Source organism: Taurulus bubalis (assembly GCF_910589615.1).
Source record: "Taurulus bubalis genome assembly, chromosome: 4".
Taxonomy (NCBI): Eukaryota; Metazoa; Chordata; class Actinopteri; order Perciformes; family Cottidae; genus Taurulus; species Taurulus bubalis.
The window spans coordinates 29,298,956-29,369,067 of record NC_136592.1 but is presented as its reverse complement, the minus strand read 5'-3'; the positions used below and the strand labels follow the sequence as shown (position 1 = coordinate 29,369,067).

Below are 70,112 nucleotides of genomic sequence, written 5' to 3'. Positions count from 1 at the left end.
GCTACATGGACAGACATGCCAACTAGGCACCAAAAACCTGCACACCTTTTTAATTCTCCTACCACACACGATAAACCACCCCACCTCTCGTCAGCCGTTAGGAATGGCGGCGAGAGATAAGACTGCATGTCCCCAACTCGTCACGCCTGCACTTGTCTGGCAAGCCTCAACGATGGGATGTCGAGACCTGTGCCTTTACTGACATCATAGGATAACGGCCTCAGCCTCTCGGCTCACACGGCAGCCTAATCTCACACCAGGGAAGCGCCTAATAAAAGACGCATCAACCGCCTTATCGAGTGATTGACAGTCAATGTCACGCAGCACACGGAGAAGTGAACACTTCCTCACGTGCGTGAACACGGTATTCAAATCCTACTTCCCCTCACGCAACAAAAACAATTCACCTACTTCTGTATGAATAAAACCTGCTGCCTTCCTGCTCCATACGTTATGGTGGAGTATGTGTTGGTAGAGGTGTTTACCTGAGAGAGATTGGGCTTTTCGCTCAGCCTTCTCCAGCAGTTTGGAAACGTTGCCTTTGCTCTTCTCTGAGCTCTGGAGCTTCTGTTTTTCCTTCGCCTTCGCCTGCAGGGCTTTAAAACCTAGCTGCAACTGGCTGGTGTACTTCTCATGCTGCACAAAGAGACAGGGAGGGGAGCAGGATGTGATAAGACCTTTGCCAACAATCATTACAGATGTATCTGTCCTCAGACATACACAGTAAGAGTGTGACTATCCACCATGACGTCTGCTCAGTGTTAGTATTTGTTATTGTTAACAATGGATACCACACACATTTACAAACATTTGCATGTTTTATCTGGCAGAAAACAGTGACTACATGCTAAAGCTACAATTTTAAATACATTAAAATGCCAGATAAATAGGTGATAATTCACAATAAGTATAAGCATGTTTATGATTATGTGTGTAGATGACTAAACTATGGAATTGGCTATTAAGGTGAGGTTAGAGGATGCACATGGAAGAGTTATACAGAAGACAGCCAGTTCTACAATTTGTTTCAACGCACAGAGCTCATTAAGATGACTGACGACTGTTGGAACAGGATTCTGACCATCTACTGTCACACGTACATTACATCACATGGGTACCTCTAAAAAGGAAAAGCTGCATATTGTTCGGTTTAGTACATTTGTTTGTAATCCTGTCTGATATTTCATTGGTTATGGGGAAATTGGGGGGGGGGAATAAACAGATTATTTATGAAAATAATAGCACTTCACTTTAATCATTAAATGACCCAGAGTATGCATATCAGTACTGTTAGCCTGAAAAGGTACACATTGTGCATACTACTTACTTTAAGAGCTTCCTCTGGGACCTTGTGTTGACTTCGCTCCAGGATATATACATGCACATGTGCAGGAGGAGTTAAAGTACTCACACATATGTACATTTTTGTAAAACAGATAGTAAATGGTTCTCCAGAAAGAAGTTCGTTTGTAAAGGGAGCTGAAGAAAAACATACAAACTACAAATCTGCAGCAGTTAGTGTAGTTCTCTTTTACTGAACTTCCTTCCATGCTTTATTTTCCCCCTGGCCCCCCAAGGAGGTCAAAAGTACGTTATACTGCTGCATGCAAGGAGGAACACAGATAAGCAGTACAGACCTGCTGCACTTCAAAAAGCTTCTTTGGTGAACCACTCCTTGAAACGTGCAACATCACATGTCACCCAATGGTCACAAACATTCCTATATGTCTCTGTACTCTAAACCCACCACCACCATGTTATCTTACCTAAGTTTCACCATTCATGTCTTTTCTGTACTAGGGGTCAAAGGGTGCAGGAGATTTTCTGTTCACAGTTGACTATAATCTAAAACCCCTGACTGAAAAACCACAGGAGATTAACATGCCGATGGAAGCGAAAATAAAATGTCAAAAATGTGTAGCGGACACAGCTGCCGACCACTAGCTCATTTCAGTGTGGGCCATTTATCACCAACTTAAACTGCGCCAACTGGAGAACAGAAACTCTGTATTACATACACCACACAGGTCCCACAGTTAAACCAAACACAAGACTTAAAATGTGAATGACTAATACAAAAAAAGGATATCGTAGCCAAAACGAATGACATCAGAGAGCTTGAGGGTGATGTACGTCTGGTCTGGGATTCTTAGGTCATTCACAAACGTCTGAAAATAAAGAAAAGGAAAACATCAAACTCAAATAACTTTCACTGGTCATTAATGAAGTAAACGTGTTGACTCACAGGTCACAGGCTCTCTAATTCCTGGTGGCACGCTCCCAGATACTGTAAGGTGCTTTGTCATTGGCCCTTTTCCCATTGGAAGTTAATCCACAGGGCACATTAAAACTCTGATGAGATTATGTAGTTATGCAATGCAATGGCTGTCTCAGATTGTGTAGAATGTTTCATGGACAGGTGGAAATACACACAATAGTGTTTGGTTGTTGATCAAAAAGGTGAGACAGTGATTCAAGAGCTCATCATCAGAAACTGTAAAGAATGATAATTCTAGACAGATAAGAGAATCTATGAATATACAGCATATATCTTCTCCTGGATAGACCAAATTAAGCTTATTGGGGGGGTGGGAAACACAGCAAAGTTGGATTTCAGTTACAGGTCCTTGCGCTGTTCCGCTCTGATTCCTTTGGCTGCAGTTACCAAAGGCCAAAAGAAACGCTCTCTTGAGAACAATGAACGGTTTCTCCCACAGCTCAACTCTGGATTTCATTGGGATAATGGTGCAGTGAAGTGGCAGCAGAGCGGTGAAGGGAGAGAGAGGGGCTGGAGAGCGTGAGATCGAAAGAATGGGGAGGAAAAAAAAAGGGGGCCTAGGCCGGCAAGAAAATCCAGCCTCCCGATTACCACAGTTCTACCAACCGTCCCCCGTCCCCGGCGCACAAAGAGAGGTATTCTGTGCTCCGGTGATGGTCTTCGGGGAGCTCAGGGCCGGCTCCTTCATCACAGGTAGTCTGACACAAGAGATGGACTCACTCACCCCGTTCAAGCTGCCCAGGTCCTTCACCATGTGCTCGTCTGTGTTCTCGTCATAGTTGAGCACAGCGTGCTGCTTGTCGACGCTACGAGACTGCAACAAAAGCAAAAGGTCGTGAGATGAAATGAAATGATTAGTCGATCCATGTGTAATCGTATCGGGAACATTTTAAGCATAGACACCAAGCGTACTGTGTTCCTTCCAATGTAGGAAATCACTTCTTTACTTGAGACCAAACAAGGCGTCTGAAGGTAGAACTTTGGGAAACTGTGTGATCGTTTTGACATTCCATTACCTAGCCGAGCAAATAATTGGTAGATTAATCCATAAAGGAAAATAATCATTATCATTGCTACAGAGTCAGATCCCTTGAACACACTACAAACCAGCCTTTGCAGTAGATTACACTAATAGCTAGCTGGTCCTCATCACCAAACACAAGGTTTCTAATAGCTAAAGTCCGTGACGTGTGCACATGATCTATCAGAGGAAACATGTGCTGTAAAAGTGATTCAGACCTGACTCTCTTCTCTAAATCATCAGGGACTCTGGGCCTCCTTGTCATCAAAGATTGAGGGTGACTGGCAAACTCATTCACAAAATTAGCGCCGTCCTTCAATGGGCCGCTTGTCGGGCTGAAATAATAAACTCTTCCACACCAACTACTAACTGGAATAATCAGCATTCACAGGTCGTATGAACCGTCTGTGTGGCCTCTTGACTCAGTGGACTTTGCAAACAACTCAAAGTTACTTTCAGTAAATACTGTGCTGCATATAAATATGATTTTATCCATCTACAGCGGCACTAAGAATTCCACATTTCTACTTCGATGACCCTTTGCCTCTCTCATCACAGAGGAAATGTTTGCTCTGGCGCTAGGAAACCAGAACTACATCACTGGACCAGGCTAAATGCAGTCACTACTATTATAGGAGGCATACGGTCTAACTACCGGTCATGGAGATACAGACATTGATCCGACACCAGTTGTTATGGAAAATTCAAAACATCAAGTCGCGGCCCTCGGCTACGCTATGCGATACGACTTCACCTACACTCTGGCTTTCACGTCAAACAGGATGTCTCATGTTACAGACACTCAACTGTGATTTTAATAAAGTAAAAGAATGCATTGATCTTTAAAAACAGAGAAACAAAAGGGGTTTGAAGACAATTTGGAGCCGGAATTGGCTGCGTGTTAAGGCAGGAAACAGTCCTGAACACTTAAGCTGAGCGACAGAAAAGTCTTCATCATCTCAGACTGGGAGACAGAGGTTTGTTTTTTTTTCCGATCCGGCGACGCCTAAATGTGGACAACTTTTCAAATCTCGCAAACATCTGTGGTTAGCCGGGTTTTTCTGAGCATAACTCACTGACTGAGTAAAGTATAAACAACTGCTTCTGAGGCAGCATTCCTCTTTCACTGGAATAGATGCAGAGCGAGGAGAAAACGGGAGAGAGCGCATTTGACAACAACCACAGAGAAATTCTGTTTATAACAAACAGTGGAATGCTTTAGCTGCTGCATTTTAAGTCATTGTTCGGGGGGGGGCAACTTTGTGTGGAGGCACCAGGTTACACAATGCACACACACACGAAGCGTGTAAGGAGCCTCCCACTGGTGTTTCACATGTTTCTGTGACTAGCTGACCTGTCAGTGAAAATTATACAGCTAGAACTACAACAGACTATAATAAGAATTAGTTGAAAGTTAATTTGACAAGCTGCTGGTGTTTGAAACACAGACTTCTCAACAACGTCATCTCCAGAACGAGCACGCACACACACACACACACACACACACACACTCCTAAACATACAAAGACACACACACACCTGCAGCATTAGCTCGCAGTCATCCCTGCCAACAAAGATCATCTCTCGTGGTAACCGATGGCGAGAGCCAGAGCTGCTGACCAGGAACCATGACGTCACACTCATGTTGGGGCCGCGGGTCAGGATCGTCTTAGCATCCTGGGAAGAGACAGACACAAAGAAATAGTCAAAAGACTAAATGACAACATGTCAGTCAAAAGGAACCTGTGGGGTTTGTTGAATGACACGCAGGAGGCGTGATCAAAGAAGATCAAAGAGTATTAAATGACTAGTCAATCAGTGGAGAGATTACCTGGGAGTCATCCTCTTCACCTGAGTTAGACCTGTTTGGCCAACACTTTCCGGTCTAGCTGTGCTACTACGGTTAAAACGCAATTAAATAACCGCTGTGAACATAATGTGTAGCTTGACTGTAGCTTGCCTTCAAAACCAGTGTGTGTCCCAAGGAGCATGCTGGGAAACCTGTTACAAAGAGGCGCCCATGAGTAACGTCAGCGAACTACTCAAACTTCAGGTGATCGTTTTTTTTTTTTTCTTCTTCTACTTCCTGTAATCTTCGCCAACGAAACACTACTGCCAGATCAATATTAACCCGAAGTAGCATTTGCATTTAGATGACACTCTATTCACGTCTCGTGACGTGTTGTCTTAACGCACCTGGGCTGGTTGAGCCCGTCGGTGACGGTTGTTTAGCAGCTAACGCTCGTGAGCATTTTCCACGGCTTTTCCACCGATTTTGATCCCACAAGGACGTCACTTTACCTTTAACGCCCTGTCCGTTTTACTCCAAAGTGAAGCCAGCGTTTAGTGTCCGACCGCAGATGAAGCTCGACGACCGACATGTACGACGAGCGCACCAGGTAAGACTGGACAGGTATTGCTCGAGCACACCCTCTTCTTCCTCTGGGAATGACAATCAGGCGAAACTCTCCTCCTCCGCCTCTTCTGCCGACACGGTGACGTCATTCACGAGCCCGTCAGACGCGCAGGAGTCTGAGCCGAGAGGTGGAGGAAGAGCGCGCTCACTCTGCTTGTTTTCCGGGTGCAGGAAACACTCAATGCTCAGCATAATTAAATGTTCGTATTATTTAGTATAAGTATTATTTATTGTATTTATCTATCTATAATGTACAATTGTTGTTTTTATGTTGTGTGACAATATATCTATTTATTTATTTATTTTCGTATGTTTTGGGAATTTGTGGTTTAGGTGTGTAGAAAGTAATAAAATAAGTATATATATCCTTGACCTTTATGGAATAAAAGTAGCAATGCCACACTATGAAAGTACTCGACGTTTTTACGTAAGTATACTAAATAAATAATAATAATAAAAAAGTATTATAATCTAACTGTACTGTAAAAAAATAAAATAAAAAAGAGTAAGCAGTCGGTATACATGGGTTATTTCAGAGGGATATATAATAAACACGATTTTACTGAATTATTCTCATTAATGGATTAACATGTAATCATCATTTTAATGTTGAAGAAGAAGAGGTTTAGCTTAATTAATAGCACTGCTCCTTGAAATACTAAGGATGGGTCAAATGCAGAGAATATATTTCCCCACTGTAGGACTAATAAGGGATTATTCTAATAAATGAACCAGGCATGTAACTGTGTGACTATATATGTCTGCAGAAATGCCAAATAATGTAATGTAGAAACTGTTGCTCCATAACATTGTTTGTTCACCTGAGAGACAACTTTATATTTCAACTGTAAATGGTATGTAGCTTGGTCACAAATACATATTTTGTATATATATATATTATATTATAATATATGTATTTATATATTTTTTAAATAACTAACGACTGAAATATTTATCAAATATTTATTGCCCAAATATGGGTATCAATCTAGAAATCCAGTATCTTTGTGTGTATACTTGATAGACTTTTCAATAGTTTTCCATTTGTTATTGGTTCAGCAGTTGCTTTGAAAGAAAATCTACACCTGCAAAACAATTAGCTGAAAATGCTGAGAGCCGCTGTGGGTTAATAGTAGAGGTGCAATGTGTAAATGAAATCTAAACATTCAAAGCTCAAGAATATCAAAAGTGTACTACGCCTACAGGGATTGAGAAGATGTGAGTAGATCAAAGCCTACTGATGTAATAAAGTAAACTGTATGTCATACGACAAGTCAACGCCTAGGCATCTGTCCAATATCGTATACATCTTTATTAATTAATAATGCATTATAATACCTGTTGAGGATATTTTAAGTGCAACTGACAGCATCTTTTCTAGCGAGATAGGTTTTAAAATTTATGCTGTCATATTTCGAAATCCGTGCATGGGAAGCTGCTTCCTATGAGATCCAGTATGAATGAATGGAATTACTTTGAAAAAAAAAATTGCTAAATATGGATGAGGGACTTTTTTTTCCAGCTCGGGTTAGAGGTTTAGCCATCTGGTGAGTCATCGTCGTCAGCATAGACGATCTTCGCCTTCATTCGCAGCCATAGACTTTGTTTACCTTGTCTCGCGCTGGAGAGACAACAGGAAGGTAAGTATATCGGTTTAAAGTAAAATAAAAGTATTGCTTTGCCATGAAGGAGCTAATATTTAGATTGCAACTGCTGCATCACAGAATAGATTAAAATAATGTTCATTTGTTATTGTTGTTGAAGTGTGTAGAGTTTATGAGACGCAAGTAATACAAATATCAAACCCCAAATTAAATAACATTTGTAGTACGGAGTGTATCTAGTAATTTGCTTTTAATTATTATCAAACAAAACCTCTTGTGATTATTTGTTGATATGGAATATTAATCCAACGGAAATGAATAAACCCAATACCCACTAGATGGCGCTGTTGGTCTAATTTAACGTATTGATATTCAGCGAAATCTAAACTTTTTGTCACAAGATAAATTCAGGATGTTAATAAGGGCGATTTTCAGTGAAGCCACAAAGCCACGATATTTACCTGTCGATATAAAACCATCTTCATTCATAAATTATTTCAAACCACGCATTAAAGTTGCTCTAAGTGTAAAAAGTAGAAAAAAGGAGGAGAATAATTAAAACCAGTTAGTATCTATGTGAGGAAAGGCATTTCTACAATATGTTAAAATAATCTTCCCCCACATAACATGGATTTTATTCTGCTTACAATTCATATACGACTGTCAACAATTATGTATAAGTGTGTCACTCTAAAAAAAGAAGTAGCACTCTTTTTTTTTTAAACAAATGAAAAGGTCACTAGTCAACAGGTCCCTGTCTTTCATCAAATCATGACACCAGTTGTGTCCACCAAGCCCATTAAAACAGAAAGTCACAGTAGGAGAAGCACAAGTTTAAATAATCAAATTAATGATGGCTGAATTCCATTTAGCTGCTTCAGTTTCAGGGTCCTGGTGTAGTGGATGACGGATGACTGTAACACTGTCACGGCTTGCTGGAAGACTTGAATAGAACAGAGACACGGTTGATGTTAGTTACAACTGTTATTTTCCTACTTGAACAATTTGTTACGTTGAGTATTGATAGTCCATGATGAAAACTGCTGCATCTCTCCAACTCTGTCCCACACCTGAGTGTCTCTCAGCCCTCTCTCTTTCCTGGCTGATGGTGCCTCATTCCAGATGTTTAGATCTGGATCTTCGTCCTCCAGGAGATCCAGCCTCTTCTATTCTCTCTCTCTCTCTCTCTCTCTCTCTCTCTCTCTCTCTCTCTGTTTTTGTTTTTCTGCGTGAATGATGTGCTTGAGTTTGGTCTCTTGTGTGTCCTATAGATGAAGAAGGAGGTCGTGTCTCAGGTGTGTTACTTATCAGAATTGAGGGTCTAAGGTCAGAGGGTGTGGTAAGACGTACGCATTGTGAAGCCCCTTGAGGCAAATGTGTGATATGTGGTATCGGGCATTGCAAATAAAATTGACTTGACTATCTGATCCTCCAGTGTTTACTATCTCCTTCCGGTTTATTTGTGTTTTGTCATGTTATGCTTCTTCTGCGGTCAGTAAGGAGAAGTTGAAGCCTCATGCAGCTGATCTTGCACTTTCACTGCTGAGATATTAAGGGACAAAAATGAATATATTTCCAGTGAAGTATATTATACTGAGACTTTGATCAAGTAAAAATTTATTTAGTTTATAACATAGAATACGTAAATAGATGTTACATCCTCTTGATTTTGAGTTGCAGCTTCAAAAACATTATATTTGTCTGCCTGCTACAATGTCTCATTCTTAATTTCTATCGCTTCTAAAAGCTAAATCAATATGGGAAAGTGTCTTTTACCTCATCATTGTTTTCCTAATCAAGAGACACACTTCCTAATAGTACATCCATTTAGTGCGTATCAATGCCAGCCTCTACTGCCTCCATGTTTTGACATATAAAAGGAAGTGTTTTTGTCTCTATAGCACAAAAAAGAGAGGAGTTCTGGCTTGCAGGCTGCGTGAGTGACACTTTCCTCATGCAGCACAACACTACATCACCCGGGGGAGGCCTGTGGCGGAGCCGCAGCCCCAGCTCTGCGCTCTGTTTCGGGCTGTGCAGCTCGAGTCAGGTGAGGGATGGTTGTCAGGTGAGCGCCACACTGGGCCAGGCCTCGGTCTCGCTGTGCGGCGCTGTGTATTACAGCCGCCCAAAAAGACAGGCTGTGAGCCCTGGCTGTCAACATCTGCTCCAGAGACTGTACCATCTGCGCGGGGCCCCGGGGGGAGCACCTCTCCCGTCTCAGACCAGCTGCAGAGCCCCAGACGTGGACCCGAGCGGTCCTGCAGAGGCAGAGAACGCGGCCAAGACACAGCCAGAGCCGCCGTGTGCTGGAACATTTGTCTCACACACTTAGCTGTGTTTTATCTGTTGGTTGCAATCACAAGGAGGATGAGATGACAACAAAACTCCTATTTACTGGCAGAGTAAAGGTACAGCCCACTGACTTACAGGAGCTCACAGGTCAGCCGTAGCCATATCAAATTATAATGGATGTGGTACATTTTCATGAAATGAAGTGTAGAGATAAAGAAACAGGGAGTGAAAGAACATGATCAGATGAAAAGTGTAGGAACAACATGTGTGGAACAACTATGCAGTAGGATGGAAAACCATGAAAACTTAGTTTCTTTTCTTAAAAACGCGACATTGTAATTCCTGTTAATTAGCTGTGGGAATGCCTAGACACAATCAGTATTTCACAATGGATTTGTTCAGACAATTTATTTATTGAGATCTGTGCTCTTGAGTTCATTTGTCTTCAAGGTCAAAACTAAAATATTGCAAAATAAAAGTCTGAGAGTCTACACAGCTTTTTGTTAAGACCTTTTATTTCATGAATTTGAAAGAAACAAGTAAAAACTGTGTACAAAGTTTATATTATTTGTTTACTAAAGCTGGTGTCCTCAGTCTCAGGAATATGGGAGGGCAGGTACAAAAGAAGTTGAAATAAAAAAAAACAAAAAGTATAAAATTAATTTCCCTATTTTCAGAAGGTGACAGCAAAAGGGTGAGCGTGCATAGGAATAAGTAACAATCAGAAACTGAACAAAAGGTTTGCAAATGATTGAAGTGAAAACAATATAATAAAAACCATTACATTCAATAACGTATGATGCAAGTTTGAAAAATTGTCATCTTAAAAAAAAAAAAAAAACTTTGAAGAAACTTCTTAGAAACGTGACTTTTAGTTCCTAAGCGTCTCAGTTTAGCCTCAGCTGTCTGTAAAAAAAAAAAAAAGGGGAGTAATCTTTCACACATGCAATTCTTGTTTTATTTGTATCCACAACATTTGAACTTTAAAAAATAAGCTAATTTAGTCTTTTACCAACCATAAAGTAAACAAATAAGATTCCAAATACAATCATTCTGGGGCAGCAAAGTGCATATCATTGGCACAGTAAAACTCAATTTAGTCAATGCTGGTCTCATATAAATAACTCAGAAACTTGTGAAGGGACTAAAGGGCCCTAAAGTAGCAAATCAAAGATGGCTGCGTGTGCATTTCCCCTGAAGCCCAGTTTGTTAGCAAAGTATTTCTAAAGAAGTGTATTATGTTAAAGTGACCTCATTGAGGCTGCAGTGAATGCACTGGGTGGAAAACACCCAATACTGTACTGTACATGGAGGAAAAGTCCAGAGGAGAGAAGAGTTTCTGATGGTCAGCAGGGACTGATCCCTGATCAGAAGGAAACCAGGAGGAGTCTGCAGCACAGCGTCAAGATAGGAAGGCATCGGGAACTATAAGCACTTACTTCAAGGGGCTGGAGGAGCTATTTGTTATCCTGAACCGGAATCTGGGGGTCTCTCAGTGACTGGTGTGAAACCAGTCAAGAGGAATCCATTGCAGGGCAGCTTTCACCTAAATGACTAATCGCTTTGCTTTTGTTTTGCACATCCGCCATTCCTCACATCAGACCGCATTGTCAATTGATTCAAACTCATTGTGGTGTAGCATGATTAAAAACAGACAGATTGGTGTCAGTTTTGCATCAAGGGTAGTAGAAAAGTGATAAAAATCCCCTCCAGAAGATGGTGTGTCAGTCTGCGCAGAATCAGCCATGTGTTGCAACACGGTATGCAGAACGATTGACTTTATTTGATACGGTACATTCACTTTAGAAGCCAAAAATGTCTCAAAGTCTGAATGGTCTTTGAATTGTTCAGAAGTCTTAGAGAAGAAAACATGGATTTATTACCCACTCAACAAACAACAAACTCTCTGCTCAAATGATCTTTTTGGTCCACAGTATTCATATTTCTATTTGAAATGGTTGGTTCATATTCACTTGTATATTTTCAATACAAAATTGTGGCCTAATTTGTGCATAACATAACTACATGTCCCCATTCATTATGGTGTATGGATGCCTGCTCAGTATACAACATAACAACTAGGAGATGCAGGGTAGTGTTAACTCTCCGTGGTCAGTCTTCAAAGGCCTCACAGAACAACCACAGGTATCTTTGTTTTGTCTTGAATTTCCTCCTTCCTGGAAAACACAACTTGCAGATTGAAAATGTTACATCTGCAGACAATGCAGGGAGGATGGGGCTGTGGCCCCGGTCTTTTGAGAGTGCAGTCGGGTGGGGTGAGGGGAGATGGTGGGACCGAGGGAATCCATGAGAGTCCTTTAGGCCGTCCCACTGGCAGAGTAGGAGAACTGGGGGAAGTGGGGCCTCCGCTCGCTGTCGAATGACTCCATACTGTCCTCTGAGGATAGAGGACAAACAACTGCTTATTCATCGTTTATCGAGGGTGATATTACAATACATACTGTGAGACCATATACATCTTATACACTTATACCTTTGCATCTCCCCCTTTAATATTGGTGTGTATTAATAAGAGTTTGACCATTGTGAACAATGGTGCAGACCATTTTATGGAAAAATACAAATTTGGTTTGACTTTTGCATCAATATGATGCAGTTTCTTAATTTGTCTGGACAGACAAAAACGGACATTATTGGCTTGTTATTTGTATCTATCAATCAATTTAAGAAAATGTACAATATTCCAGTAAATGATATGTACTGGGATAATATATATACACATACATACATACATATATACACACACACAGTAGTGTGACTGTGGATTTGAACTACATCACCTACTCTAGTAGAAGTACATATTCATCTAATTATTCCTATAGCTGGGAGTTAAAATGTTGCATTGTGATATCAGACTAGTTATCGTAATGTTGTAGTAAGATGTTGACTTTTCTTAATCTTAAAAGCTGCATTACAGTAACAAGTAGTGGGCACACTTTTCTGAACTTGTTGGACTGTACTTGCTTAGTGAAAAAAAACGTTTATGCTGCACCTGGCTGGCCATCATGTCCACTCTTTGATTAGTTTACTTGATTTAGTCTAAATCAGAGTCAAACTATTTTTCTTATACTGGTTGTCTCTGCTTTTACAGACTTGCTGTAATTCACATGCATTTCATGACTTGGTGAGACACGACACTCGGCATTAATGACACTGACTCTCCGGGAGAGGGGAGACTCCTCTCGACGGAGCTTTGTACGCCTGCAGAATGTTTTCCTTACTCACGTTTATGAACTCCTATGAAAACTAACTCAAGCCTCACACCAAGAATGCATCTCAAAGTACAGAGGAAATACTCACAATAACCTTCATGACAGAAGGAATTTACTCTTATGAACCTGACAGCTTTAGTATTTTAGTAACCCACGGGAAAAACAAGTCTGTTTTTGTCTCGACTGAATTGAAAGTGTAATTCTTCATTCTTAATAAAGTCTCACAGAAGGTGGAGGGACATTTATTACACAAGTTGATTCGCAATTCTTCTTCTCTTGCCCTGTGCTCAGGTCACATCTGCTTTACTGTCACACTCAAACAATCACAATAAGGAATGTCTGATGATTTGACTGTGTGTGTATTAAGTGTGCTGAATGTGTGGGAGCCCATGGTTTGGTGGTACCTTGTCCGGGAGGCGTAATAGTGATGGTCTGTGCTGTAAACTCCTCGTCAAAATATCGAGTGTCCGTCTCCGAGGTAACTTGGGGCTTAAACGGCGGGACCAGCTGTTGGAGAGGAGAAGAGATACAAATATATATCGGCACATCAGGGGCGTCAGTCAGTTTGGTAACGGTTGTCCTCTTGATGGCATTCTACGTCTTTTCTCGATGGTGGCACTTGAAGTGACACAACTTTATTGATCCCTGGGGGAAGTGATGTTTTTCTGAGCTTGGTGTCCTTTCAGTGATGACAATTTCAAGAAAATGGAGGTTGAAACAAAGCAACTGACCTTCTTCTCATACACGTCTTGCCATTCGATTCCCGCGAAGAACTTGTGCTGCATGATTTCCTTGGCATCGTCTGGACCTCCACCTAACCTGGAAGACGAGTACAAAAGGCCAAATCAGGATGTGCGGCCGCTGATCATTTTATTGCCGCTTCGAAAACAGTTCTTTTCACTTTTCCATCTATTTTATCATAAGAAAAGCTGAAAACTCATTATTAATACACGTTTTGAGTCATAAACAAGTCAATTTACTAGCTGCAGTAGAGGCGCCTGACCTCTGCATTGGTTCCTTCTTAAGAAGGCCGGACAGCAGCGAGCGTGCCTCGGGGCCGAGAGTCCGAGGAAAGCGGATGTCTTCCATGAGGATGAGCTCGAACAGCTTCTCGTGGTCCTGGTTGTAGAAAGGCAGTCTGCCGCACATCATCTCGTACATCACCACCCCCAGACCCCACCAGTCCACAGCACGGCCGTAGTCGTTGTCTTCTAGCACCTTGGGGATGAAGAGGGGTGTAAAAGTTTATTTAATGCAGCTGTTGGGATGCTCATGAGCCATTTTAACTACTTGGGGAGGAGTTATAGCACGTAGGTATTATGTTCCATCGACCTTTTCCACAGAATATTTGTACAACAGCTAAAGAAAAGGTGTAGTTGCTATGACTTTTTGGTGACAGGGTTCAACCAATAAGGTTGTGTTTGGAGATCAGAAGGCTGTGAAGACAGCAGCCCTTTAGGCTGACTATACCAACCCGAAAGCAACTGACCCCCATCACCCCACCCCCACCAAAATCACCTGCTCTCCCCCCTGGCCTGGTCTTTTGAGGCAGCCCCAGCCAGCCCTGACTCACATCTCACATTAGGAGCCTGGGTAGAGTTTCCCCTGGAGCCCTGCATATTTAATCACCACAGGACCTTCCACACAAACACACACATACAGATCAACAAGCAGCAGAGGTGTGGGTCGTTTAAATAAGCAAATGTGTGGCAACAAACACAGACCAGCCCTCCAAACAAACCGCTCAATGAGCACAACCAGAGTCCAGCCAGAGAGGGGGAAATATTGTCGTCTTATATTTTCCATAGGATGACTTTTCTCGACAGTTCTTAATGAGACAAAATCCGCCAGTGTTGTGCTCACTGAACAGCGCAACCTGTTGCATGACTAATGTGCTGCTGAGCGGAGTTGTTCCAAGGTCTCCGGGGACATGTACTGGATTATACCTCGCCAGGCGGATGTTGAAGGTGAAATCAAGACAAGGAGAACAGTCTGTTCTCTTAAACCTCGAGCAGCGTGATGCTGGGCAATTCAGACCCAAGAATAGAAACTTCGGTAAAAAAGACGTGGGCGGATTAATAGAATTAGATATGGACACAACAGTGCGTAGGCCAGGAGAGAGGGTCCCGGAAAACAGATGGACGGATGTGTCCGTAAAAGGAACAAAACTACTGCGCGTGTGTGTGTGTGTGTGTGTGTGCACGTGCACACAGCCGCGCATGTGGCAGTGTGCACTCCGCCTGGCGCTGCGGTGAGTGGTGAGCATCGAGGAGGAGGATTGGGAGGGCAGGGGGAGTAACGTGAAGCCGGTGTGGGGCTAGGATTACTGGGCCGTCTCTATTTCCAGCGCCGCTGTCGTGTGATTCACACCGTGCGACAGCTGGGCCCGCAGCTGCCCCATATATGTAGAAGAGCGCCACAGCTGTGAAGCTGCCAGGAGCGCAGGAGCCAAGCTCATCCCTCATATACGTAACCAGGACTGCTTGCCTGCCTGCCTGCCTGCCTGCCTGGGCCCCAGCTCCAATCTAATACTGTTACACTGCCCCAAAGGAGCACAGACAGGGGGAGGAGAGAGCGGATAAAAGCACCAACACTTGCTGCTGCTCTGTATTCTGCACTTTATATGCTCACAAAGTTCCTCACTGACAGCCATTAATCTTCCACGATTGCGAATCCAGATCAGTTTCAGTGGCGAGATTAAACCTGTCCGCATTTTTCTTTGTGGATATTCCCTAAAAAGCCAATTCCCTCAGCCAATAACGTTTTTCTTCTTGTAACTACTTAATAAAAAAGTGACAAAGTGAATTTGTACCACTCTTTACTCCAGAGACAAACTGGTCCGGCAGATCGAGTCTCTCCCCCCCACCCCCCCACCCTGCTCTGGGTGGAATATTCCCAGACGTTACAGCATTCCTGTGCAGCACACACAACAAGGTCATTGTTTACTGCAGAACAACCTGTAACACTGCCTGCCCCGCGCTCCATAGAGACGCTCGCCAGCGACCCTGTTGCCATGGTAACGTCCCCCTGATGTCTCCCCGCTCTCCGCTGCCGGAGCTGTCATGGACTGTGCGGTAGCTCCTGTGGAGGAGCGAAGAGGGCCAGACAGAGTTTAGGATGGACAAGTGGGGGGGGGGGGGGCTCTATAAGTAGGTACGTATAGACGTAGAGAAAATAAACATTTTCTTTTATATTTGTCCAGGCGTGAGGGAGGACACGATCACATAAATCACACGCTAGCCCGGCCGTTTGCCTTGATGGTTTAGTGCTGGTGGTCGGAGGCAGGTTCAGTCTGACAGATGAAAAATAACAGGTATGTGTTGTGTTCCTATGAGGCCGCCTGAAGCATTGTGGGATAGCTGTGGCTCTGCCCGGGTCAGGCGAGGCATCCAGGGCAGCAGTGGTGCTGTGGCTCCCCTGGTGACACACAACAGCTGTAGCCAATGTGAACTTTTCTTTTTTTTTTTTCAGGACGGAAGCTCACGTTTCCTGAGGCACTGCCAGCCAATCACCCCCTCCAGCTCCCCCCCCCAACCAGAAAATTCCAAATGAAGGCTAAAAACAACGATACGGCAACTGTGTCAACATGGACACCCTTCTCCCGGAAAACATTTTTACAGCAACAGGCAAGGGTCCAGCGCAAACACTCATGTACTTACTCGCTCGCACACACACAGCCCACACTCACAATGCAATATCGGGTTACACAGCCCACTCCAACACTTGTCATACCTGCACGGAATAGGGAGTAGCCACACCCCTCCCCATACAGCAAATATGAGAGCAGGCTGCCCTGCCCTGGGCACACGGCACACTCATTAACTCAGACTTCAGCTGGAGATTAGAAAGGCATTTGGGGACAGCTGCCCTTTCTTCCCCATGCTTCTCATCCGCTGATACCCAACAACACACGTTGCATTTTTGTCCGGCATCTAATCAAACGGATCTCAGGTTGTTAGTCGGGTATGGAATGAAACGTACTGAATCCCTGAAGGATTTGATCTCAACCCACTTAACGTCCTATGTAAGACAGCGCCATCCTCAGTCTAACCATCGAAGAATAGTTTTCATCCCACCACCGGGATTCAGAGACTTTGACGTTTCGTTCTCTAAAGTGACCTGAAAGGTTACTTCATGTTTGTTTTCCCCTTTAATTTGTCATCCATCTGGATGTGCAAACATAAAAATCGTTGTTGCATGAAAGGGTGAAGTCAATATTTCAGGTAGACTGAATCACTGTCATGTTACTACCTCAGGTGCGAGGTACTCTGGCGTCCCACAGAAAGTTTTCATGGTGGCGCCGTCTGTGATCCCTTCCTTACAGAGGCCGAAATCTGTGATCTTTATGTGTCCGTCTTTGTCCAGCATAAGGTTTTCCAGCTGAGGGGGAAATAGAAACAAGACAGGTGTTAGCATGTTCGTAAAATGACTCACTGTTAAGGAGTTAACAAGGAAGGAGGGAGGTGACGGGAATATTCATTCATAAAAGTACAAAACGACGTGGGTCTGTGTTTAAAGTAAGTGAAGTAGGTAAGTGTTCAAGTATTGAGTGAATTTCAGAAATTTTGGCAAAAGTTAAATCTCAATCAGTGCCATTTTCTTGATGCAAAGATAATGCCAGTAACTGTGATGACATTTCATCACTGCTTACCCCTCATGTTATCATTCATGTTAACATGACCCTGCACCCTACCCTCTACTCCATGACTCATTCTGCACAGCTTCTCCAGTTGTCTTTTGTACAAAAAATGTTCTGTTTGTTTGTTTTGTTTGCTCCTTTGTCTTTCTATTTTTAGTTTTTTTCTGTTCTGTTTGTCTCTGCCCTATGTAAAGCGGCTTTGAGTATTTAGAAAAACACTATATAAAATTAAAGTATTATTATTATTATTTATGTTACCCATCTTTTTGTTTAAATCAATGAATTAATCAATATGTCATGTGCGCATTGTGGTGTTTCCATCTGCTGCTATGGTGATAGAAAGAGGTGAGCTGTTAAAAGGGCCCCTATCTTGAACTGAATCAGCAACATTGTGGTAACCCTTGATACCCAAGTTCCTAATATTCATAATAGACAAAGATCAACTTAAAAAAAATCTGTTACTATGGGTCTTTATTGCATCTTCTCTTTTCCACCACAGCCAAGAATAAAAACTGTAATGCAAAAGTAGAAAATTCCTGTAAACACAGGTTAATGACAACGTACCATATATTGTTTGTGATATAAGTAAATTGACTAATTGTGCATCATGCAGTGTCATGACTTGAGGCTGCACAGCCTTTTAATATTGTGTCCTCCCTCCCTCTCCGTCGCTCTCTCTCTCAGTTAAAGTCACCTGGCAGCTGTAGCTCACACGTGGCCAGCAGCGCCAGCCAGAGTCAGCACATCCTCCAATCCTGCTACCCTGGCATTTTCAGGAGAACCCAAGCAGGCTGGGAGCCTGCCTCATAAACCCAAGGGAGAGGGAGGGAGGGAGGGAGGGAGGGAGAGAGGGAGAGAGCGCTGTGCTGACCTGGCTGCTATAGTTTTATCAGCTGGAAGTAGTGGGGCTAGATGTGTCCATTTCAACACCGATATCCCCCCACAGTCCTCCTAAACTCAATCCATCTCTGATCTGGTCTTTAGACTTTTGTGTAGCTTTAAAAAAAAAAAAAGGATAAATAAACAAAACAGCAGCTTGCAGCGTCTTTACTTGAGGATGATGGACATTGTCTCTGTGTTATTTAATAGTGCTGTACTGCCAACATATAAAATGCCATCAATTACGCATAAAGTGCACAAAAATCCCTCTCTTAGAACACTGTGCGCATGCTATAACGGGAGGTGGTGGCAATGTGTTCAAACAGGACTGGTGGTTATTTCCGTCTAGCTGCAGTAAGCGTATGGACCGAGCCTCCCTCCAGCTGCAGAGGTCTGGAGACTGATCTGGGGGAGGCAGATCAATAAACCCTGGTCACTGCCAATGCTCTCGATGGAGGAAAACCCTATTTATATCCTGGCAGGGGGGAAAAGGAAGGGAAGGAAGGAGGTGGTGGTGGGGGGGAGAAGGGAGGCTGGCCACGAGGATGAGGGACAGTGAAGACTTGTCTTCACATCTACCTTTAGATCTCGATAGACCACGTTTCTTTCAGCATGCAGGTAGTCCAGCGCCGACACTATCTCTGCACCGTAGAACCGTGCCCGCTCTTCTGAGAATACGCGGTCCCTTGATAGATGGAAGAAAAGCTGAGGGGGAAGCAACGAGAAATTGACAGTGAGAAGACAGAGGACAGAGGAAGAGGAAGTTGTTTTAGTACACTGAAAATAGCAACAGTGACACTGTTCAACAGTATTCTGGTTCACCTACAGGTGCAGATTTTGTGATGGTTAAAATGGTTTACCTCACCACCGTTTGCATACTCCATGACAAAGCACAAGCGGTCATGTGTCTGGAAGGAGTATTTCAGTCCCTGCAGACAGAACGAGAACACTCAAAGCAGAACTTGGTGATGTTTCCAGTGAATTCAAGAGGAAGCTGACATTTAAAAAAACAGCCGATTGTAACATGAAACATCACAATGCACGTTGCAGCTATGACCGGTCAGTTACATTTTTAAACACAAATGTCAAGTGAAAGATCATTTAAAAGAACTGCAGCAAAGTGTATCCAGTGTGTTGAGCCTTTTCAACAACTGCTGTGTGGAAAACATTGGTCCCATTTATTGCACTGAGCACATCACATTATGTCTTGCCTCCCCCCACCACTTGGAACTAACATTTCGGGGGAGCTTTTCACTACAACCCACCTCAGACTTATAGAAAAAGAAGGAACGTCCAGTGTTGCTATAAAAGGCCCAGCTCGACTGCGGCCTTTGTAAGAGCAGCTCTTCAAAACATTCCTGCTAAAACTGCCCCTTTCTTTCTGAATGGATGCTGCCGTTTTGGATTGAAGAGGCTCCAGAGGATCTCTGAGAGTTAAAATAAGGTTTGGTTTAGGTATATGGAGGGGCTCCTTACCGTCAAGAACGGATGCTTTGAATTCTGGAGGACTCTGTTCTCTGTGAGTGTGTGCGCCACTTCATCCTGAAAAAAAAAAAAAAAGTCACAAAGAGTGTTTGTGCAACTCTCACAATGGCTACTCATTTAGGTATCAGTCATTGCTCCACTGCCCTCCCTTTAGTGTCTTCTCCCCCCCTTTACTTGCTTATTGGCATCCACTCACTTTTGCTACGATCACCTCCTTCTTTAGGATCTTCATGGCGTAGTAGCGTCCTGTGGCCTTCTCCTTTACCAGGATAACTTTGCCAAAAGTGCCTTTTCCCAGGAGTTTGAGGTATTCAAAGTCATGCATAGTCTGGAGAGCCAGGGGAAAGAAAGTAGAATCTGGTTACAAGCAGAAGCATTATCAAACGCATGCTCTAACTAGCCAGAGCACACAATCCCACAGACAACAACACAGAAGCATTTAAGGCACTATTTCACCCATCACGCAATTTCCACTCCTCTAATAGTTTTGCCTATATGGAGTTGTGTCTCCGTTAACCTCTGACCCCAGCATTAAGGAGAATGTTGAAAATGGTTATGTGAGGGACATCCAATCCGGTGGCCTTGGACCTTTATGTCATGACACATGTGGGGGTTGTGAAACCTGGAGGACACACTATCTGGTGCTAAGCCACCCACGGCTGATGTTGGGAAAGTAGCTTGGGGGAGGCGAAGGAAGGTGGGCTGAAGTGGTGTAAGTGCAAATAAGGCAGAGCTGGGTGGAAGAGTATAGTACTGGTCAACTAGGGAGAATAAAGGTGGTTGACATAAACATTTATGGTAATGGCCACTAAGGTTTGTCAATGTGTGGACAGCGGAGACAAGCAAGGAAGGGGCCGTACCACTTTCTGCCTGGGTTTGGTCAGGTAGACCTCCATGTCCATGGGGTCCGGAGAGGAGTCCATCATCTCCTCCTCTTGTTTCTGCAGGCCTTCAGCCACGGCTTGGATGACTTTAGTCCATTCTTCCCTGAGGGAGAGACAGGCAGCAGAGAGATTACATCAGCCCATTTACCATCATGCAAGCCCAGCAGCCCAATCGTGTAATTGTCTTCTTATCAACAGGAAGGCAATTTCAAGTGCGAGTTCTCCCCGTAGCCAGTGGACCTTATGCAAGTGCATAACAAGATTAAATGTGTATGTTTGTGAGTGCTTCTACATGTTAGAAAAACAGAGCTGTTAAACTGTTTTCTAGCAACAGGGGCAAATTATCTGCATATAAATGATTTGTGTTTTACTGCTCTGTGAGCTGAGAAGTGTGCGCTTCTTGCTTGCCTCTCCTCGGGGGTCTCCACGTGGAAGGTGCGCTCGATGACAGTGGTCCACTGCAGGCAGCGGATGATAAATGTGTTGGGCTTGGGCCGTTCCGTCTTCATCAGCTGGCACTCTGACCACAGTCAGGGAGGGAGGGAGGAAGGGGGTGAGGGGAAGGAGATGGCGAGAAGGGCCAGTGTGTAGGGGAGCAGAGGGGAGAGACAGACCCACAGTTATAGCCATTTATCTTTATCGCCACCCGAACAGACACTGTCGGCCAATTTGGAAAAGAACAGGTGCACTTTGGTGGAGGAAAACAACTCCGATCCTTAACTTGTCAGCCCCATTAAAACTTTGCTACTATATGTTTTGATGGGTGTAGAATTACATACAATCCCAAACTCTAGAATTAATAAATGAATCGATTAATGAATGCAAATTCTAATATCATTCTGCAATTAAACTGTTTTCAAAGATTTATGAATTTTCTCCAAAAACACTCTGAAACACAAAGACAGTGAACAGAGAGCATGTCATATGCGGGAGATCAATTTGAACTATTCTTATAAAGCACATCATCAAATCCTTTCCCTCTGTTACCCTCAATTCTCACTTTTTGCAGCAAATAATTGTCTTGTAAGCAGTTTGCCAAAACAATTACTCACGAATGTCTAATAACTGAATTTAGAAAGCAGAGATTCCCATCTGCACCTCCTTCAGATCAACATCTGTTCCCAAATGAAACATGTCAGCAAATATGTCAAAACGTGACACAAAATGGCCTCTGTCTGATAGATGGAGGACAGGAGAGTGGACCACCACTGAGATCCAACATGGCTCCATCAGACTGAATATGTAATCCAGCTGCAGCAGCCCCGTCAGCAGCAGCGCACCATGTGTCCTCCGTGGTGGGGTCGCAGTGGTGACAAAAACCAAAGCCGCTGATGGAGACAGAGCCTCAAAGCGGCGCCCAGATAAATACTTGAAATCAGGCGGCTAATAGCTACGATAACTCAAGAGCGTCGGAGAGGAAACATTTTGTTAAACAAACAGTATGCTGTCTAATTGCTGTGTTCAGTCATCTGCACAGCTTATCACAGCAACTTTCTCTGATGTGAAGATGGAGTGGGCCGGGCTGCTCTGGGCATTTCCTTTTTGTTATTTTCTGTCAGTATAAAAACTGAGAGTTCGGGTGGGGAGGGGGAGGAATGGCATCCGATACATTAACACAAGGAGCCAGACTTCTTGCATGCTCGTTCAGTTACAAAGTCGGCTTTGCCCTGGAGCAGTGCCCTTGTTGAAAGAAACTAGCAGTGAAGCTGTTGGGATGAGACTACATGTCTCTACTCATAACCATTTACAGCGACATACAATGATGAAGGTATATCTGGTGATAATATTATAACCTCTTCATACTTTAACCTCACAGGCACTTGGATATGCTTTGATCAGCTGTTTTGTTCCCTGTGAATAATCACTTTTCAGGGTGGATAGAGAATCCAGAAACATGTAAAACTAAAAACAAGTATGTGAACATATCTGTTACAACAATGCAAATCAAAACAAAGGGCCGAAACAAAATATGGTAAAACAAGCTGCAAGGGACAAAGGGGGGAAAAATGCAATGGTTTCTCTGAAGTAGATACTCACGTGCGACAGAGAAGTTATTTAAGGGGGTTTCCAGCTGGTCAACATCTTGTGGTCGCTCTTTGTAGCCGATGAATGTACCGTCACTCTTCAGGAGAAAATACCGTGGCCTCCAGGTCTTGATGTATTCTCCTGATATGAGAAAGAGATTGAAACGCACTGCTTAGTTACTGTATAGGAGACGAGACATTTTACTTGTGACAAAAGTAAGAGAGATTTTCAGAGTGTTTCTGCTCACAGACAAACCTTAAATGAGAAACATCACATACGTTCACATTCCGAAAATTGCTGACTATTGCGCAACCATTTTGTTTACATTGTGGTTTCATGATTAATGACAAAACAGTGTTGTCCTTTCTCTCTATGTTTTAATTCCCAGAGGTGCAACCCATTTCCCGCAATCTAATTACTATGCTGTTCACTCGTGCTCCCTAAAATGACCACTGTGTCCCCATCTCTCTTTTAGTGTAGGTCAGCTGCAGGACAAATGGTGGAGTCAGGACCCTCCCCCCCCCGCCCTGGCTGTCCCCTTTCCAGCAGTCACTTGCAATATGTAGACTCTAAGTGAATGTGTAAATGGTCCAAACGCGTTCCGTCTTCCTACCCTTTCCATAAACTGTCAAGTTACATTTAGGCTCTCAGCTCTAATTAGACAACGTAGAGCTGAAAATCAACTTATAGTTAACTCCGTCAATTTAGCATTGAACTCCTAGAACACTGTTGGTCTCAAGATGGACAGTTTAAAACAAGAAGTATCAAAATCAGCAAAAGCAGAAATGTCTTTTTTTATTCCACACATTCTTCTTCCTTGTTGAAGCCTGGAACCTACAATACCCACAATGCAACTTGACGGGCAACAGTTCAGCTGGAGATGCAGGTGTGTTATGCTAGTAGCGGTTAATGTAGCCTTGTTCTGAAAGCCAAAAGGAGATATTGGGAGCAAGCTACAGTTGTCTGGTAAACTCCCTTCTCTCCAGTCACCCAGATTTTTTGCATTTTCAAATTTGCAGCCATCAGCCCAAACAACACTGCCTCGAATGACACCGATTGATGCAATCTATCAAATTTTGCACAGCTAAAGAGTTAGGGTTTCCATATTTAGTTAATAGTTTTATAAACCGCAACCACTCTTCTGCCTCTTTTCTATCAATCACTTCGTAACACCCACGTCATGTTTGCCAAAGCCTCAAATTGATTTTCGAATAAAACTTTCCACAATTCCAATTTTCTGGACAACACCCATAACTTCAGGCCATGCGCGTGCATCCCACTCATTTAGACACAGCATCACACAAATGAATCTCTCGTAGGCAGACAAAACTCAATTTATTCCGGTGATGCTTCAGGAAATGTTGCGCCAGATGTTGTGCAGACGAGGGAAAAATAGCTTACATACCATAACAAGGCAGCGGCACACAGTGGAGGGACTTGAATATTTATACAGGAAAAGTGTAATTTATTTTTAATTACGGAGCCGCATATTAACCCCATGCAGAGCTGTAGCAAGCTGTCCTTAATTGCCCCATTTCCTCTAACACAGAAGTGTGGCGTGTGTGAGAGAGGGTGTGAGTGTGTCTGCAGGGGGGCGGCAGGAGATCTGTCAATATGAGCTTCTGTTACCATCCTTCAAACCCACACCTCTGACTGATGAAACTGATAATGTCAGTCCGAGACGGTGCAGATTGGAAGAGAAGCTAGAAATGTCTCCACTGTTTAGTGTTCGTCGTGATCAAATATTTAAGGAGAGGATAAGAATTTACAACACTGGCTGAATGGTACTTTTTAAGATTTGTAACTTTGGGCACCGTCAAATTGATTAACTTCCTCTTCATGCTTCTTTTAAACCGTGTGTGTGTGTGTGTGTGTGTGTGTGTGTGTGTGTGTGTGTGTGTGTGTGTGTGTGTGTGTGTGTGTGTGTGTGTGTGTGTGTGTGTGTGTGTGTGTGTGTGTGTGTGTGTAAATTACAGCATGAGCAACAAACTAATAAGACCAGGATAGCAAATTCCCCCTAATATTAAAGTGGGAAACTGGACATTGAAATAGGAACACAGGAATTTAAGTCCAATAAAAAAAAATCATCATGTGCATTTAGGAGCAGCGGTCTGCTATAAAGCATGCATACTGTATAGTAGGAGCCGGGGATCAAACTCCGAACTGGTGGTTAAAAGATGTCCCGCTCTATCCACTGAGCCAAAGCCGCTATAATGTGGAATAAAATTCTAATTTGCTCACCAAGAAAGTGAAAAGTTATCGGTTGCCAGCATAACTTCCCTTAAAAAATGTCAGACAAATCACCAGACACTTTCTGGAGCCTTTGCAAACCAAAATAGGACATTTTCGATATGGTTTTTCTCTGTCAACACAAAGTGAGAAGGACAGGAAAAGGACACTTTGGAGAGGCACAGTCTAGTTGACCTACAGCAGGATGAGGCCTTGTAATGCCGGCTGTCTTTGCATCACCTTCCAAGTGATCAATCTATCCCAAAGCAAACATCCATGTGTAAAAACACCTGATTTACTACCACTGGCAAACTCGTGGTACCAATCACAACAGTAGGGGAAACATCTGCCTCATAGCACAACATATTTAAGTCTTCAATCCACAGCAGATGTCCAATATGTTATTACATTTTTCATCATGGCACAGGGGGAGGTTTATATCGTTTTTTTTTTTTTTTTTTTTGCAGAGTAAGTGTTTTTACACCAAACGTAGCTCATTTAGAAATTAACTCGACTTCAGATTGTCATTCTTGACGCCTTCCCAACAAAGCCACTTGTACTAGATGTGCTGTCCTAATTAAAATACACACCGGCCGGAATCGGTTTAGTGGATTTCCCTCATGCCTGTTTCAATGCAACACAATTACTGTGATGAGCCGTTTTAAACTACAAGCCTCACCAATCAACTTCCACATCAGTCATCCATGTCACGTACAAGTTGGTCTCCAGAGAATCCACACGCATAGCGTTATTTATCATAGGCCTTCAAGAGCTGCAGACTCCCTTACTTCAGCATAAAATCGAAATAATTCAAGCACAGAAAAGGTGCCATTTAGGAGTGTATGTCGCCATACAAGTATCAAATGTGACTTAAACCAAGAGTCTGTTCAACACAAACATAAGTTGCCTAAATCTTTTACACTGCAGCCAGAAAGTCTCCTGAGCCTTCCATACCAATCCTTGTTTTCCTCAGCTGGGCCCCAGCTGGTGCCGCGTTCTGTGGTCAGGTTTTGGCTGACCCATATCCCCCAGCTTTAGTCCTTGCCAGCCCACAGTGAGGACAGTATGTGCACAATGCAGAAACAGAATAATCAGCCTCCTACCTGACACCATGACCAAAAGGTACATGCTCGTCTTGCATGTGGAGACTAAACTTTCAGTTCAAAGGTTTCAGTTTGGCAGAAGCAATCACTTCCAGAATGAGTGAAGACCTTTTATACATCATAGTACTCAGATGCTAATGGGCAGAGACAGGTGTTTGTGTACGCATGTATGTGCTTGTGTGTAAATGCATCCTGTGCACACTGCCCTGTGAGCAGTGAACGGCATTTGTGTGTTAAAGGATTACAACATCCAGTTTTGGAGGCCTCTGAGCCCTTCCTGCCAGCTCCACTGACGCACAGCACCCACCAGCAGTAGCATGGGTGGTCATTCGTGACGCAGCAGCACATGGCACGGCTCGTGTCAGCTAGCTAGACATTCTCCGTCACTGAGGTGGCCTTGGTCACATGGGTGTTGGGAAGATGACGATGCCAGCTCACCAGTCTCAGTCACTCGCCCTTTAAACAACTGTCACTCTCTTGAATGATGTTACTGTATTATTAAGGACATGACAAGTCGGCACGGTCACTGGGGCGAGGCCACACAAAGCACACTAGGAGGAAAACAAGCTCATGAAGGAATGTGACACTCCAGGTCTAAACCCTTCCTGAGATTAATGACAGCTACTGTGATACTGTAACTGCAGAAACTCGCACTTTTCATGGGTGGATATAAATAAAAGGACTTTTTTTATTTTTATGCTTGCATCATCACGTACGACACCGACACACAAAGACGGACACACAGATGCGACACCAAGAATTGAAACTGCGATGCACATCCATGAGGCTCTTTCTAGACAGCAGGACACTGCAACTTCCTCGTTTGTGACCACAAACCTGGTCACATGACAACAGTGGAAGCAGCTCTATCCGGTTGTCTGTGTGTGTGTGTGTGTGTGTGTGTGTGTGTGTGTGTGTGTGTGTGTGTGTGTGTGTGTGTGTGTGTGTGTGTGTGTGTGTGTGTGTGTGTGTGTGTGTGTGTGTGTGTGTGTGACTTTAAAGCGCAACGCCTTGCACACAGTCTACGCTCGGAGCATAAACAACAAAGATGACCCTTGTCAGCTTCCTATTTACACCCATTTCCCCTTCTACTACTATTCAGTTCTACTTTCCACACTGCACTGACATGACAAGAAAGTGAAACTGACAGCTGTTAGGAGAGGAAATGTGGAAAAAGCATTATATTAAACTGTAATAGACCAGCAAATAAATTGATCCCCATCCCTGCTTTCAATATTTTATGGGACTTAACTTCAATGCTTCGCAGAGTAGACCCCTAATACATCCTGTGTACAGTGAGGAACACAGTGCAGACTGCTGACAAAAGACGATGGGACTCATAACAGTGGAGAGCCTTCTGCTTTTAAGTCAGTCCATCATCACTGATGTAAACTAAACCCTTTTGAAGTCAACACGTTCTTCAAAACAGGAAACTGGCCAACAGGCAGACTGACCACAACCGAGATAAGAAAACTTCCTTCGAGTGTCCGGTCTCACTGTAACTGCCGAGACACACTTCGCTGTGAGGAAATCCACAGAGTTAAAGCTTTTCTAATAAAAGTCAAGTGTGACAGCAGACATGTGGCTGAACTCAATCAAATTATGAGAAGGATTTGACACCAGATGAGAGAACGAGAGGGGATGAAAAAGCTACGCAGTGCGCAAAGAGTTGAGTGGAGTGGTAGTGAGACAGATCACTACATATGTTCCCCACATATGCAGGACTGTGAGCGGGGGTGTGAGCTCAAGTGAAGTGTGTATGAGCCATGCGTACCGTGTGTGTGTGCATGGGAGGAGCTGTCAGGGCCTGATAGAGTGTCTTTACATGACAAGCAGCTGCTGAGGTCTGGGATGCGCGCTGGGCAAAGTGGAAAATAATGAACGAAGAACCGCTGCCAAACACAACAGAATTCATCTTTATTTGCCAACTGCTGCATGGCCCTGTGTGCGGACAGCTCCAGCCTGTCACCGCCACGCCCTCTATACCCCAAACACACACATACACCAACAACCAGGTAGAGCCACAGCTGTACATTGTGGAGCATCATCTTGTTTTACAAATCATAACTCGCTGCCTGTCTCTGCGTATTAGTTTGAAAAAGTACCCCAGCCAACTTTAACTTAAAACAAGGTAAACCGTTATCAACGATATCTCTTCACCATCTTTTAGAAGTGAATCGTATTACAGATGTTGAAATCATCAGAAGACTGTGTGTAACGTTACACATCTAAAAAGGTTTCACCCGAGACCTCAAGGACCCACAGGGATTTAAATTTACATTCATGTTTTGTTGTGACTGACGCCAGTTCAACTTTGGCTTATGAGGCCTTAACAGTAAGGGCTGGCCAGGCAGACTCAGAGGGGTCAATAAATAAAAGAAAAAAAACAGTGGAAGGCTTCAGACAGAAGGGGGAGAGAGTGACAGAGGTTAGTGAGGAGCGTCCTGTTCTGTCTGTTGAGGTCCCAGCTGCTGTGGCTTGTTGGCTTTTAATAAGACACATCATGCAGCATTCATTGTGCGGCCCCCAAAAAAGGAGAGGCCACAGTGTCCTTACAATGTGTCCAAACTAACAGCTCTGTTGCACGTCATCCCTTTCTCTCCGCCTGTTCTATCCTGTCTCTTTCCACTTCAAAAGGAATTTTAAAAAAATTCAAGAACAACGATATAAATAAAAAGAGGCCCACCTCAATCATTTGCCACGAGATAAACTATGCACACACGAGACATGTGACTGAATGTAAGCACTCACACACACTGAGAGGAACCAAGGGAGGGTCAGACAAAATGCGCCTCTCAGTGCCCACACCCAGTGGTTGGACTTCCTGAGGGGGCTGCTGTTGGGTTTTGTCCCCGTCTGGCCATTCATGGCTTGGGGATGGAAGGGAGGGAGCCAGTGGTAACTGCATGAACTGTGCATGTGTATGTGTTTGAGTGGTGAGAATCGGATGAGAAGGGGGGGTAGGCGGAGGTTGAGGATTAGGGAATTAGAACTCCAAAGCGAGGGAGGAGGAGGAGGAGGAGGGAGCGGGCTGCGCCTTTTGTTGTTTTTTCCTCAGCTGCCCCCGCCATCCCTTCGGCCCTTTTCTGCTGGGTTCTGCCTGTAGGCTGCAGCTGCGGCCTGCCACCCTGTGCCCTGCATCTCAATGAGCCGCCCGCTCCAGAGGAGATGGGGCTCCCTGATGCAGGGGTCACCACTGAGCCCCAGCAACCAAAGACTCCGCCCCACACCAGCGGCTGCTCTGAGCCGCAGCGCTCTGGGCTGGGCTTCTCGTGCTGCCCGGGCACCCATCTCCCCATTTGCCTCTCTCACTGTGACCATATAAGGCAGCACCAGGCTCATATGCCATTCTAAACTGTCCAGGAGTATGGGCTCCTACATTTTTTGCCCTTCTCTTTATGTCTTCCTGACATCCCCCTCCTCTCCAAACCTCTTTTGTTGGCCCCTCTCTCTCTCCCATGCAGCTGGATGGGGGACTCCATTGCCAGGGCTTTGGCAGCAGCATCAACAGGTTGCGGGGAAGGGCCACCCCGGCCTCCAATGTAGCCCTCTCTGTCTCGTCCCCTTATCCCTCACTCTCTCTCTCTCTTTCTCTCTGTCACTGCGGTTGCCGCTGCTACCCAAACAGGAAAAAAAAAAAAGCACGGGGGATGGGGGTTGTGCGATGGAGGCTGCCCTTCTTTCTCACGCTCGTAAGAAAGCCCTCACTTCTTCTCCGTGGTGAGTGACACCTGCTGATTACCATAGAGACACTGTGGGAAGTTCCCCCCTGCCTCACTGGGGCTGAGATTTGCCCCCTCTCCCTGGGTAAACAAGCAGTCCATGGATTAGTTAACTGGGTTACTGCGTGGCAAACAAATAAACACACATTATTTAGAGCAAATTAGTGCCAATGAACTCTCAATGACCAGTGTAAGATCAAACACCCTCAAACGATCAAGGAGTTAATCCAGAGGATGCATTTATTTTTCTGGAGACAGCTGTGGAAAATAATTCTAAAAGTATGATAAACCTCTCTGCAAGGCCTCTGAAAAACTTTTAAAATATGTTTAGAGTAACACAATAAGCTGATGTGGATGTGGAGGCCATATCTGAGGGTACTGTCAACTCTTGGTCTGCAGACAGCTGAGCATCCCCATTATCTCTCGTCTCCCCTACCCTCCCTAAACTGGAGAGAGGTGCCAGTGATGTGATTGATGTCAGAGACTGGGAGCTTTTCGCTGGTCCATAGCCGCTTCCGCCATGGGTCTGAGTTGTCAGCAGGGTCATTATCCTAGCAACAGGATGGTGGAGCTGTGGGTGAGGAGAGTGCGCTGGAAGTGGGAGGACCAAGAGGGGGTGAACTGGTGGGGGCGGACAGCGGCAGAGAGAAAAGAGGGGACTTGGAAGAGATGAGGAGAAGAGGAAGAATGTGGGATTAAGAAGTAACAGAGACGGAGTGCGCTGCCGAACGCCACAGTTGTGGTGAGCAGGCGGACTTTACACAGCAAAGTAAGCTCACAGCGGGCTCGTCGTGAGGAGGCGAGCGATGGAGGTGCCACATCCCTCAGCCTCCTGGTGCCCGCACCATGCCAGCCTGTCTGTCTGCCGACAGCTGGAGCTCCAGTAATTTACTTCTCTCCACCACATTTAGCAGGAAGACTGCTTCCCATTACCTGAGCAGGGGGTCCGCGCTGACGGCCAGACACCCGGCCAGCGCGCTGGCTTCCCGGTGCGACACCCTCTGCTGCTGGACCCCGCCGACGGGGGCTCTATTGCTAGACCGGCCTGGCGCTTCGGCTGGTGATCAACTTGGTAGCGTCTGGATATACAATTATCAAAACTTAAAGTAATCTGTTGTTTAGTAATTCGCAAAAAGTTATATATGCTACATATATTAGTTTAAGTCAAACCACTAAATTACCCATCAGCTCAGAATTATATCCCCCAGTTTACTCAGTTTTGCCTTCTACAAAAATCCCCATTATCTTTTCCTTAGCTTCTATGATTCGTTTATCACACATTGCCCTTTCATGATTGTTCACTGGTTGTAATAAATATTGTAGGAATCGTATATCTTTTCTTCTTTAATTCTATATCTTTTAATAACTTGTGAGAGAGAATTGCTGTATAAATGATGAAAATCATTACACTGGTGTACTCAGCAAATTGGCTGAATGGAGTTTTGTAAGTTGTATTATTTGTGACTTTTCAATCTTTGGACATTAGTATAGTTGAATAGTGGCCATCAACCGGTTAAAAAAAAAAAAAAAAGACAGAAGTCTCTTTAATTTGTACTTAACAAATGGAGATACACAATAAGTGTGATTATGTATATAACTTTAAACTATATAAATAGTCCAATCACATTACTTAAGTAGTAGAGCATTGCATAACTTTGTTTCTAATTAAGGTAACTTTATTACCATGACATTATCTATAAGCTTCAAGATAAACATTTTGGGATCCACTTAAAAAAAGACTTAATAGCTTTAATTGCACTCGAGACTTGTTTGTTATGTAAAAAAGCCTCACAACATAGGCGTATATTTGCAAATTGGAGGAGGTATTGCTCCAGTTCTGCAGTACGTAAGGTGTGTGTGTGTTTGTGTTTGTGCTGCAGCAGTGTGTGGCCCATGACAGCCATAATGAGGGGATGTGTAGGAGCAGCAGAGCTGGCAGCCAGTCAGCATTGCAGCGTCATGAGTCTTAATCAGGAGGGCCTGCTCCTTTGAAGAGCATGCAACTGTGTGGGGAACACCACATTCCCTTACTGAGATCACAAATGCAGAGAGAGAATTAAAGTAAAAAATTCTGGCTGAATTGTTAGACGCCTGTTCGCCAGATGCATCAGACACGGATATGCAAAAGATGAAGAGAAAAAAAGTTTTGAGTCACAGTTATTACCGTGTCTGGTGTTTCACAAAACAATGCATACATTTTCCCGATGTCTCTCCCCCCCTTTTCATTCCCACTCTGTGTCTCATGCAATTTCCTGGACCGCCAACAAGGTCTCGCTTAGAGGAGCAGCTCATGGCCGTCCTTCAGCCCGCGTGACCAGCAAAGGAGCCAATCGGCTGATGAGCTCCGGACCGCGAGAGGGTCCGTGTGGCATGTCGCACACAACATCCATCCCCTCTCCTGAGCCCGACTGGGTCACTGAGCAATGTTCTGGGAACATCACAAAGACGCTGCTCAACTTCTGTCTCACTCTCTCTTTATGTTTCCCTCGCTATCTCTACTGATGTGCCCTCTGTCTCTCCTCCCTCTCTCACCCCTCCTCTCACGAGTCAGAGCCAGCTGAGCGTGATACCCAAATCCAACAGTTGTTGCGGCCTTCGTTAGCCTAACGAAGGGGCCGACTCTTTATACTTGTCAGGGAGCAAATGAGTCAAACAAACAAGGGCCAGGGAAGAGGGGAGGACAAGCGAGCGCTGTTCTGTTGAGCTTGACTGGGTTCTTGGCCGCAGCACTTCCCTGGAAACTAGGGAACCCACAATCTGCCTCTTTGATGTCTGATGATGCTCTGGCTTTGATGGAAACTTTGGAAAAACACACTTGCAAAAAGGAATAACATGCTGCTCGGTCTCTGTGGCCACTAGAGGCCGTAGGCACATTCAAAGTGTGTGGGTGCACTCTGTGAAGGATCTAAAAGGGAAGTACCATTTGGGGACGCATAACAACTGGTTGTGATAGTAACAAAGTTACAGTGTTTTAGCAAGCCTGTACTTGTGATGCGGTCTGTGCATAAGGGCACTGGGTAATGTCCTGCTGGCAGAGTAACTTTTGAACAAATATGCTTCACACTGTCCATACACTCAAACATTTGCATGTCCAGACGTACGTACAAACTACTGCCGACCTAGTCGGCTGCTTTGTCTTGCATTCCAAGACTGTCCTTCCCAAACAGACAGCCAAGATAACAGTCACAACAACACGTCCCAGGCAGTGTCCACAATCCAGACACATTACTGCAGCACAAAGCTTAGGGAGAAAGTCTGAAGGTGTGTCCTTCAGAATGAGATCATTTCACTGAGCGCAGCCTGTCTGGAACAAATGTGCAAAGCACCTCAAGGCTGAGAATCTGCAGCACTAATGACAGATTAGCTCTACTGGGGGGGTTTACAGGGTACTAAGGCACAATGCTTGCTCTACTTTCATTCAGGAGCCTCAACAGAGTTTACACGTGCATGCTGAACATGAATAATCGGAGTGAATGACATGGGTGTGTAGAGGATGTGTCCAAGCTGCTGTGCTCTGTTCATGCGACTGACCCACCATTAAATCCATTCATCATGTAGCACCATTAAATGGTCATTATTGGAGGAAAAGGCCACATTTGAACCGTTTTAACCTTCTTTTGCCGAGTCCAATATGAAAGTAGTTTGGTGCTAGATGGTGTCCATGTAACACGCACAAAATGTTGATGGAAATATGGAGGGCTATCTTTTGTAAAACATTAAATTGGTGTTTTGAGTGCACACATGGGAGTAATGAGCATGCTCAACACACTTAGAAGCGGTATAAGCCATTTATTATTACGCCCACATGGAGATGTGAGTCACTTGGGTGGCGCCACCACACAATAAAGCTACACTCAAGGTGCAACATGGGATGATGGTGGTTGAGCGGGGGCTTCTTGGCTGAGGTGATGGACAGCAAGACAGGGCTATGGCAGGTTCACCTTCTGTGCAGTGGCTCTGGGGCAAAGACCACATGACAGTGACGCGACACTAAAAGCCTTCCTGTCAAGGAGGCAGGTGGACGCTCTCCAATCAAAACACAGAAGCTCTGGGTGACATTTCACAGGGCACAGCTGCTGGGCTGCGACAGCATGCCAACTCACTATTCCTGAAGGGTTGTTTGTTTAGTGTGCGTGTGCGTGTGTGTGTGTGTGTCTCAAGTAGAAGGCTGTCAATGCTATAACGTTGTGTGTCTCTCCTGCCACATGTCTCCATTCGAATATTCCATTCTCGTCAGTACTGCAGAAGGTGTGGCACAAATAATATACAGAGGAAGGAACTAACACCAGGAAATAACTGAGTATACAGATTTACAGAATGAAGGACACTTCAGCCCAAACTTTTGTCTGTCATGCCAAAGAAAGGACAGTCCTGACACAAAAATGCAGTTTGCCCCTGAAGCCGCCAACATGATAGAAAGCTACATAATTACATATCAATTTTGCTTTGTCAAATTTTAAAAAGAACTGTAGGAAATCCTTGTTTATGGCTTGGATAAAACTACATTTTTGTCATCTACTTTCCAACTACTCAACAGTGCATCTGCAAATGGAAAACAAATAGCATCCAACGTGTTATTCTTTCACTCACTGGAAGGACCAGGGTGTGTCTGCCTGAGACCAATTGAGCCGAACCAGGCCGACTCTTCCCTAAAACAGCAGCCTGTTAGCCCAAGCCTTGAGGGGGGCACACTAGAGCGGCACACTGTCCCCCCCCCCCCCTTGTGACCTGTTCCCATCACCTTATCCCCTGAGTCACAGTCTTTCCTCTTTTCCACTAAAAGCCTCGTTCCTTGCCACTGGGCCTGGGAGCCTTCAGTGGTTTTGGAGAAGCTACTTATCCTATTTTGTCCATGGTGGTTGTGGAGTGGGTTCCGTGAGGCAGCTGCAGTTTGAAGGCAGAGTTAGTATGCACACATAAAGCTGCTCAAAGCCAGCAGATATGTGAGGAATGCTTCTTCCAAACAACAGGACTCACGCCCGACACAGAGCCATGCCACGCCACGCAGCACTGTCAGAGCAGCTAAATGGGGCCCACCAGGGACTCTGCAACTGCATGGCTCTTTACATTAGATCTTGCGTAAATCCTGTTTAAAAATGAGCAATCACCCTGCACATATGTCATTCTGTTCATATATTTCTGCAGCATTAAGAAAATACATCTGTCAATAGTGCACCATAGTAAAGTCTTGCTAATCCAAGTACCTCAGGAATGAGGATAATGTGCATTTGTAAAGTGTACACCATTTATGCCCCAAAACGCAATGTATTTTGTGAGTACATACAAACTGCCATGTGCATGTATTCATAAAACAAAGTACTTGTTTTGCGGTTTAAGGTATATCCATGCATCAACAAGGCATATTGAAATATTTGCATATTCTTTCTTTGCCAGCTTGATTAACAGGTTGCACAGTTGGGATTTCTAGTACATGAGGTGATGATAACTACAGTTGTAAAAAGAATACACAAAAGAAACCATGAAGTGCAATCTGTGGCGTTGCATTTGAAACAATCTGAATACAAAATAAAACTCTTTACAAATAGAGTCAAACTACGAAGTACAAACTTTATATTTGCATTTACCTCTTTTATGCAGCCATCCCTCCTTGACAATCACCACATTGGTCATGTTGGTGGGCAGGGTGGAGGATCCAGGTTTCCCGCAGGGAGAGACACAGCTTTGTTTACCAAGTTTCCTTCACTCAGCTCTGTGCAAGAGCCTGGAGACGAGGTCCTGGGATTTACAGCCGCCCTTCTCAATGGTGGTTACCTATTAGTTAAAGAAGAGTAAAAAATTAGCCCCATATTGAGGTGAAAGATTTTTCCACTTGTCTGAATATTAACCCTCAGGTCAACATAATAGAGGAGAGGCAGTGGAATCGAGAGGACCTTAGTGTTTTATGGCCCAGTTAGTAGAGGATGTGCTCAAACCACAGGCTATGGGGAACCTGCAACATTGCAAGGTTCAAATTTCTGTGTATGGCCGTGGTTTTGGCGTTCACAATAAGGTGAAATTCTCCTCATTTGAAAATGTCATGCTGTTCACATGCAACCATTCCTGGTGGGTCTTTTTCTACTCACTACCAGAAGAGCAGGGAAATATAAAATAATTACACAATTCTGACACAGGCTGCTTAAATGCCTAAACTAATTTAGCAGTTGAGCAAATTCACTCTGTTTTGTTAATTGTAAAATAATTGTTTTGACTTTCAACTGATTAAAATATTCATTGGCTACTGAAAAAAAAAAGGATCCCCCCAGAATTGCATGAATACTAGGCCAACTCCATCTACTAATGACGTTCATGTGATACGATCAAAAGCTCCAGAACAGCTACTAAATGGGCCTCGAGGTGAGGTTGTGAGGTGAAGGTGTATCTGTGAGTGTTGCTATTTGTATTCACACCTGACCAGTTGTGGAAGCATTACAGAAATGTTACTACGTCCTGGCAAGGCAAACTGCCAGGCGGATGTTTACAAAAACACAAGCAACTATTCACACATGAAACAGGCATGAAAATGCAGTCAACCTTTACGTAGAAAAATGTGACACCAGTTGTAAAATATGTAACAGTCTTCAGAAAGATGTACAAGTAAACAAGTGGAGCATAACCACTAAACATGTGTAATATATAATGATACAACAATGATCTCACCATGTATGATAGAAAACAGGATAAGACTGTATTGACAGTCATCAGATAAACTGAATTAGAATTCAGCCCTTTTATCGGATGAACCAATCACAGACTTATCGGTTATTCAACAACATCGAATGGAAAAACGTGCAGGCTAGCCCAACCAAACCCACCTTTTGATTCAGTCAGTACTTATTTTTATTACATAAAAACTGCTTTGAACACAGTGCAGTAGCAAAAGAATGATCAATCACCATGCTTGTTCACACAAATGTCACACACTGCACCGGGCTATCTCTGACCATCAACTGAAATCAATTTGGCAGGCTGCTGCTGCTCAGTCAGAGTAAGGCCATCAAAAGAGAGCTCTGTTTGAGTGGCCTCATCTAGCTTACTGGTGGGGACAACAACAGGAAGTGGATGTGACTATTGACAGACTTTGAGTCATATCAGTACAGACCCAGGCTCGAATACATCTGAATGTGCGATTAACGCGCCTTTTACTGCCCATTCTGCTCGCTTCCATCAATGAGCCAAAGTGAGTTTGTGAAAGCACAGTTTATTTTTGCTCAGTATTTGTGTTTATTGCACTGGGGTTGTGGTGCTTGTGTCACACAGTCGATGTTGGGAGGATCTTGGAGCGGGATTTGAAAAGCACACTGAGTGCTATTCAAACTAGGGATCACCCAAACCGTTGGATCTCTCCGGCATCTTAGTGTGTACTCTGTGACACAGGCACGCACACATTATATACAGTTTGGGATACATCACACAAACAAACTTGTGCACACACACACACACACACACACACCACAGCCAAAAAAGCAAAACATGCACAAGACCGGCTCTGGAGCCACAACAGAGCGCTGCTGTTTTAATGGGAGCGACCTGTTGCTACTGCGGCCTGTGTGGAAAAGCTGGGCTGCTGCCAGCGCTGCAGCTAGCAGCCACTGAATGAACCCAGTACCCTGACAGCGGGTCACATGGTCCTCAGGCCTCTGGGCCACCGCCTGCCTGCCTGCCCTGCTGTTAGTGTAGCTTTCAATCATTCATCTTTCTGGCTCTGGCGCTAGGGGCCATCCCATTCAATGCAAATCAGTCTCATGCAGCAAAGATGCCACACACTGAGTCTGTCACTGGGCCACAGAGGACAGTCCCATGCTTTTACGGCAGGAAGCAGAAAATCAGGCCAACATCACCACCACACTACATCACAGATCGATAGATACAACTCTGTTTTTGCTCTATTTTCCACTGCTGCCGCTTGAGTAAACAAGAGAATCAGCAGCTGATTTACATTTACAATGATAGAACATTACACTCAAATATTTAGAATGAAACAACAAAATGAGAACATCAAATATGCTCACCTACTGCTGGAAAACAGCTCCTGAAGCGACACTGGTTTTGAGTTTAATGCCATAAGGAAACCAGTACTAGTGTGAAGTTCACAGTGCCAAGTTCCTCAATCAAGTTCTCTGAAAACACATCACTAATGATAAGAATAGTGGGTAGGTGAGGCTCAATACCAAACCACATCTACTGTAATCTTGAAAGCCTCGTAGACTCACTGCTTTAATCTTGTGATGACATAAACAGCAGCCCCTGTATGACTCATGTAGAAAATATATTTTCATGCTGCTGTGACAAGCCATGAACTACATTAATGATGGATTTATTCAAAAATATACCGATTGTAACTTTTCCTGTCCTTCGAAAGAAAATCTGCATAACACACAAAAAATGTCCTGCTATATTTGGGTTGCTGCAAACCAAATGACCTGGCTGTAAATGTGAGCAACCAGTAAACAAAAAAAGTATGTTAGGCCGCAGTGTTCTCAGTTTGTGACACAGAAAGCCGTCATGTGATTCTGATGGTGGGCTACCATCATTAGAAGCGTATCTTTCTCAGAGATAATACATCTAAACTCTTGTTGCGCACAATAAGTGTGCCTGTGTACAAGGGAACATTTTCAAGCAGCATTCCCCAGATTCTGCATGTAACTGGCGACACATTTGCGTCAACGGAGCTGCGAGGGGATTGGGTGGGATGCAACTGGTATTTTCTAAATGGAACAGGGAGAGCCACTGGCTGCATCATTACGCCAGCTTGTTGCGTCTTCCCCGGTCACATGCCAAGTACCCCTGCATATACACACACTGGACAGACGTAGTGTTAGGTCTCATGACTGGTAAACATATTCTGACACTAAAGGCGTCATGGTACAACATGCCAGGGGACAATGTACGCTTTCCTGTACACACAAGTGACCTCTGGGAGGCAAACTGACAGTAACATAGGCTGAGTGGTGGAGGTTTATCTCAATCTCAAAGTTAGACATTTAAGCTTTGCATCTTGCATGACCATTAGAACGGTGCTGCTCAGATGTCTGGCTGACAAACAATAATTTTGACTCCCATCACATCAGTAACGTCATGCTGCACATCACAGACGCTTCAAAAATAAACCTTCTTGACTAAATTCCTGTAGTAAACAGTGATTTAGTGAAGAAATGCATAACTGTCATCATTGTAGGTGGGATGTCAACAGTGGAGACAGTAAAGCACCAAAACAACTACCCACATGCATTTAGCAATTATACTGATTACAAGGGAGGAAAATATGAATATCACTCTATTATACCTTTCCTTTGTGAGCAAACTGTGGACCTAAAGGGACCAATATTGAGATCCACTACAAGGTGGCATCTAGTCACAACAAAGATGTACTACGTTGTATACCTGGACGTGAATGCACCAACGGTACAACAGAACAGCAACAAGCTAGCAAAGCTAACGAGTAACTGTGCAATTATCGTCTGGCCGTACATTTCCCACTCAAACAAGTAAACAAACGCAGTGGTGGTTCATAACAATGAATGAGCTACTCTCTTGTTGAGCTCATTTGTTTTCATTTGCCTCCTGGGCCATAAAGTACCAGCGAAAACAACTTTCTCGTAGAGGCGAACCGTTTAAAGTAACATGACTGCAGATATTTTGGCCTGAGGGCTGCGTCTCAAAAGTGGTAATTGTCAAAAAATAATAATGGTTAACTAAAGACAGACTCGCTGTTTGTAGAAAATAACAACGCATGGTGTGCTAAGACGTTTACACGCCCTTGACTTTACAGCTAAATAACTTCCACAGCGAAGTGAAGTCAGGAAAGTACCTCATTTCAGGTTTGCATTTAGCGATAGAAAGGATATGGGGCCTAGCAGGGCAGCTTGGGTGAGAATAACCGCATCCCATGTAAGTACAATGGGGACCTACCCTGTCTAGCTGTCGACCTCTTGTAGTTAACCATGCGAAGGAAACGCGGACATTTACCTGGACAGGAATTCAACAATGTGTCCGTCTCATTATAGTGAGCTGTTTCGGCGGGATATTAAGTTGATAAGTCCTTCAACAATCTGGACAAAAGTGCTCTCATTTACTCCGTTTCTTTGCCTTTCTTCCACTACACCTCCCAAACGCGCTGTCTGCAATGCCTCTGTGGCAGCCTGCTCTCCCGGGTCCTAAAGCCGACCCTTTATGTGTCCCGCTCAGAGGAGGAGTGGTAGGCTGTCAGCCGTCCCATTGAAAAAAACTCTGCAATGTTTCTACAGGGGTTTATTCGGGGCTGCGTGGCCTTGCTGAACTCTGCGTTGTATTTATCTGTGCCGTTGTTTTCCAAAATAGGGTCCGGGGTTCTCCAGAGGCCCTTTGAAAGATTTCCAGGGGATCTTCAGTACAATGAGGCATATCTGTGTTTCACTTCCTGAAACAATCACACGAGATAGTATACAAGAGCGACTTTTGTTGTTACAGCTCTTCATTCATGATTACATGTTTGTACTTTGCCACCTGCTGTACAATGTTGATTTTTTTTTTTTAATTATTGATTCATCTGCGGATTACTTTCTTGATTAATCATGTGGTCTTTATAATGTCAGAAAAGTATGTAAAATAGACCAAATGCTCATCACAAACTCCAATCGCCCACGCTGGCATAGGCTATTTACATTATAATGATAAAACGTTCACATTAATACAATAGAAAACTAAGAAAACCAGCAAATATTCTGTCAAATAATTTCTGCATGAATGAAATCTTGTAGAATTGTGTATTTAATAATGTAAAAGCAGCAATGTAAAAGTACTACAAGCATAAACAAATGCTTTAAATTGTTCTAAAACAAAGTCACTTGGGATAAAAGCATCAGCTAAATGAAATGTAATGTAAAACATACAGAGTGCTATGATAGAATATACTTTCCATTTAGATAAACAAACTGTGTAGACATGGTAATTCCTAAAAGGTCAAATATATATATATGTATGTATACATATATATATATATATATATATATATATATATATATATATATATATATATATATATATATATCAGCAAAAGAGAGGTATTTATACAGTAGCTATAGTTTACAAACATTTTTGTGTTTTTCTGCTTTCAAAGCTGTATTCATCTGGCTAACCACTTTTTCAGAAAGAAATTATACAAAATATAAGATTAAAATAATAGTAAGTAATAAATAACACAATCAAAATAACAAGTAAAAAGGGAAACATTCTCAACAAAAGCTGAGCTGAAAAGAGGACTTTGACCTCAGATTTGAGGAAGAAGACTGTTCAGAGCAACGTTTTTTATCTTGCAGTTTGACAACACTCACACAGCTGCTCCCAGGACCTGTCTTTTGTGCTTAAAAGCCTTTCAGACATGAAGCTGAAATGATTTTAAAAACGTTTAAAAAAAAACAACAGGTACCATTGTAAGCAGTGTTGACATGGGTGTGATGCTATACTGTCCTTCTGTTGCTACCTTACTTTGTAACCAGGGATAAATCCTACTGAATACATGTTTACATCCATACAGTTCACCAAAAAAAATCCTTAAAACTCTACTCTGGCTTAATATTTATGAATGGCATCAGCTGTGTCGACAGGTGATGCAGATACATCAAGTTACATAACATCAGGACAGATTTGAAAGATCATGGCACTTGTCCTGATGAAACATCAAAGTAAAATGTAAAATAGTACAAAATGTACATGTGAGTTTATATCAGATTATTACCCCTGCTTGTTGTAGCACATTATTGTTTACATACAGTAAACAGTAATCTACAGCCACAAACACTGCCTTCCAGAGAGGTAGGAGTTAAACCAGTTGGACAGGTACAGACCAGTCAGCTCAGTTACGCTCAAAAGAAGTTACAATCAAATAAAGCTCTCATATGACTTAGTCTAATATGTCTTTAAATTCCCATTTGAATGTTTAAAAGACCTCTCTCCATACGATATTTCTATAACTTTGCTTTACATATTATATTTGGGCTATTTTTGCAGTTTAATTTCTGATGAAGACACAATTTGTATCTGTTTGCAAAACACAGTCTTCTTTATCAGCTCTGGCACAAGTGCAGTGAACTACAAATGTGTTTGATATTAAAATGCAAGGCAATGCTTTTGAAAGGTTGTGCAATTAACTGATAAATAATGTCACAAGCTCAGGATAGCAGGGACACCAGCCAACGTTCCCTCTGTGATGAAAACCGTATTGGCCTCTCTGCCCTCAGCCTCCTCTGTTGTCATTTCCCCTCTGTTGTCATTTACACTGTAATGTGTTCCTCTCTGCTACATGTGTCAGCCATGCCAAGCTGTTCCTGTCATACAAACAGAGCTGAGTGAGGGTATCCCATATTTTCTGCTGCTGTTATTCAGTGGTGCCCTCGTTCCCTCCTCCTCCTCGTCCTCCCCCTCCTCCTCCTCCTCCTCCTCTTCGGCTGTCTCTGGTCCGGTGATGGGAATGCCTATACCCGGTTGTTTTGCAGGTTTAAAGCAAAGAGATCAAAGAGCCAAAGTGAGTTAATAATGTCTTTTCCGTCAGAGACTCGTCTGATCTCTTTTCTCGTCAGCTTGCAGTATCTGTTCAGAGAGTCTAACAAACAGCACAGAATTTAATGGGCTGTTGAAGGAGAGCAGATAACATGCGGCAGCAACACTTAGACACTGAAGGGCAGGAGGGCCATAACAGGGAGGAAGTGGTGGGGGGTCTGACCAATACGACATCTCCCAGCAACAGCAGTGCATGCTGCTACAACTGTCACATTATTTTCCTCGGTGTATTGTCCACCTGCTATGCAGCTTTCCCTACAGTGCCAAAGATTCAAGATTCAAAGATTGAATACGCAGAGAATTCTTTGCGTTGTATGAAGGATTTTCCCAGCTTGCTTGCAGAAGACCTTAAAGTCAAATGAAGTCAGTTTTGTTGAGCCCAAATTTACAATCTGTACAACATGTGCTAAATTTAGACCCTGAATTTAGAATTTAAATTTGTTTGTGTTTACATATTTTTTTTAAATCTATTAAAATGTGCAAGTGTTACTTTAGTTAGGTCCAACACATCAAATCTGTGGTATAAATTGTGCAACAGTGAATACAGAACTGTTGCCCCACAGTACTGTATATTTGTGTGTAGAAGTGTGTAGAATACAAAAACAAATCACAATAGACAAATCATAAGGACAGGGATACTCATTCAACCTATCTTGTTGAAGATTGACTGTCTGTCAGTCGTTAAAACCTAATGCTGTGAAGTCAAATATTGCTCAAAATCACAAACTTTCCTTCCTCGATGTTAAGAAGATTTGGCTGGAATGGTGCAGCTGAAAAAATACAGACAGTGTAGAATATTATGACTTAGCGGATATCAATGATGAGCTGTTTTAAGATGATTTTCGACGCATAAGGAGGCATTAGAAGCATCCTCAGACAGACGTCTACTCAAGCCCACCCCTATGGTGAGACTTTGGTCCAGTGGGGAGTGGATGTGGTTCAACTGTGGCTGGATGGCTGGCTGGTTGGCCGGTCAGGCTACACTGGAATGCAGGGTCTTTTGTTTGTCTGAGAGAGGAGTGGGTCAGGGGGAGAATGCCATTGATGATTGCAGAGAGGAAGAATGAACCTCCAGGAAGTGTTCTCTCGCTCTCTTCCCGCTCCCCCACTCTCCCACTCTCATTCTCTCTCCATCTCTCCCTCTCTGTCTCTATCTTTTTTCTGTGTGTGAGAACCTTCACCGTGCCGAGCCTCTCTCTCTGAGGCCACGGTCCCCAGGCACAACCACTGCTTTGTCTTGCCTTGTGAACACACACCCCTCCTCTACTGGGTGCCTACGTTTGCCAGGGAAACACAGGGCCACTGCTCCTATTCTTATCCACATCGCTGCTCCTGCATGGATGATGTGTGTGTGTGTGTGTGTGTCTGTGTGTGTGTGTGTGTGTGTGTGTGTGTGTGTGTGTGTGTGTGTGTGTGTGTGTGTGTGTGTGTGTTTCATGTGGCACAGTCATCTGATGCTTCAGTGAAAACATTTATCTTACTGGTGTTTTGTCAAAACTAAGAAGTTATTCATAATTTGGTTTGTTTGGCGCAACAGCAAATATACTTGTTTACAGATAAAGATAAAGAGAGTCTTTATTTAGAGAGCATGACACTGTCTCATTTATGATCATCTGGACATGACTCGGGTGCAGATATCCACCCTCTGTAAGAGTAACAGCCAAACTAAAAATGGAATAAAGCAGTAAGTGGATAAGAATCTAGCTGGTGGGCCCTTCCGACCGGTGGCTGCCGCCTCCCGTCACGTTGCTCATTCCCCTCTGTGTCAGAGGGCTGTGAGGAGCTGCAAATGGCCCTTTCAAAACACACGGCAGCTGGAACACAGGGCAAAGGTGACCAAAGCAGTTGGGGGAGCACAGCGAGGGACAGGAGGGGTGGGGGGGGGAGGGACGAGATGAGCAGCTGCAACCTCGAGCCCCTGTGTCTCCGCTGTGCCACCATCTCTAGCTTTAACAATTACAGAACAGACTCCGGAGACTGTGTGTGTGTGTGTGTGTGTGTGTTTTTTTATAGTGCCCGATACTCAAAACAAATGTGAAATGTGTGACTATTTTTTTAAACGTGGTCTACATAAATTTGTATCATGCCTGTCTTCAGACAATTAAGGCTAAATAAGTCACAGCCAAGACCATGGTGTGGTCTCAGAAAACAAAGGCGCTGGGTGATGTGGTGCCAGGGAATTCCACAACCCAGGATTAGCGAGAACAGCTCTTAAAAAGTTCCCATTGACCTTCCAAATTAACAAAGCCTTCATAATTCTCTGTATCAGCTTGTGTTCACAGATTCCAGCTTCTTCTTTTTCATCCACAGCAGACATAAAACCACAGGTATAATATTCAGCTTAGAAATTTACATTCTGAATTCAAATGTATATCTATGTATAAATGTATATCTAAATATCTATATAAACATATATATATGTCCAGAATGTAAACATATATATATATATATATATATATATATATATATATATATATATATATATATATATATATATATATATATATATATATATATACGTTCCTATACTTCCGGATTTATCCTACTGAATGGGACAGGTGTTTAAATAAGACAAGCCAATGGATGTTCCCAGTGTACTCCGCTACTTGCTGCCGCTGTGTGAATTCTCGGAGTAGTACAGAAGTTATTGTGGCCGCGCGATATCGCGAGACTTGTGCCATTATCAACCTGCTTGACACACAGCAGCGCTGAGTGCAGCCTGCCTTGCCAGGGTCGGACTGAAGCTCAAGAAACGACAAGGAGAAGCGAACATCTGGCTGCACATCATGAAAGGACGCCGGGGCTTCTAGGAAAGAACACGACGGACCGGGCGGAAATACATGTAAGTACAGTGTTGTTGTGCTTTGAAACGGAGAAAGTTAAAGAGTGTCCCCTCGCCGCTTCGTTCAGCGCAGTTGAGTTCCTCTGCTGTTTAAAAGGCTCCTAGCAATGCGTTTCCCAACACGGACATGGAGCTCAGTTTACTGCGCCCTTGGCTCTCCTGAATCCTCGACACTTTTCTTTCTCCTATGTAAAAGATAACGACCGCGCGCAAAATTGTAGCCGATGCTCATGCACATTCTTCTCGGAAGCATCAAACTTTAACATCCAAATTCACTTGAGTTGTTTTTTTTTTCGTTTTTTTTTTCTTACAATTTGCCGGTTATGTTTTGGATTAACCACAGTTGTGCGCGTGTGCCTGATGAGTGCGTAAGCGTTTTTATTATCCACCGCGGGTGTCGGCTGCAGTTTTTCTTTTGGTGATAAATTACTCGATAAATAGAAAAAGTTAGAAATGTAATCCTGTGACACTTATTAATCCACTTTCTTTTTTTTTTCTTTCTTTTTTTACAAGTTGCGTGTGTGTAGTTTGGGCTGCGTCGCCCAGAGTTAACATATGGCATAAAGGGGAGCACAGCTGGAGGTAACGTTTCCATTGCGGTGATGTCAGAGCAGCTGACTCCACAGCTTGCAGTGTAATTAGCAAACAGAGCAGCAGTTTACTCACTCTACACTGGTCTTATGTTTTTCACAGTATATCCTCCTTCCCCCTCCGATGGACGAGTTTAGCATTCGCGGTCCCGTTTTGCTTGTTCTGTAAACACCGCTGTTCGGAAACGCGCCGGTGCGCCACTTTTTTCGTGTGTGTGTGCATTTTGGAAGCTCGAGAAGTAGGCTGACTACTACAAACCGGACTCCTTTCGGTTAATCTTGAGCGTAGATCCGTTTACTCCGCGATACATGGGTGGGTGAGCGCAGCGTAGCGTGTCCTGCACCACTGGAAAGAATGTAGGATTTCTGTCCTCAAGTTGGACAAAGTTATTGATGAATAAAGTTTGTTCAACTGTAAATGCTTTTGTGGACTTGTATTTTAAAACATTGCACGTTCATTGTCTTGTGTGTTTGATCATACTTTTACATAATTTGGCTGAAGTTATTCCTCACACTTTATCTGCTTTTGGCTGCGTCGCGTCTGAGAGGCGACGCAGCTGCGCGCTGCCCTCTCAATGGCTTCATTGCGTTTATCCAGTATCCTGTTTTTCCTGTTTTTCATCAGGTTATGAAGGAAGAATGGAGTTCCCAGACCATAGCCGCCAGTTGCTGCAGTGTCTGAGTCAGCAGCGTCACCAAGGTTTCCTCTGTGACTGCACTGTTCTTGTCGGGGAGGCTCGATTCAACGCGCACAGAGCCGTGCTGGCCTCCTGCAGCATGTACTTCCATCTCTTCTACAGGGACCAGCTGGACAAAAGGGACGTTGTGCATCTCAACAGTGACATTGTGACAGCCCAGGCTTTCAGTCTGCTCCTTGAATTTATGTATGAGGGGAAGTTGGAATTCACCTCTCTCCCGGTGGAGGATGTCCTGGCAGCAGCCAGTTACCTCCACATGTATGATATAGTGAAAGTGTGTAAAGGAAAGCTTAAAGATAAGGAAGTCTCATCTGCGGATGAAAAGATGACTGAGGATTTGGTACTCAGCTGTCTGGGTTGGGAAAATTCCTCTGAAGGCAAGCTGCACAAGCAGCTCATCCGGCGACAGCTCCAGACACAGTCTCAGGGGCTTCACAGGGCCCCCCCGGCCGAGGAGTTTGACATGGACAAAAGCGAAGTCAGGCTGGCTGTCACAGATTGTGATAGGTCTGCACGGAGCAGGCAGAAGGCAAACGGTCACTCCGGCAGGTCCCCGGACCTTGTAGGTGTCAATTATTTGTCAGCAGAGGCCGAGCCCTGCATCCAAACAGCTGGAAAAACAAAAGCTGATGTCAGTAGTTCCACCGTATCGCTGTCCCAGAGGTCCCAGGCTTCAGATGACATGGACTGTGCACTGGATTTGTCTTTCAAGCCTCTGTCTAGCAGAGATCCCTTACACCCCTCCTACGTCTCAGGACAGCTGGCCCTCGACAGCCAGCAGCAGGGCACTGAGCCACTTGTTAAAGACGAACACGACTTGCTGTCAGAGCAGGAGGACAGTGAGCCGATGAGCCCTGAGAGCCAGCGCTTTGGGAATAGTGCCAGGAGCTCAGTGGTGACAGGGTTCGCTGCCCTCTTCCCAGGCAACAACGGCTCCACAGCCGCCCTGCTCTCCAAGGAGGAGGACCTGATGGACGAGGAGGGGGAGGCCTGCAGAGGGAGGGAGGGCGCCCCAGGCCGGGAGGTAGAGGAGAGGAGGGGTAGGCTGCTGGGGAACAGCGAGGAGGAGGACGACTTGGCCTCCTCGGACATCTCCACCTCCAGCGGGGTGCTCCTGCCCCCGGGGCAACAGGTGTGCGTGTGCCCCCTCTGCAGCAAAGTCTTCCCCAGCCCCCATGTGCTGCAACTGCACCTCAGCTCCCACTTCCGGGAGAAGGACGGCGCTCGCTCCAAGCTGTCCCCCGACGGCTCGGTCCCCACCTGCATGCAGTGCAACAAGACCTTCTCCTGCATGTACACGCTTAAGCGCCACGAGCGCACACACTCTGGCGAGAAGCCGTACACCTGTGGCCAGTGTGGCAAGAGCTTCCAGTACTCTCATAACTTGAGTCGGCACGCTGTAGTTCACACACGTGAGAAGCCTCACGCTTGTAAGTGGTGCGAGCGGCGCTTCACCCAGTCTGGGGACCTCTACCGCCACATCAGGAAGTTTCACTGTGGCCTTGTCAAGACTCTCGCCATTGGATAACACGCCTCTCACCAGTGCCATGACATAAGACCGAATGTCTTTTCATACACTGAATACTACTACTGAACACTTTCCACATTAGTACACACATGTTGGCAGTTTGTTGGAGACACATCTCTTTGGATTCTACCCCATGTGGCATTTTTCTCAAGTTAAAGTTGTAGCAATGTTAAAACTGGAGCTGTTCTCTGTGCTGGACTGTGTCACAGGCATGTGTGATGGTCAGAGGCAGAACGTTAAAGGTGGATAAACACGGGTGCTTTGCAACCCCAAGCTGGATCTGTGACAACGAAGGTGAACAAATCAGATGATGCACTTGTTTGTTTCAGTTTGTGTTAATCTGTTGAGTATATTTGCTGAAAGAAAAAGCATCCCATGTTCATACCCAAGGGGCAAATTGGTGATAGCTAATGCTAACATATGTTAATACAATCGTAAGATGTGAGTGAGATTTTTATTTGTGCACATGGGAGATCAGAACCGTCCGTAAGTAGCAATATATGATTTTTTAACTCCTACATTATTATTATTATTTATTTTTTGGTATTTGTCTAGTCCTTAACAAGTAAACTTTCATAAGGCAGCAAAACTAATGAAGTTTGACTACTGGAAGTATAACTATTTTCTTTCATGGAAGTAGAATTTTTGTTTGGTTGAAATGAAGTTGGGTACAGGTTTATGTTCATAACAAGAGGCAAGCAGACCATCATATCACCATATTTCTTTTTTTGCCTGGGGTTGAGTTACCAGCTCTTTAGTTGTTAATGTGAGTGAGCACATTTTGATGGAATGGCCTTTTTTAATTAGCTATTTAAAAAATAAGTTATATAATCAGAGTGTGGTTAAAAGCTGACGCCTGTAACACTGGTGCCTACTGAAATGCAGAACACTTCACCTAGTGGACTTACTTAAACAAGAATGAGATGTCACTATGCCTTCTTGTAAAAAAAAACAAGTGAGCTGTCAGGCCTTTAAAATAATCTGGATTAAACTCCACATACCAGGTAGTAACAAAGGTAATTATCTACTTTGGAATCCAGGAGTGTCCTTTAACTGAGTAATTTACAAGACTGTCATTAAAGTGAGTACATCAAGGTGTCGTCAATTAAATGTTCATTTACTCGTTTGGGTTCAAAGCAAATGGTTGCCAGTAAATTACATTGCTATTTCCTGGTATGGCACAGAGGTGTTGAGGTTCCACCCTCAGCAGGGAGGGAGAGGGATAGGTGGATATTATTCAGTACTTTGTTGGTCATCAACGCTGTGCTCCACGTGCCATTCAGCTGAATCTACTGACTTTTCTTTCTTTTGAATTGCCCTCGTTGCATCATCCTACCTTCTTACTGTATGTGTGTACATTACTACTGATGAAGCTGGAGCCTTTAGTGATGCTTTCCTGGAAATAATCTTTGGGCAGGAAATTGATTTGGTCTGCCTGTTCACATGGATGCTGTCCGGATTCTTAGCAGAGGGTGTCGCACTAAAAGTTCATAATACTCGTCTAATCTGTCCTGAGAAGACTTGATCCGAATTTATTTATTAGTTTGAATTGGTTGAGGATTTACTGTAGGTGTACTACTTGTTTCTATAAACTCGAAAGACGTTGCGTCTTGCCTAGCGATCTTGGTACTCACTAACTGGTATTGGGGCTGTCTGTTCATTTCCTCTGTGCAAATCGAGTTACTGTAATTGTATTTTAATATGCCGTGTAGAAATCACTGCGGAGTGTTCAAGATTTGTCACATGGAACATAGAGAAGCACTTGTTTTTAGCATGCATATAGTTTCAACACTATTGTCTAGGCTGCTATTTCTTACTATATGTATATTTAATGTAAATATATATTCTATTTATCAAACTGTTTTGTTAAAACACATGTAAGGCGGAGAGAGCCGGGTGTCTTATTAAGGCTGCAGTCTCTTAAAGTGTCACGTCTTCCCTAGGGAGTTTGGTTCCTTCTCCATTTTCAAGACTTTATTGGACTCACTACAAATCCAAACAGTTAATACCGCTCAGACTACTGGTCTGCCACAGGAAACAGTTGTTCACAGGCAAAGCCACACTGGTAGGGCATTGGCTAGCGGCTACCTATAGAAAGGAGACAATACAGGCATTGTTACCCCCCCACACACACACACACCACCCATGATCCCAGGTAGTTCTCAAGGGATCATTGTGTATGTCTCTGCTAGCTGTGGGGAGAAAGGGCAGCGCAAGCCTCTCTTTGCACTTTTCAGTCTTGAATGGAGCCATTGGAATGTGAGAAATGTATTTAGCAAAGGGAGACCAAGGACACCGTAAACAGGTGTATTGTTTGGAGGCATCCAGGAACAGCCCCCCCCCCACCCCCCCCCCCTTCCAACATCCAGTAGATAAATGCTTCATTGTTCCTCTACATGGAGGAGATACCACGGTGATTTGATTGCACATCCATTAAGACAATATCAGAATTATCACAGTATTGTTTTCCAAGCACTAGATCTAGAAGAACTGCTGGTGACTGTCTGGCAGCGACGATACAGGTCAAATGTAGGTGTTGCGCACCCGAAGATGTTTCTCTTTTTGTTTTAATTTCCTTCATGTTAATCACCAAGCCTTCTTTCAGGACACAGAAATGAATTCACACGTGATTTCTCAGCATTTGCAATGGTTGGTCAGCATTTCTGACGGAAGACCTAAAGTCAAGTATGAGTCGAAGCATTTCTCGTCAAATTCCCGCAATCTGTTTTCATCCTATCATTCAGTCATCGCTGACTGAATGAGACTTGTGCGTAATTTTACAAGAAATGTGATTTGGCTCCCTATAAACTTGCACAAGCCTTCCTGCCGTTTGCACGCCCTGAGAGTTTAATCACTTAGAACAATTTCAGAGACATAGCTGCTGCATAGTGATAATAACGTTTATCCCAATCAGAACACACAGGAATGTAGATTTTGTCACTGTTTCTAAGGTACGTTTCTTATGTGGTGCAAATAACATTGCTTGATTCTCTAATGTACATGTGTACAGAGGTAGAAAAAAAACTAACTATGTGAAGATTTTTTTTCTTTTTTATTGTTTGCAGTCTTTATTTATACCTCCAGAATGATCACCAAACGTGCCTTGTAGACACACGAATAGGTGTTGCATCTGGAGAAGCCTGTTTTCTATACTGTACGTATTTGCCCCCCGACTGCGGCGGTAAAGGTCACATCACAGCGACAGTAGCCCACTGAAGTGACAACTTCACAACTGTTGTATCTGTTTTTCCATCATGTCGAAAATCTGTCCATTTATTTTTGCTGCTTTGCAAGAGATTACATTTGAGATTACTTTGACCGTTTATGTGAATATATCTGTTTTCAATGCGTTGAACTGAAGACAAGCATTTTTTTTTTTAGTGTTTTTTTTATTTTTTTTTTTAGTTGCCAATACTACTGGGAACTAACCGTCTGTTCCTTTAGTTAATGTCACTGTTGAATGTGAAACACTGAGATTTTGATTGTTGACTATATCTCTTGATCTCTTCTCTTGATTGAGGGCTATGTTGCCTAACTCATGCTGTATGATCTTTAAGTCTAAAAAAAATGACTTTAATGATACTGGAATTTTGTCCTCTGCAGGTTACAACTGTGAAATTGTGTATAATCATGATACATATTTATTATTGCATTTGCTTCTTTTGCAACATTTGACTGTCTCCGTTTTAATTTGGTAAAAAAAAAAGCTTCTAAACGTTGAACGAAAAATCTTTTTAATAGAATTTGTAGAAGTGCCATTAGAATTTAATATAATTTTTTTTTTTAATAATAAAGGTATATTTTATAGTAATCAATTGCTTCAGTGTTAGTGGTGTGTAGAGATTAGAGGACAATCTTTATGCAGAATTGACATTGCTTAGATATTGAGGCAATTCACTTTTGATCTATAACGGTCTGTGCATTTTCTTTGTTTGCGCTTTTGGAGTGTGCTTGTGTGCTGTGGAAATGTGACAATCTTGATTTAGGTCTTTCTTAAGAATATGCATAGAATTAAATGGAACAACTTTCTCTCTTTGTGTGGATTTTATTCATTTACTATACTTTTCCTTTTTCTCTGTGCACTCACTAGTTTTCACATGTATCAATTTCAGACAAAAAAAAGCAGAAGATGAGCTTTGAATTACATTTTTTTTTTGAGTCAAACTAAACTCTGATACACTAACAACAAAAGAACCTTGTAAGAGCCCTTGTCTGACACGCAGCATCAACAATCAGCCAGATAGCGATTGTGTGGCCTGCATTGCAATGTGTACAGAGGCAACAGAAAGTGATAATACTGCTGGTCTTACAGGCCCTTTTCCCTCTGAAACCATAAACTGAGCTCAAGGACGGAGCAATTTCAAGATGCTCCCATTGTCCCTGACCTGTTACCAACCGCAGATCACAAAGCTCGTTGACTTTGTCCTGTTATTATTACTAAAACTTGATTATATCTGCGACACACACACGCACACACACGCACACACACTCACACTACATCTATTTATAAGTAAACAATCCAACCAAACATGTGTCAGCTTGAGAACTTCATGCCAATTCACTGGACATTTACAATGGCGAGAACTTTTAATTATTTCCCTGCTGCACCATGAAAGAAATCCAGCTGCTCTGCTACGTGATCCCAATGGGGATGTGCTCGGGTTCCCACCGCCCTCCCCCCAATCCCCGCTCGCCCATTCTGGGAACGCCATACAGACAAGGGCCGCATCCAACTGCCCCTGCCCCCATCTATCCTACCTCCACCCCCACAGACCCCAAAACCGTGGCCCCCAAACCGCGGCCTCATCCCACCACTCTATTGTGTTCGTGGGTAGTAGCTCAGCCAGGCTATTGTCTGGCCCAGCTCCCCAGCACGTACTTTATGCACAAACAGACGACACCGCGGCGCTAGCCAGGCAGCTCCAACATAAAGAAAACAATGTCCTCCCAAGATCATTCATGAACACCCTGCACAGCCCCAGCCAGCTCACAGTAAATAAGGGCCCACTGCAACGCTGTGGCCACCTCGCACTGTAAACATCCACAGCAGCGCTCGCTGGCACCGACATCTCACATCTGCCTAACGGGACCGAGGGCTTAGACGGCCTGGTGTGTGTGTGTGTGTGTGTGCTTTTCTTATGGACACAAACCTTCACATGGAAAGTAGGGACCATGTGATAGAGCTTAGCTGCAGGGTGACGAGCTGGGATATGTGCAATGTAACTCGATGGTGTAATAAAACATTCCTCTGCGAGGCTCAAAGCCCGGCTCATTTGGCTGTTAGAGGTTTTGTGTGTGTGTGTGTGTGTGTGTGTGTGTGTGTGTTTAGAGGTACTTGAGAGAAGTTGAGAGGAAAGTTGTAAGTGTCCACCACCAAGGCCAGCGGTGGGAGCCCTTGACCTCTGAAGGGACGGACTGCCAGGGACAGCTGGTGTGGCCTGTTTTTATTTATTTATTTCTTAACAAAAGACAGGTGGTCACACTTGAAAAGGGCACACAAACACAGCTACACATGCGCTTGTGTACAGACAATGCACACACACACATACGTGGGTCGTTTCCTTTTTCTCTCTTTGTATGAACACACATGCATATGGTTAACATCCACTTAATTTTAGAGGAGCAATGCTTTTGACTTTCAGAATAATAATGTAATTCCCAATTAATAACAGAATAGTCTGCTGTAATAAGTGACCATTATTGCCACATTTTAAGGCTTCATCCACATTTGAAGCCGCATTTAGGCTCTTCACCACTATCTAAAGCTACAATCTGAGCTGTTTATATACCACACATCAATTGCTACAAGTGCATAAATACATATCAACTAGTGCTCTCACACTGGGTTTGCCTTTTTTGGAGTGGCTCGCCCTGACAGTGCCAAGACAGTGTGTCCTTGGTCCACTGTACAGCTGTCACTTACTCACACTCGTTGACGCATATTTATAGCAGCAGCATCACTGGGCTTGACGCTCGCCACACTCAGACCACAGCTGGTCCCCCACAAGAATGGGTGAAAGACAAAGCCACGTGCTCCCGCTGGCCCGACTGCAGTTGGTCCTGTCTGGAGCGCCGTGGGTGATTATGTGGGCCCCTACTCCTTGCAGACACCCAGTCCACACATGCACCAGAGAGAAGATGAGGAGGATTCATTGAGTGAGGGATGGGGGGGGGGGGGGGGGGGGGGGGCACACTGTGACCTTTTTTCGTCTTCTTTGAATGTCACGGATGGGGATGTGCTGAAAACCTTGACAGCTGCACTTGAAGGTACATAAAAACACCATTATGGAGTTAACAGAGAGCAGCATCCTTCTCTCTAATACCTTAAAAATGAATATAGTTCATGTTTTGGACAGACGAGTAGCGCTCAAACCACTGTAATAATCAGGAGAAAGGAGTTTCTACTCATCATTTTACCTTTTTTTTTTATATCACCCATGGTTTTATTATTGAGGCAATAGCTGAGGGAATAGTGAATGAATCATGAGATTGGGTTCAGACAACCCCCCCTCCCCATGCATTACATGACTTCCTTTCTTCTAGGTTACAAAGCCTACTAAAGGGAGGCTTGACACAGTGATGCATCACAGGGAATTGGCTCAAACAACTGGATAACGAAGTGACTTTTTGACAGAGCTTTGGATACTTTTGGGTCACTTTGACTCATCATTACTAACTCCGCTGGTTAAGACAAACTCATCTTCCAGGTCAAAAAGGACCAGGGGGGATGCTTGCTCCGACATTGGAGGAGAGAATAGAGACTTTGAGTTTCTTTTCTCTTTTGTAACCGTAACAAAAGGTGTCCACGGAAAAAATGTTCAAAAACGCATTAGGTCTGTGAAGCGAAACAATAGATGTTAAATGGACTTCTATCGCGCATTTCTAGTCTTCAGACCACTCAGTCATCAACACATTCACCGTGAGCTTTGGAGACGATCATTAGTCATTTCAACATACAATAAATAGAATACACTTTGTTGGAAAAGTGGTGCTTTACTTGTTAATTTGACGTATTTTAAATAAAAAGTTAAATTCTTACATTTAAGAAGCAGGATATTTCAAACATCTTGAGAAATTACTTTACTCAAACCCTTAATTTTGCCAGTTGACTAAAGGTTTCACATAAAACCATTACGATTACCTGAGTCCATGATTGTTATATCATCAATAAAAGCAAATAAAAAGTGGTTTATGTCCACCTCAGTTTCTTAAAGCCTCATCAAGAAATGTGCAGACAACTTGACTCCCTGCTTGCAAGCAGCTGTCCGTTCGTTCAGCCGGAAATCAAGCGGTGCCCTCCAACACCAACTGCAGAGCTCCCCAAAGACTGGCGCCACAACAGGCCTGCTGAGCAGGGGATGTGACTCAACAGCTCAGAGGCACGCTTGCAATGAGCTCCAGGAAGTGCACTCATCCACGCCAATATCTAACACCATCTCACGTGATTGATGTCTATAAAAAGGTAGTGTTCAGGACTTCTGCCACCAAGAACAATTACTCAGTGTAGAATACCTGACCCTGAAACCAGTCATCATCAGTGACGAGCCTCAGCCAAGAGAAAGTGATGACTGCACCATCAAGGTCATGTCCAAGAAGGATAATTGCAGCCAAACAGTCTGCTGCCGCAAAGCCCCGGTTCTGTTCAACCTCTGGGTCTTCTTGTTTTAATAAATATATTTGATTGCAGATCCTCAAGGTCAGTCCAGACAGTCTGGAATGCCATATCCATTGCCAAGATAAAACTTCCATACTTCAACTAAAAGGCTGAAAATGTGCTTCTTTAGCATACCGAGATGAATGTGTTCAGCAGCGAGGAAGCAGGGTTTGTGTATTATTACCATGACCCCGGCTGAAAGGAACTCATCCCTCAGCAGAGTCCTTGAGGTGTGCTGCCACCTGCTGATGCATCTACAGCACATGAAGACGGCTGGATAACCTTTTAGCTAATTGGCTGATTTTTTTGTTCAGACATCCAATTTTGAGTCCTGCATTATTCAAGAGCCTATTATTCATAAATTACACTGCTCCTTTAATCAAAATACATTCTGTGACTTAAAGAGGCACTGAAGAGACAATGAATCACAACATTTAACTGTATACAAAAATGTAAAAGTTTATTTCAGATACTTTAGGAACACAATATACACAGGAAAACATTTGGAGAACAAAGAAAAAAGGTATAAAATTCAGTCTTAGAAATATCATGTGTGGCAACTACGTATAAACTCCTGATCCCTCTGTCGGTCTTCCTTTACGTAGAACAACTGCAGCACAGAACTTCATCGTATTGCCCGCTGTAACTGTGGAACACAGAAATTACAATGGTGAACACTTTAATGAAAGACTCATATTTTTCTCATCGTTCAAATTATTATTTTTGTTGTAAAATGTTTTTAAAAGCACCAACTCTTAATACCGGCTAACCTGCTCTACCAACTTCGCTACACAAATGGAAAACTTTAGGCAACTATGGGGGATCCTGCTCAGCCAACATGAATATAAAATGTTCTTTAACAGATTGCCATTTTCCCCACCAAAAGTTCTTAGATTTCTTTAAAGCATCAAATCTGCAAACTCCCCATGTTGGCTTGTACGGTGGCTGTAAAAGTCCTTCCGGCCTCTGTTGCTTTTTGATGTCTTAACACCCAGAAAATCCCCTATAAGAGCTGTGCTTAAACTGATTAGAGCCCAACAAGGATCTGGGTTGAGTTGAGTGATAGTCTTTGCCCGTCTACAAGTTATTTAACCATCTCATTTTGTCATGTACAATAAGTTTACAGGACTGTTTTGGTCCAGTGACATTGATGCACACAGCCCTTCAGTACTGCAGTCTTCACTCATAGTACGAGCAGAAGAGGAATGTCTTTCACAAACAGATGAGAAACAGCTGCACCCCACACCTCATATAAACATGTCTTTAATGCCGAAGCAATTGATTTTCTAAGTGAAACCTAATTAACCTCGGCCTGAACAGACTGTTTAATAGGATCTTTGAAGCTAGGACAAGAAAAAACAAACACTGGAGCTGGATTCCAGCTCAGGATGCCCTGAAATGTCAATATTTGTAGGTATTGCATTTTAATGAATCATAACACAAATGCAACTGCAGAAAAGAGCAGAGACTTACGGACCCGTCTAGTTTTTAAAATATAAATTCTATACCAATTAGAAAAAGATGTAAATAAACAAAACACCAGTCACAATTTGTCATAAACTGTGTAAGGAGTGCAGAGACTGCTTGTTAACTCCAACCATGGCTGATATTGAAAGCTTGTAAATATATCTATGCATTAATACGTCAAATCCTTACTCCATGATGGTGCAGACAGAGCAGCAGAGGCTGGAGCAGCAAGAGCACTGTCGTGTGCAGGAAGGACAGGCTAGGCGGTCACATTGGGAGCATGGTGTCCTGGACCCCTGGCTTTTCTGACACACACAGCAGCATGTAAGAGCCACTGATGAACCTAGAATCAAAGCACACATACAGCAGGCTGGATGAGCATTTAACACAAGAAAAGTAACCAAAATGAGCATCAAATCTGTGACACAAGCCTGACATCTGCTGGCGAAAAGCATGAACTGAATTAACCATGAGCTTTTAGCCTCTTGAGTCAAATAACTTCTGCTGTGCACACAATAAGTTATCCTTATTTGGTCCAGTTATAAATTTAAATGAAAATAAAAACATGTGTTTTGCGGTCCTCATTATTATGCACGTAAACATGTAACCCAGTAAAACAAGGAAATACAACGACATCAATAAAAGATAAGACTAGAAAAACATGCACCTTTCTTTGAATAGGAACAGTTTTGGGGCAATCGTTTCTCTTTCCTGTGATACTGTCCACAAATAGATCCAAATAAAGTTTGTTTACAGTTACTTTAGTATTAAATGACCCCTTATGCTTCCCCAATCAGTGTTTCTGTGCAGAGTTGTGTTGGAGGGGTAGTAACAGTTTGAACTTTTTTACTTAAAATACTGTAAGATATTCATGCAGCTGAATGAATATAAACACTTTATTAATCCCCAAGGGGAAATTTGGTGTTGAGTAGCAGCAATTTACAGACAGAAAATAAGATATCAAAACAGCAGGCATGAAAGATATATACAATAATAATACTAATAAAAATAGCTGGGATGAAAGAAAAGAATGCATGTGTATATTAAGAGATGTAAATAAACAAACAATAGGAGAATGCAAAAATGCAAGTTATGTATGTAATATCTGAAGTGTAGATAAGCTGAAGCCTCATATTAGCTTCAGGTGAACTTTGGAAACTTTTTTGGGATTGTGACTTATAGAAGATCCAAGTCTTAACTTTAGTGACATGGAGTAAGTGTGTAGGCTTTTTTTTTTTTTGTCACAGTTTTCAGATGGCCTTGCACCAACTTGAAGCATGTATAAGGGATGGATCACTGATAACCTTTCAAATATCAGTATTTCATTAAGATCAATCCCATGTTTGTCTACTACTATTGAAGGTTTTCTGTGTCAGTGACTACCGGCTGGCCCGTCACAGACTGTGGATCTCGCCCAAATGTGTCCTGTGGTTAAGGAAGAGTGTTGGCAGGGCACACGAATGGCTGATGGAGTTTGAGAAACATGATAAAATCCTCTTATTCGACACATCAGAATAGATTTGTCACGCTATCCTTCAGTGTCGTCATTCCCCTGGCCGTCAGTTTGGGCTCACCTTGTGCAGCGTTGGCTCTCGTCAGTCTCCCGTCATGTCCAATCAGAGTCTGTCCTCTCAGCAGGGACTGGCTGCATGCAGGAGTCTCCGCTTGTCCAGCGGACCTCTCCTCTCCAGTCCATATTTTGCTCATCACAACCGTGGCACCGTTGAAGAGCAAGTTCTTAGTCTTTGCTGTGAAAAAAAAGTTACCCACTGTTAAGTGAAAAGACACGTGATTAACTCCGCTGAGGCGCCCAAGAAGCTGATGTTTACGAGTGGGACTGTGTTGTGGTCGTTCAGAGGCCAGCTGGCCGTAACTAAAGCTAAAACCATGGCCATCTTACTTAGCTAGCTAGCCGTCGCTACAACGTTACTCACCGTACTACTGTGTTTAATGTCAACATGCCCAACTAATGCAGTTACATGACACGTACACGCCTATTCGTCATAGGAACATGAACAAATGCACAAAAAGTGAGCAACGCGACTGTTTTATAGTTGTAGCGAACGATGTAACTGCGTGATTTCTGCTACGTAAACAAACAACTCAATTTACGTAACAGCGACGCTAGCTTGAGCTAACAGCGCAACGCAGCGATAAACCCGCTAACATCCACTTACCGTATATTTCTTGCCGGTATTTGTTCCCAAACACGCTATAGTTATTCAGCTCCTGTTGTCCGACATGTATTTTATATTGAGAGGAGAAGGTTTCCGGAAAAGGACAAGCTCGTTTCGGCATTTTCTCTACAAATAACTCCAGACGTTGTACAACAAACTGGTGCGGCAAAACTGCAACGGAGACTGCCAACGAACCAATCACACACGACCTTTATTGTCACGTGAAAGCTCAGAGCCAATCCAACAACGATTCTTCTGCCACGTGATCTTTGGCGCGGCGCTGCCCTCATGGGTTGCCGTTAATTTTGCATTTTATCTTTTCAATTCCAGAAATGAAAAACTGGATATTGGTGGAGTAAATGGGCAAAGCGTGAATACAACCAAAGACAGAAAGAAAAACTGTTTCAGCAATCAAATTCATCATATTGGCGTGACTTAAATGAATGGTTGATATTTATTTCTCTTAATTAATTAATAAGATTTGTGCTGGTTTAATTGGTGATACGACCAACACATTGAAGCATACCCTATAATTAAATCTAACATTTTTTTTAAATAAAATAACAAGACTGTTTGAAACTAAACAAACAACAACACTGCTCAAAAGTAACATAGATGTTTTGTTTATTAACTAATGAGGAGAAAATCAGTTTAGATAATGGAAAGATGCCACATCCTCTGTGCTCCTATCAAGAGGAGGTACAGGTTTCCCTTTAGAACATCTGGATCATACACTCCCTGGACTTTCCAACACCAATCCACTTGACTAAAAGAGACAAAGAAATACAGAGACAGATTAGAAAAGTTAACAAAACTGTAGAAATCATAATAAACCACATTGGAAAAGGCTATTTTTGTGCAACAGTGCCACCTAAAGGATGTCATGCAGTTTCTGCACTACTTCTGTATTTTGATTTGGAGGCCTTCATGGGAAGTGTTGATAATAGTTTTCTGCTATATTTTCTATTTGTTTGTGTGCTCTGCAAAGTAAAACTTGAGATTTGTACGTTTGTTATTTTGTGTCAAACATACTGGGAACTCCAATGTGGTTCTCAATGAAGTGGATGTAGTTTTGTGCTTTGGCTGGGAGGTCGTTCCACTTCCTCGCTGCAGACGTGTCCGTCTTCCAACCGGGGAAGGTCTCATACTCAACCTCCACTTTGTGCAAAACGTCCATGTTGGCTATTATTGAAAGCAAAACATTATTACCACTCTCTAAATGAAAACAGAATGGGTTTATTATATTTATCCTACGTGTGGTTTCTTCTGTTAAATTACCTGGGAAATGGGGAATTCTTTTTCCATTGACTTTGTAGGCGATCCCGACTTTAATTTCATCCATCACATCCAGAATGTCAAGTTTTGTCAAAGCAATGCTGTTGGACAGGTGACATGTCATAAGAGAACTGTTTAACATGTGCCGTTAGTCATTATTATAATGTGATGTTATAAAAAAAAGAAGGCTTCCTTCATGATTTAAATGATCACAAAACACCTGATGATTTGCTTAAACCGTTCTAGCCACTCACCCGGTGAAGCCATTAATCATGTGAGCGTATCTCACGATGACAAGATCCAACCAGCCGCAACGTCGCTTCCTTCCTGTGGTTACTCCCACCTCATGACCCCTCGTCTGCAGCAGCTCTCCTACTGCCTGTAAACAGGGGGAAACAGCCCTATATGTTATTTTATTATTCATGAACTGAATGATGTTAGGCATTTAATAATTCCACAGAAACCTAAAAATGTGAAAACACAGCTGAGTACAATAAAACATCAAATGGACTGGGGGGGATTAGGTTTTAACATCTTGACCTCCTATGTCCATATTTTTAGCTCCTGTGACAGGAAACATAACCCCAGCTCACACAGTAAATATATCCTGAACACGGACTCTGGCCCTAAATTTATCTCTGTAAACATGTGACCTGCATAAGAAGTGAAGAGCGATTGAACCCGTGTCTCACAAAATTTGACAGCTGCACTCAGCCAGAGAACCCCCATCCCACCCTCCCTCCCTCCACCAGCCCTGCAGCTTGTGTGTCAGCCACATGATCACATTTAAACTGTACATGCGAAGCTCAATATCAGTTAATTACACAACATGTCATGGGTTTCTTCTTCGGACAATACGAAGGCCACGAAAGCAAGGACATGTGACAGCGTCCCAGTAAGCTCACTGATTTCCTGAGGTAACATCACGGTCTTACATTGAGTTGTTCTGTGGGGAAGGCTCCGATCCCCACTCTGGTAGTGTAGGCCTTTGATACACCAAACACATCGCCGATATTCAGCGGAGGGATGCCAAGACCAGTGCATGCCCCGCCCACAGTGCAGTTTGATGATGTCACAAAAGGATATGTGCCTTAAGAGAAAAAAAAAAAGATAGGTCTATGTCACTGACTCCCTCCAAGATCCACAAAAAAACAGCCACACACATATACTGTATATATTATAAATCAAAATCTCTACCAAAGTCAATGTCAAGGAGAGCAGCATTGGCCCCTTCCACCAAAATTTTCTTTGGAGATCCATGAAGAGCTTCATACATGTAATAGACCCCGTCTCTCACCATCGGCCGCAATCTCTCAGCGTATTCCTGCACAAAACAAGGAAAACAAAAACATGATTTATTGATGTTGGGAATGGCAATAATCCACCACTTTCATAATAGTCAAGTTACTTTGAGTTTTTTCAATTGGTCCTCAACGTCAACTGTCAAGGCTGGGTACATGGACTGATGCTGGCGGACAAGGTTCTTGAATCTGAAAGGAAAGGAAAGGAAATCGCGAATCATGCCACAACTGTTCATCTCAGTATTAGTCGTGGTGTTTGGCACATTAATACGATCCCTACCTCATAGAGAAGTCCTTAAAGTCACCCAGGAGGTCGCATACACGGAGGCCGGTGCGAGACGCTTTGCTGGAGTATGCGGGTCCAATGCCTTTCTTGGTTGTTCCAATGCTGAAGCACAAGCCAAAGAGAGGGATGTCAAATAATACATGGAATCCAAATAGATTTGTACTGACTAAAGTGTAAAATGTTGGCAGGTCTGTCCTCCGCTATCCTTACTTCTTTCCTTCTTGTGCTTGCCTTTCAGACTCCTGTAAACCATCGACAACCTGGTGGAAATCAAACACTGCAGAGAGACAGCAAACAAGGCCTCACGCCCTTAAAAAGTGATTGCTTGATGATTTATTCAGGCTGTACTTATTTGAGTAAAGTAAATCACTCTAAGCAATATAATGTACTGTACATACCAAGGTGAGCTCTGTCGGAGACAATTAGTCTCTTCTCCCAGCCTTTCAGACCTGGTCAAAGAATAAAATGACATATATGTGAGTATACACTAATCCTAATTCTAATTTACACTTGTGCATTGTGTGTAAAGGGTATTTTGTTCTCTTAAAATACCTTTCTTCTCATTTTTATCGCCTTCTTCAAACAGGCCAGGTAGATGTATGACCACTCCATTGCCTACACGAGCAGAGGAAGAGGAATATGTAGTCGCAACTGCACTAATATTCGTGACCATGCCGTCTCAATACAGCTGAACGTTTAAGCCTTTACCGATGAGGGAGATGCTTTTGGAGTTGATGATTCCACTTGGGAGAAGGTGGAAGTCGTACTCCTTGCCATCCACTACCACTGTGTGTCCTGCATTGTTGCCCCCCTGTGAATCAAAGCAGGGCACACATTATGAGGCGATAGTTCCTCCTGTCTCGTTTTAATGATGATATTATCAAACACGTCTCGTTATATTCTCGTGAGACGGTGATAAGCCACCGTTTTCCCAATCCACTGAGCCTCTCCAGCACCTATTTTAACAGACTTGGCTGGTGCTGGTGGAGCCACCACTCTGTCCGGCCCTGGTTAAGTCCTGGCCTTCTCACATATCAAGCCTCCCTGAGAATGTGACCTCTCGCTAGCCCAGTGGGTGGGGCTCTCAAGCCTCCAGAACACAGGGTGCTAGTCCTGTCAGTGGAGAGAGTACAACACAGCAACTGTTGGCAGGTTTCACTGTGTGCCCCGTTGCTGGAGTGACCTCTGATATCTGACCAGTGTTACGTGTCCTATACGAGTGAAGAGCGACTGACCTATATGGAGTCGTTTTTATTATGAATTCAATGCATCTCAAATGTAATCTCTTTGTGATCACCTTCACACTAGGTTTAGAGATGCATGCGATAATTAAGAGAATAATCAGGCGAGCAAGTTGCACTTGCCTCTTCCTGAAATTGTTAGTGAGGACATTTGGAGTTTTTAAAATGTTGTGCAATTTGAGTTTAATGGACACAATTCTCTTAGTCCATAATTGTAACCCTTCGGTGCAGTTATGGAACCACAGTACATTCACAACATGGTCAACTGTAACAGAGAAAAAAAGGTTTCCCAGCTATTTACGATATTCTCTTGAGCATTTCCCAAATGGAGGTGCAAGTGTTTTCCCTCCGAGCACCTGTTGCGTGTTAACATTCTGCACAGGTTTTGTCAGATTTCGTTATGAATTCCGAGGGGGAAACACATATCATTAGGCAATAACAGAGACACATCATACGAATGCTCTTCTGAAATCACGAACGCGAACATTTACCTGGCATCTGCAGACAACGTCAGCTTCAGTCGCCAGCAAGTCGACGACTTTCCCTTTGCCCTCGTCTCCCCATTGCGCACCGAGCACCACCGACACTTTGTTCCCCGTGTCGTTGCGCGATCGCTTCTGCCCGGTCGCGGCGGGTTGACTCATGTTTTTGTGGTCTTTCGCAGACCAGGTGAGTGACATGATGGTGGTGGCGTGAGCCTGCCCGTCTCAAGAAGACTAAGCGGTCTCCAAGAGAGGCATTGCCATATCTGTAACTTCATAGCCGATGATGTCAGAGCCAGACGCACAGAAGCGCGTCGCATGTGTTCGGGCAACTTGTCTCCAGGGCTGTGAGCGCAACGAGAAAATAACCTTTACGCAGCACGCACGGGGATGAATGGCGATGGATTAAAGGCATTTATAACGTGTGTTGTATGCAGCAATCAGAGCTTTTCAACGTGGTGAGTTGGTTGATTCAAAACAAACAGCTGAACACTAAATTCCATTTTATTAAAATATATTAAACATTAAAAGTTACTATCCATTTGATGCTTTTCTTACAAGTCCCTGTTAAATATCATCTGGGTAATATATAAAGAAATAAACAATTTTAGTTTTGAAGAGTTAATTAAATATCTTGAACCAACAACACTGCATCGTCCTTAATGCTGAAAGTAAAAGAGCAATTAGCAAAAAACACATTTACTGCATATTACAACAGTTATACAAAACAAAGCATATTTAACTTGTTTGAAATAGTTCTGAATTCAAACCACTCATACACACACAAACGACAACTGATTTACATAAAGTGACATGTTGACATCCACTCAGCCGCAGATGTTTACTCTTCTTGGTCAAATCAAACAATTGCAAGAGGAAGACTTCTGCGTCCTCTTGAAGGAGTCAATGCTCACTAAATAAATGGGAATCCTTTCCACTCATCCCGTGTGAAATTACCATTTTCCTTTTCTTCTTGTTTTCCTTTTTCTGGAGTCACCTACGGGAACAAAGACTAAAATTAATATAGAAAAAAAAAACCAAATAAAATATTAATACACTTTAAAGTTTTTTATATTTCCATGTGGATAAGTCTATTCATTTAATTGCCCTTCACATTGTGAAATCTATTCGCTTGCAGGCATGACTAGATTGGCTTTAAAATGTAAACTTATTTTTGTGGTAAAAATGGTTTTAATGCATTTACATCACATACATCAGCTTTCATCAAACAGATTAAAGCACAGTTTACAGGAAGCACACCAGACTGCGTTAGTATGTTGAACAGTCCCAGTTGCAGATTTGGGTAATGGACAAAAAAATATGGAAGGAAGGACACAAAAGTGGCAGCTTTCATGAAATAACTAGGTCCATGATGACTTCACAAACGGCAAGGCTTGAGATCAGAAAAGTGATGCGAGATCATTAACCACTGATTCCAGAGGATTAATTGCTGTACATAAGGGCACATTTAGGGTTAGTTTTCCCAGGTTTGACCCACATTAAAATCACCGAAAGACCCGTGCTTTTTGGGCAATGGTGTTAATATTTTTGTCCTCATAACAGAGTTGGAAAAAGTTTTAAAGAGAGAGCGAGTGTTAAAAGCTGAACAACAGAGACAAATGAAATCCAGAATTCAGTTAGACCAACAAATGACGTGTTACTTGGGACAACGCTTTGACGGTGATGGAGTTCATTAGGATGAGGTTCCTGCTTACAGTTTGCCATCCCATTGATTTGACCTACCTCACTGCAATACACAGCCTTTTTTATGTTTAGTGTGTCCTTTCCCACTGTTACCTTGTGTTTCAGAAAGTCAGAACGAGAGCAGAGCATTCAAACAAACTGTTCAGAGATTCAAATCCATTCAATATATAAAAATTTAAAAAAAAGTCAGCAAATCAAAATGTGCACACAACAACCACTCTTAAAATACACGTAGTCATGCAAAATATATAGTATAAAATGTTAAATGTAGTAAAAACCAAACCACTAATTTCCATTTACGACACATCAAGAGACTATCATTCCAAACATGATCTTTATTCAAGTGAATGGATATGTTACCTTGGTGACTCTTCTTTTTGTTTCGTTTAAAGATGCTCCACTGTCTCTTTGGTTCGGGCTTAAGGGATGCAGGCACCGCTTCAGGCACCGCTTCAGACACCGCTTCAGACACTGATGGCAGATCATCCGATTCCAGTCCATCTGGGACATCGCACCCCTTGATGCCCTCACTGAGCGTAGTCTCGGATGATTTAACAATAATGCATTTCCACTCGTCTCGACCCGTCTCTTGTTCAACATTCTCTGCTAAACGGCTTATTTTATGACTAGTTTCACCTTTCCCGTCTTCCATTATAGTGCCCTCCCTGCGCCGTGTCACATTGTCTGCATTAGGTAAAGGACTTTCCTTTATCTGGACATTAACGCTAATGTCCGCTGGCTTCTCAGGCATCAGTTTCTCAGATACCAGGCTGGAGGTGCCATCGAACTCGGCTTCTAGGAGGTCGGAATCTGAGAGGGAAGATGGGCTGAGGATGCTCGTCTCAGTTGAAGCCAACGAAAAGCCATTTGTGGGGAGGCATGGTGGATGTTCCGTTTCAACCCGAGGTTGAGGTCGTGTTGTATCTGGTGGTGATACTACAGGTGTATGTGGGTGTTGCCCCTCCTGCAGCGATGCAGGACTTTCTAGGTGTGCCTGCATTATCGTGGCTGCTTCTCTTGGGAGTGCCTTGAGAAGTACACCTTGTCCGTTCTGGGGAGCCTTTTCTGATGGGCTGATGAAGCCGTTCACTTCGCTTGTGCTGGACTGGTGATCCTCTGTCTGAGGTTTGGTGGGAGAGGAAACGGCGGCCACTTCTCCAGCTTTTTCGTTTACAGGCTTCACACTTGGTCCTGAGGGGGAGAAGCAGGTAGTGTTGATGCTGAAGGTGTATACATTTAGACCACTATCATCTTACAAATGGATTGATATTTCACAGTGAGCAAAGCTGCATGAAAAGAAAATGCTCTCCATGCAAACAAATGCTAAAACAGCGTGACAAAGCAACTAAGTGATGGAGCTAGCTTATGGTGGCAGTGGTGTTTAGGCACACATAAAATAGCCGAGATAAAGCAGCAAAGCAGTGTTGTGGCTCGCAATTAAGTGGCTCAGGAGCGCAGCTAGGAACTGCGGATGGAGGCCACGGTCTCTTGTCCTTACCAGACGGGCAGGTATCCCTACGCTTTTCACTAGAAGGGAGGCTTTCCGAATCGCACCTTGGCCTGGTCTTTCTGAGGCTGAAACCTTTCCTGATATCCGCCAAGAGGTGGTCGATGATGCAGCCGTCGTCCTTCGGCACGAAGCCTTTCTTGACTGGCAACAGAAAAGGTAACTGGGCTTAAAATACACACACACTTCAAATGCCATCTTGGTTCGGAATTTCTAGGGCACAGTGAACAAAAGGAGGGCCGTTCACAACTTACTAATTTTCCCATTCTCTCCCTTCTGTCTCTTGGACTCTTCCTCTGCCAGCTGCCTCTTCCTCTTCTCAGCCTTGGCTGCCAGCTCACTTCTGGTTTTGTTTTCCTGTTATCATGAAAGTAAAGACGTTACTCACTGCCAAGTACAAAATGTACGTGGCAATTTATTTTTGTATGATTCAGGAAGAGACAAAGCAACATTTTCCAGTTTTGCCACAGTAGATAATAATACCGATGTTCCATAGAAAAGACACATCATATTTCACAAACGGCGCAGCATGCAAGTGGTATAGAAGTTGTACATTTAAAACTACACAATAAAATAGACAATCCTAGGGAAAGTCATGTAACAACTAACGTAAACAAAGTATCCTCCCTGACCTTCAGAGACTTGATGAAAAGTCCTCGGAAAGTCCTGATGGTTCCGAAGAGATCCTCAAGGGACAGCTGATCGGCATCTTCACACAAGTAAACAGCCAGCTCACTCTTCTGCTTCTCCACTGCAGCGAGCCTTTCACATAAAGCCCGACATGCCTCCAGACTTTCCTGCAGCAGAGAAAATGGGAGGCATTTGGGATTTGGATCCAGTTTCAAAAACGGAGTATTGAGCCATCACATGTTGGCTCCATGTGTAGGCAAAACGGAGACGATGGCGTTACCTGGAGAACTTTTTCATATTGCTCCTTCAAATCTTCGACAGAGTTGGAGACCTTCTTGGCCGTCTCATTCAGTCGTTTTAGTAAGGCACTGGCTTCTGACTGAACGGAGTCCACATTAACTCTGGAGGACAAAGTTTAAAACAATTTATTATGAGAATAGTCACAAAGCCACCGAGAAGCAATTTAAGTATAATCAAGCATATGAGCAAAAGTAGATGTGAAAAGGTTTCTATACCCTGCTGCCTTTTCACAGATCTCTATATCATCCGGCAGCGCCAACAGCTCTGGGTGGTTCATGTCTGCTTCCTTTGCAAAACAAGTACTTAAGTAATTAAACAGGTTCATAACTGAGAGGGGGGGAAGTTATGGCAGCTGTGAGCCACTTTGTGTACCTCCAGGAGGTGATGAAGCAGCGTGATGCGGCTCTTGTTGGCCTTGGTCTCTGTGAGCTTGAGCAGAGAGCTGATCTTGAAACCCTCAGCGTTCCCTGTGTGACTTCCCTGAAAGTGGAATGATGATTAAAAATGCAAGCTCTGTCTAAATGTCAGCTTAAAGTAAAATATATGAGACAGAAGAGGTTCTTACATAGTTGAGAAAATTCCCAACGTCAAGGATGAGCCTGCAGAAAATGGGCATGAGAGTGCTCGTTCTGAGAGCTGGGAGATTTGTTACATGGCGTTAATTTGAGTATAATATACAACTTATAGAGAGAGAATGATAACTGCATGCATACGAATATAGCTGAAGGCCTATGGGTTTCCTTACACTGACAGGCTTCCTCCACCAGCTTGACTTTAGGTTTGATCATATCCAACACTGATGAAGTCTCCTCACACAGCAACATGCAGTCAATCCTCAACTGATAACTGGAGAAAAGAGCCAGAAAGCAATAAATAAGGAGGCATATAGGTATGAACGTACAAAGCAGTGATTTTCATCCTGTGATTTTATTTTGAAGGGACTTCAAGTGTCGTTTTTTTGTTAGCTCTGGTTTCAACTTGTCCCGCCATGTTTTCAGCAACATGTGCCAGGTTGGGTCAAACCATCCTGATATGGGGGGAGACTCTGGGTTTTTAGGATAATTAAATTAAAACATCTTACTGAATAAAACATTCACAACTGATGCCGCTGCCTGCATGACAGGAAAAAAACTCGGCACCATTGTTTTTTTTGCGTCGAGAGGCCCTGGCAGCAAAGGATATAGTCCCAGTGCTTCATGGAACATTAAAAGATGTCATCCAAGTGGGAAACAACATTAAACGAAGTGCAAAGAACACCCGATGTTTTCAAAAACTGTGCCAAGATCTTGGTAGTGAGCATTTTCCATAGTAAAGGGTCGCGACCCTTTACTATGTAATTAAGGGGTGATAGTGGGTCCCGGAGCCAGACCAGTTGAGAACCACTGGTATGAAGTATGCACATAATTCACAGGGAAAAAACAGACTTGGACTAAAAAAAACCTAAAACAAATAAAAGGTTACCATGGCACAGTGAGAAGGGCGGTGTAGAAGCGATCAACATTTGCCAACTTGTCTTTCTCTCCTTGGAAGGACTTCAAATTTTCAATCTACGTGAAAGCACAAGACAGTGACTCAGACGTTTGCCATTTCAAAAGTGGACCCTTAATGGTCGGTACGTGGGCGAAAACGTCTTTAGGTAAGGCTGGAGAATAAGAGTACAAACCTCATGCTTCTCTGGTAGGAGCTTAATAAGCTGCTTTAGCACCTCGACATCAAACCTAGTACGGTCCCCAGCCTGAATCATGGCTACAAATTCCTCATTTTTGCTGGACAGAGAAAAGGAAAAATACACAGTTGGAAAAAAACATTTAAAAAAGAAAAACACATTTTCATTATTTTATTTTTTTTTCCCCCCATTTCTCACCATTTGAACTGCTTCAGGAATATGTTCAAATTCAAGTTTTTCTTTGGATCAATGAATGTTATCTATAGAATAAAAAGAGATGTTCGAGAGGCATATTGATTATTCAGCTTTGATAATCAGGTGTGTTTGTTCTGAGCAGCGTCGAGTGTTGACCAAGCGCACCTCTTTAGCCTCCTTCTTGACAGGAGCAGCTGCCCCCTTGTCTTTGTGCTCGGTCACCGG

General features: G+C 43.4%; 6 protein-coding genes across 6 annotated transcripts in view; 1 reads left to right on the top strand and 5 right to left on the bottom strand.

Moving 5' to 3' along the window:
* cep170ba (centrosomal protein 170Ba) overlaps window positions 1–4,943 on the bottom strand; it is a gene marked incomplete at its 5' end in the record, with an annotated part of 16,265 nt that extends 11,322 nt beyond the window's left edge. The window contains 5 exons of the mRNA XM_079216817.1: window positions 486–636; window positions 1,328–1,406; window positions 2,077–2,168; window positions 3,003–3,092; window positions 4,839–4,943. Of these exons, the coding sequence (XP_079072943.1) occupies window positions 486–636; window positions 1,328–1,406; window positions 2,077–2,168; window positions 3,003–3,092; window positions 4,839–4,943 (517 nt within the window). The remainder of the gene's footprint in view (window positions 1–485; window positions 637–1,327; window positions 1,407–2,076; window positions 2,169–3,002; window positions 3,093–4,838) is intronic.
* A 6,876-nt stretch (window positions 4,944–11,819) lies between these two features.
* On the bottom strand, window positions 11,820–35,523 carry akt1 (v-akt murine thymoma viral oncogene homolog 1). The gene is made up of 13 exons (XM_079216972.1): window positions 35,396–35,523; window positions 22,769–22,897; window positions 21,140–21,251; window positions 20,708–20,834; window positions 20,044–20,175; window positions 19,839–19,904; window positions 19,223–19,291; window positions 18,942–19,067; window positions 17,096–17,224; window positions 13,848–14,062; window positions 13,576–13,663; window positions 13,249–13,351; window positions 11,820–12,009 (listed from the first exon to the last, which is right to left on the bottom strand). The coding sequence occupies exons 1-13, from the start codon at window positions 35,439–35,441 to the stop codon at window positions 11,930–11,932; spliced, it is 1,422 nt and encodes a 473-aa protein (XP_079073098.1). The 5' UTR covers window positions 35,442–35,523; the 3' UTR covers window positions 11,820–11,929.
* A 9,564-nt stretch (window positions 35,524–45,087) lies between these two features.
* zbtb42 (zinc finger and BTB domain containing 42) lies at window positions 45,088–49,071 on the top strand. The gene is made up of 2 exons (XM_079216964.1): window positions 45,088–45,186; window positions 46,402–49,071. The coding sequence occupies exon 2, from the start codon at window positions 46,416–46,418 to the stop codon at window positions 48,000–48,002; it is 1,587 nt and encodes a 528-aa protein (XP_079073090.1). The 5' UTR covers window positions 45,088–45,186; window positions 46,402–46,415; the 3' UTR covers window positions 48,003–49,071.
* Window positions 49,072–56,138: 7,067 nt separating this feature from the next.
* On the bottom strand, window positions 56,139–59,450 carry siva1 (SIVA1, apoptosis-inducing factor). The gene is made up of 4 exons (XM_079217298.1): window positions 59,301–59,450; window positions 58,698–58,871; window positions 57,313–57,466; window positions 56,139–56,302 (listed from the first exon to the last, which is right to left on the bottom strand). The coding sequence occupies exons 1-4, from the start codon at window positions 59,419–59,421 to the stop codon at window positions 56,254–56,256; spliced, it is 498 nt and encodes a 165-aa protein (XP_079073424.1). The 5' UTR covers window positions 59,422–59,450; the 3' UTR covers window positions 56,139–56,253.
* A 457-nt stretch (window positions 59,451–59,907) lies between these two features.
* On the bottom strand, window positions 59,908–64,128 carry adss1 (adenylosuccinate synthase 1). The gene is made up of 13 exons (XM_079217053.1): window positions 63,895–64,128; window positions 62,871–62,973; window positions 62,715–62,777; window positions 62,561–62,611; window positions 62,373–62,439; window positions 62,157–62,264; window positions 61,984–62,065; window positions 61,773–61,899; window positions 61,511–61,665; window positions 60,830–60,954; window positions 60,579–60,676; window positions 60,333–60,482; window positions 59,908–60,066 (listed from the first exon to the last, which is right to left on the bottom strand). The coding sequence occupies exons 1-13, from the start codon at window positions 64,081–64,083 to the stop codon at window positions 60,014–60,016; spliced, it is 1,371 nt and encodes a 456-aa protein (XP_079073179.1). The 5' UTR covers window positions 64,084–64,128; the 3' UTR covers window positions 59,908–60,013.
* A 243-nt stretch (window positions 64,129–64,371) lies between these two features.
* LOC306735795 (inverted formin-2) overlaps window positions 64,372–70,112 on the bottom strand; it is a gene marked incomplete at its 5' end in the record, with an annotated part of 9,991 nt that continues 4,250 nt past the window's right edge. The window contains 14 exons of the mRNA XM_079217353.1: window positions 64,372–64,882; window positions 65,950–66,780; window positions 67,088–67,240; window positions 67,351–67,453; window positions 67,729–67,893; window positions 68,007–68,127; window positions 68,242–68,312; window positions 68,399–68,506; window positions 68,592–68,662; window positions 68,772–68,872; window positions 69,488–69,573; window positions 69,690–69,792; window positions 69,891–69,952; window positions 70,053–70,112. The exon at window positions 70,053–70,112 is cut by the window's right edge and continues 86 nt beyond it. Coding sequence (XP_079073479.1) covers window positions 64,839–64,882; window positions 65,950–66,780; window positions 67,088–67,240; window positions 67,351–67,453; window positions 67,729–67,893; window positions 68,007–68,127; window positions 68,242–68,312; window positions 68,399–68,506; window positions 68,592–68,662; window positions 68,772–68,872; window positions 69,488–69,573; window positions 69,690–69,792; window positions 69,891–69,952; window positions 70,053–70,112 — 2,079 coding nt within the window. The 3' untranslated portion in view covers window positions 64,372–64,838. The remainder of the gene's footprint in view (window positions 64,883–65,949; window positions 66,781–67,087; window positions 67,241–67,350; window positions 67,454–67,728; window positions 67,894–68,006; window positions 68,128–68,241; window positions 68,313–68,398; window positions 68,507–68,591; window positions 68,663–68,771; window positions 68,873–69,487; window positions 69,574–69,689; window positions 69,793–69,890; window positions 69,953–70,052) is intronic.

What these genes read in the sequence shown, in the direction of transcription:
- akt1 (XM_079216972.1), bottom strand. Translation starts at nt 35,441, where the DNA reads ATGACCAATGTGGTGATTGTCAAGGAGGGATGGCTGCATAAAAGAG. An exon ending in GTGGAGACCCCCGAGGAGAG is followed by an intron (nt 20,835 to 21,139) that starts GCAAGCAAGAAG and finishes TCTCTCCCTCAG; the next exon opens with GGAAGAATGGACTAAAGTCA. An exon ending in AAGACGTGTATGAGAAGAAG is followed by an intron (nt 13,352 to 13,575) that starts GTCAGTTGCTTT and finishes CCTCTCCAACAG; the next exon opens with CTGGTCCCGCCGTTTAAGCC.
- zbtb42 (XM_079216964.1), top strand. Translation starts at nt 46,416, where the DNA reads ATGGAGTTCCCAGACCATAGCCGCCAGTTGCTGCAGTGTCTGAGTCAG.
- siva1 (XM_079217298.1), bottom strand. Translation starts at nt 59,421, where the DNA reads ATGCCGAAACGAGCTTGTCCTTTTCCGGAAACCTTCTCCTCTCAATAT. An exon ending in GAGAGCCAACGCTGCACAAG is followed by an intron (nt 57,467 to 58,697) that starts GTGAGCCCAAAC and finishes CTTTGATTCTAG; the next exon opens with GTTCATCAGTGGCTCTTACA. An exon ending in TCTGTCTGCACCATCATGGA is followed by an intron (nt 56,303 to 57,312) that starts GTAAGGATTTGA and finishes TGTGTTCCACAG; the next exon opens with TTACAGCGGGCAATACGATG.
- adss1 (XM_079217053.1), bottom strand. Translation starts at nt 64,083, where the DNA reads ATGTCACTCACCTGGTCTGCGAAAGACCACAAAAACATGAGTCAACCC. An exon ending in ACGTTGTCTGCAGATGCCAG is followed by an intron (nt 62,974 to 63,894) that starts GTAAATGTTCGC and finishes TTTGATTCACAG; the next exon opens with GGGGGCAACAATGCAGGACA. An exon ending in TCTCCTTGACATTGACTTTG is followed by an intron (nt 61,666 to 61,772) that starts GTAGAGATTTTG and finishes TTTTCTCTTAAG; the next exon opens with GCACATATCCTTTTGTGACA.